We start from the raw sequence: 72,089 nt of genomic DNA, 5'->3' as shown, positions 1-72,089 counted from the left end.
TATTAGAAATAAAATAACCCCAAATTTGAATAAGATTCTTTATATATTAATATACTTTTTCTTATCTGTTGAATAAATTAATATTATTTTATAGGTTAAATAGTCTGCCGGACCATTGATTTAACCAGAATAGACTCGGCTCTTTTTAGGTATGTTAATCTTATTATATATATTATTAAAAGTGAGTATTCTAGGTTCCAACTAGATTGGGAAGGTTCGATCAATGGGAATTAGGTAGTTTTATTAAAATATAGTAAAAATAATTTTTTTCTGTGATTTTATTTTATAATTTTATAAAATTCGGCCATGACTTCTCAGCCTCAATCTCTATCTGGTTACTGTGTCAAAATGTGTTTCAATATATATTATATTATGTTTCAATACATATTCTAGTGATGTTCATAATCCTAATTTTAAAAATAAATCGTTTTTTAAGCCACCTTCCGATTCTAAATTAAATTTAGTATGGCGTTCAATTTGTCAATTTGTAATATTAGTCCTTCTATCAAATAATGTGCAAAATTTATTTAAGTTTGTTTTTGTGTCTAGGATAAATTTTGTTTCTATGTTTTATCTGTTTCAATGCGACAAAGTTTGTATAATCCAAAGGCTCTAGTGACCCCGTTGGGTGGTTCAAAAGATGTGTGGGGTCTTATGAACCATATGATGTTTTCATTATAAGGTAAATTTAATATAGTAAACAACGAATTTCTTAGTTTTTTGATCTCAATATGTGGTCTAATAAATAAACGACCGATTTAAAATTAAGTCTTTTTTATTATTCCTTTGAATTCATCTTATACTGATTTGAACATAATGTTCATGAAGTGACCCTGCTCTGCCCAACTGTCACATTAGAGAACCTATCATTAAATAAATTTCGACTGACTGAAAACACATGTAGTCTGTATCAATTGCATGGATCGGCAATATATAGTTTTTCAATTAAAATATCGTTGTAATAAACAAAAATTTGATATAGGTAACCTTCGCAGTATCTTTAAAAAAGGAAATTTAAAAAATCTTTGTGATCACTTAAATAATATCATCAAAACATTCATATCTTTAGTAGAAGCTCTATAAAAGGTACATTACAAAGTAAAATCAATATTGTTCCAAAACCACAATCAAAAGTCCTATGGCAGAAAATGTTACAGTGACAGAAAATGAAATCTATTATTATTATCATATTAAAATACGACGTTTTTTTTTCACAACATAGATTATGATTGCTTATTGTCACAGAAATATTTTGTGAGATTCTTTGAAGAAGACAGAATGAAATTATTATAAACACCAGTTACTTTTTTACAATCATAACTTTAGTGTGAAAGAATGAAAAATTAACGAAAATACTCATGGACAGATACTAATCAGATTTATAATCCATCGAGGATAAAAATTAGATAAAATTACTCAACACAACTAAATGAAATGACTGTTCAGTGTCGTATGTTAAAAACACATTAAAATGATCTCCTAAACCCTTGATAAGGTAAAAAGAAAATGTCTTAAATCCAACAGACTCATAAGAGATAAATAAGTCTCATGAACTACATAAAAACTGTAACGGGTAATGTTAATCATTAAGCTTTTAGATACTTGTTAGAATTGTCAATTCATCAACTCCAATGTTTAAGGAGCAGCAGGTTATAAACCTTAGTTGGAACAATTAAACATGTACACAAGTGAGTATATACTATTCAAGGAATAAATTACAATGTTACAAATTACTTACTAAATACATAAAATTACTTATAAAAGCAACTCGAGCTTATGTCAATCTGGAAGTTTTGGTGTGCTAGCAGATTGATTCAATCAATTGGTTCGAGTGACTGAACAAAATAGGACTCGACAAGTGGTTTCTGAAGAAGTGATCCTAATACCTAACACATAAAAAGACAACAAACGTTAATAAATATTATAACTATATATTTATTGCAATATTTCAGTCATGCACCTCCACTATGTATTATGCTCCAAGGTTCTATAATAAATTACCTGTAACTGTCAAAAACCTGCACTTTGAACAATTCAAAAAACGCACCAAAGATTTACTTTTGAAACATGCATTTTATGATTTTAATGAATTTCTGTTATGTCCACAATTTTAATTTTAGTCTGTGCCTATTGACGTCCTTAGTATTGTATATGTATTTACCATCTATAATCCATTTCTTATTGTATCCAATCAGTTATCTTTTTCTTTTGACTTGTATAAAAATTATACCTGATTTTAAACACCAATAAATCTATCTATCATAATGGTGGTAGTATTTGTTATGGGGATAGTGCAGTGTTTTTCTGCGAAACAGACGCTGATTTGGTATTTTAATTAAAATCTGAATTTGCTGATGTGTCAAGTTAACATTGTGCTAGACAAAAGTTGAAAATTTCCCGAAATCAGGCTAAAATTTAAGATGCGCCCAAAGGCGAGGAAGACATCCAAATACATTGGGACTTAAGGGCAGTTCAATATAAATCCAGCAACGATCCGGGTGAGTGAAAAAAGTCTTATTTATTTCCATTAAATAAGGACAACAGTATAAAACCCAAGCCGATAAAAAACATAAATAAATCGGAGCGGTCAATAACCGACAACACAGACAGGTGTTCTCCAAAAACATATTTTTGCCCCACGCACGGGCCCAATATCAACCCTTGCGGCACGGGGCCGACTAGGACTATGCCGACTGGCTGCACGGGTAGAACACTTTCACCGGAAATGAATAGTCCTCTCCGGGGAAGGTCAAGGGAAGAACTAATAAAATTCGTAAAGAGCACCCCCAATGATACCGCAGACACCCACACTCCGAGCCTCGATTAAAATTTACCACAGCTTCATGGATTACGATGGAGCTGTGTCTCAACGTCAGGAATAATATCGTGATAGGTGACCGACGGACCGGCCGCAGCCGTCTTCTTCGTCCAAGTCAGCAGATTGTTTTATCAACATTACCATCCTTGTAGTAAGTATTATTTATTTATTATATGTGGGAAATTTTATTTTATTTTGTATGTATTTTATTTATTATATTATTTTATGGCATTTTAATATTCTTGATTTTATTTATACACCGTATTTTATTATTTACATATTTTATATTTTATTTTATTTTTACACCGATCTTTTGTACCCCGGAATGTAAAAACATTTACATGTTTTTTAGTTATAGTTGTTTGATCAAAATTTTCTAACTTAAGTGGGGTAGAATGAATGAATTTTCAATAATTTGTTGGACACTGGAACGTGCGTCGATTGAACCGGGCACTGTTGAGGGAGTGCCTGGAAATTGTGAAGACCATGGCTGAGGAGCAGGCTGACGGTCTGGCACGGACGTGCACCGACCTGTGGAGGAAGACGCAGTTTCCTCCCGAATGGAAAGTGGCACGTCTGGAACTGTCTGCTAGATGCAGCGGGGAAGCTGTACGAGCACGTCATTGCTGCACGGCTAAACGAGGAACTAGAAAGAGGAGAAGGGCTGTCGGATGCGCAGTTCGGTTTCCGGGCGAGGAGGGCAACGATGATGGCCATAAACAAGCTGAAGGAGCTGACCATGGAGGAGATGGGGAAGACCCTGAAGACTCGAGGGATCTGCGCATTGGTCACGTTGAACATCAGGAATGCCACTCTGCGTCGTGGAGGGCGATATAGTGAGTGAACTAAATAGAAGAGGTGTCTCAAAGGAGCTGAAAAGAGTTGTGGAGAACTACCTGTCTGACAGGAGAACAGTGGACGAGGGTGATGTGGTCAGACAGGTCACGATGGGGGTACCGCAGGGTTAGGTCCTGGGGCCACTCTTGTGGAACGTTTTATATGGGATGCTGAAGCTGGACGTCCCGGAGGGAATCCGCATAGTGGCGTATGCGGATGTTATAGCGGTGATAGGAATAAATCGCGACAGAGACAGACTTATGGAAGCAGTAAATATTAAAATATTATATTTATATTTATACATTAAAAAGAAAAGTTTAATATACTTTTCAAGACATTACTTAGATGAAATTTGAGAAATTATATACACAGTAGTAGACTATATATCATTCTTAATTTCTTATCAATTAAGGTTTTCAATAATCTAATATATGTGTTGTTAGACAAATATTTTCCAGAAGGTTATTTTATTTATTCAACCCACATAAATGTAACAACCATAGATTTTTATCTGTCAAGATCATTTATAATCATTTTGTGTAAGTATTATTATAATTTTAAATATTTTCAGTTAAATAAACTGTATCAAAAAGAAGTAAGAATTCAACTAATATATGTGATAATTTCATTATGCACGTGTTTTTATTTTTAATTTTTATAATTAAGCTGCTTCGTAATTTATTGAACCATTGTTAGAAGATTAAGATGTGAAGTTTTCATACATTGTTTTAATTGAAGAAATACTAAGAACAGCCATTGTCAGGAAGAATATATTAGTATCTGTGTACCAGATATTGAAAACTTTACACCACAACTTATATTTAAAATAATAAGTAATTATGTATGTTACTTAAAATAGGTAATATTTTAAACAACAACCATAAATTATGATTTCTGACATGTAAATTATATTAAAATTTAGATATTATTGGGTTTATTATACATATATTGCACGTATATAATTTGTTGTTGTCAAAATAAAGTTTATAATTACTAAGAGTGAACCCTGCCAAAACACAGGCAGTCCTTTTCACTAGAAAAAGAGACGGTCTGGGCCCACTGGACTACGATGGAGCCCAGATTCCGAGGACAGAGACAGCGAGGTACCCGGGTGTCACGATGGACGCGAGGCTGACCTGGGGACCCCACATTGAAGAACTACGGCCCAAAATGTCGTAGAGGAAACTGAAACCCTTATGGAATCAGGGTAGGGGATTGTCAACAAAAAATAAGTCAACCCTCTACACACAGGTGGTAAGTCCTGTGGCGTCCTACGCCTGCCAAGCATGGGCAACCGCATCCGTGTCCAGGAGGAACCAACTACAGACACTGGAAAACAAAATGATGAGACGCATCCTGGGAGTTTCATGGTTTGTCCGCAATACGCAAATCAGAAGGGAACTGGCAATAATCTCTTTAGAACAAGATAGAATTAATAAAGAAAAGGATAAAGAAATTGAAGAGCTAAAACTTGGATTAAATGCTGTAGAACAAGAACAAAGAAATAGAGAAATTATATTAAGGCAGGTTCCAGAAAATATAGATGAAAATTTATCACAAATCATATGTAAAATCTCAAACAAAATTAATCTTGAAATGAATTTAGAAGACATAGAAAGCGCTTACCGCATAAAGAGCAGGATCAGCACTGGTAAAGCCAACAATGAAGTCGGCTTTATACAGCCTATAGCTCTTAAATTTAGAAGCAGAACTAAAAGAGATTTATTCTCTTCACTGCTTAAAAAAGCCAACGTTAAAAGCGTTGACATCATGGAGAATGGGTCAAACCAATATATTCGTGGATATGATATGCTGACACCATATTATAGGAATCTTCTATTTGCCACCAAACAACGTGTCATTGAGAAGAAATGGAAATTCTGCTGGTTTGGCCAAAATCAAGTCAAATGCAGGAAAACAGAAGGATCAAGAGTCATTTCTATTCTAAAAGAAAGCGATTTGGAAAAAATCTTATAAAAGTGTTATTTTTTACTGTATAGTGTTAACACCTGAGGTTTATTTAATAAAAATGGACCAATTTGTAATAGACAATATTAATGAAATAGAGTGTTTGTGCTTTGACACTTATGATGATTGGAGCAATAATGATTTGACAAAAAGTGACACAAACATTAACATTATTCACATGAATATCCGCTCATTAAGAAAACATTTTGATCAGTTTGTGTGTGCGTTAAGTAAGTGTTTAAATACTGTAGACGTTATTTTACTAAGTGAAATAAACGTATGTGAAAGTGAATTTGTGCAAGTGAATAGTATCTACAAAATTGAGGGATTTAATTTATTTTACAACTAGGGAAGAGTCTAGAAATAACATCTGGGTAAAAAGCTGTATTGACCATATTTTCGTTCGTATTCAGAAATGCTCAAGTGTGGGAAGTGTGATTAAAACCAAGATTTCTGATCACTATTCAATAGGTTTATCAATTAACCAAGCAAAAACGACTGACATAACTAAAGAAGATCAAGTATACATTATAAAAGTTAATCAGAACAAACTGAGGAAAATCTTGAGTGAAAAACTAAATCCAGCAAATCTTGCTATTCATAAAAATGTTGAAGATCTTTATAACTATGTTGTTGACTGCTACAAAGATGCTGAAATTAACTCCAGTACCAATATATATTTTCAAAGAAGACGTAAAGTACAAAAACCCTGGTTTAAGGATGAGATTTTAAAGAACATAAAAGAACGGGATAGACTTTTTCGTCAATGGTCTAAAGCCAATACTGATAATATTAAAACTATCCTGAGAAACAAATATAATAAACTTCGTAACAAGATCAACGTAGATATAGAAAATGCGAAAAAAGAATATTACAACAAGAAACTAGATAAAGTAAAAATGGATAGTAGAAAGACCTGGCAACTAATAAATGAAATAACTGGCAATACAAAAAGAACCAATACAACAACTAAAATTCTTAAATCTTTCAAAAGTGATGAGAAAGCTGTAGCAAACTTGTTTGTTAAAGCCTTTGCGAATCTTGACCATGTGAAACATAATTGTGGTTCTCATTTGTTCCAAGACTACTTGAAACGTAATAATATTATAATACCATCAAATGAAAGATCAATATACTTACCTTCTATGGACTCCACATCGGCTCTACGGTGCATTAATAAAACTAAAGTTAAATCTCCTGGCATTGACAACATCCCCAGTAGAGTAATAAAGGAAAACATCCACATCTTCGCACATGTTATTGAAAAGATATTTAACAAATCATATAATGAGAAATACATACCACAAAACTTAAAAACAGGTGTAGTAATACCCATTTACAAGAAAGGTAGTCATTCAGTCTGTAATAATTATCGACCTATCACCATTTTACCGAGTATTAATAAAATTTTAGAAAAATACGTGGCTGACTATATACTGGGTTTCCTCGAAAAGTATAACATTCTGGACAAATTTCAATGAACTGGTGAATGAAAGCCTTGAAAATAACCTTCATGTTCTATGCATTTTTGTGGATTTTACCAAGGCTTTTGATCTCATTAATCACCAGACATTACTCCAGATGCTCTGTAGCGCCGGCATAAGAGGACCAGTGTTAGACTGGCTAAAAGAATATTTAAACAACAGGCATGTTTGTACCAAAATTAATTCACAACTTAGTGATTTTGTGAGGTCTGAAGTCGGTGTTCCACAAGGCAGTGTACTGGGACCTTTATTATATTTAATATATGTAAACGACATAGGATACTGTTTTGATATTGAACAAGCCAGGAAAGCTCTAATGGATGAATTCGTTTTATTTCAATTGTGGGCGCACGATAAGGGACTAGTTATTAATACCTCCAAAACGAAACTTATGCACATCAGGTCACCACGCAACAAATTTGAGGGTACCACCAATATAATCTTCCACCAGAATGACTGCCTACACGGAGTATCATGTTCGTGCACAGAAATGTTAGAATCGGTACAAACTCAACAATATTTAGGGTTAATAGTTGATGAGCATTTTCTGTGGACATCTCATAACAAAAAGGTGATTGAGAAATTGGGTATTGTGAATAGTAGGTTATTTTACTTAAAAGGAATAGGTTCTAAAAAATTATTGAGATCTGTCTATCAAGCAATGTTCGAATCTGTTCTTTCATATGGAATAACAGTGTGGGGTTTGGCTTCAGAATACTTGATAGACAGTATCCAAAGAGTTCAAAACAAAGCTATGAAGACCATTTGCAACAATTCAGATAACGGTTTCAAAGATCTAAACCTACTTAATGTGAAACAACTCCTGTTCTATAAACTCATAATAAATAATTACCATCTGATTAAACGAGAAACAGATGAAGATAGACCAAACACTAGAGCAAAAACCAGAGGTGATGTTACATCTGATAGATTCACAAACAAATATGGATATCGTAGAAGAAATGTCATAGTGAATAAAAATTATAACAAGCTGCCAGAAAATATTAGAAACTGTACTAAAACAAATGATATTAAATCAGAACTGCACAAACTTTTGATCGAAGAAAATATAATAATTTAATTTTGATTTTATTAGTATTACATCCTAATTAAATAATATATCTATTTAGCCACTGATAAGTCTTGAGACTTAGTGGCAATTATATTATAGTATGAATACATTGATAGTTATCTTTTTTAATGTAGTTTTTTTTTATGTAGAAGACCTAGTAAGAGACAAAACAAGAGAAACAGCGGATAAGATCTAATTGGGGACAAACCTGGTGCTTCAAAACATCCTCAACTTATTATTTGCTGGTATCAAAAAGGTCGGACCGCAGTTGGAACGCTAAGTGTCAAAATTTGTCTAGTAGTGTATATGGTGACGTGTCGATGTGATGTTATAAGTGAAAATTGAGGCATTAGTAGTGTTCAAAAAATTGTGTACGGGCCTGCGGCCCGAAGGGGATGCCCTAGGGTATCCCACACAAAAAATTCGAAGTTAAATTACAACGGAGAAGCCAGCAATCTAAGGACAAAGTTAGACGTAAGTAGGCCAACTGTCCCGTGGGTAAACACGGTACACGTGGACTATTTGCGTCAAGCGGACCTACTCTGGTTGGGGGTCGCGTGGAGCCGTTGCGGCCGGACCAAAAGGGCTGGTTTTTGGGGGGTGAACTGAGTAGCCTCCCAGGCTGGTTCTGGAGGGACGGGAACCTTACTGGCGGGGCCCTTCCAACCTTAGAGGAAAAAAAAAACAAAAAAAAAGAAAAAAAAAAACAAAATGAGCCTGACAACGAAACGGGAGTTTCCAAAAATAGTAACGAATGGCAACAGCCGGGATAGAGTGGACGTGTTCAAGACTATGGACAGAATTGCGAGGTCACCCGATGCAAAGGAGAACGCAAATGTTTCGCAGGTGAAGAGGCCCAAAAGGCGTAGGGCACAAATCTCGCACACCGAGACGGAGGATGGCGTGATCCAGGAGGTCGGTGGAGGTAGAATCTCACCGACCATCCTGAAAAAGGTCGAGGAGCTGAGTGGCCATGCCGCCGGGGGTGGCAACGTGGAGGAAAGGAGGATGGCGGAGCTTAGGGCTGAGAATGCAAACCTGCAGGCCCTTGTAAAAACCCTGACAGCTCAGCTGACTGAGCAAACAAGGGTGGTAAAGGGATTGCAGGAGAACATTATTAGGCTGACAAAGGCGATGGAGGAATCCAGGGAAGTGGACAGTGAAAGACCGAACAAAAAAAGGAAGGGAACAATGACGGAAAATAGGGAAGAGGAAGGAGAACTGGAATGCATGGATACAACGGAGGGCACCGCGCAACCGCGACAGCAGTCACAGGTCAGGCAACGGGATAAGAGGACAGCTGAGAAACCACGGACGCCACAGGCATGCCAACCGAATGCCCGAGAAGACGGTAAAGGAAGAGGAACAGACACCAAAAAAGCCACAAACGGGAACATTGAAGAAGGGACGCAAATAAAAAAAATGCCGCCAATTGTTATACACAGGAAAAACCGGTGGACATCCATTTCGAAAGAGGTAACAAGGCGAGGATGGAGGTACGAAAGAGCCACCAACGTCCAAGAAGGCATTAAAATGTTCCCGGTAACAGAAGACGACTACAGGGGAATAAGTGGATTCCTAAGGGGAAACGGGGAGGAGTTCCACTCATACCAGCTACCAGAGGACAGGCAGATATATGCTGTCATAAGAGGCCTCCCGGTGGAAATCGAGCTGGAGGAGGTGAAAGGGTAGCTGGCACGGTCATGCCGCTGATCCTGGTGAAGGTGTCTCCAGACCAGAAAAAAATATATGAAATAACCGACCAGTGCAGTATGAGAGTAAAAATGGAGCCAATACGTCGAAGCGGAGGTGTGGATCAATGCTTCAGATGTCAGAGGTTTGGCCACACCCAATTGAACTGCACAGGCACCCCGAGATGCCTGAAGTGTGCGGAGGAGCACATGACCGTGGAATGCAAGAGAGCAACGGAGGAACCGCCGAAGTGTGCAAACTGTGGGGATGACCACCCTGCAAACGCGCCGATCTGCCTCAAGAAGCCCAACAAAAACAGGAAGAAAGAAGACAAAGTGCCACAGCTGGAGGAGGCAGAGAGGAAACTGAGGGGCAGGGTGGACGACTCGGCCTCAGCCCAGGCGCCCCCGGCTCTCAGCTATAGCGAGGCCCTAAAAAGAAACAACAAGGAAACCAGCCAAGGAGAAATACTAAAAGATATGGCAGAAGCCATGAAAACAATCCAGAAGGCACTGGAAGCCCTGCTGGAGAGGACGGCGGAGCCGAGGAGAACGACAGGGCCGCGGAATGACTAGAGGCGTAACAAAGATCATCGCATGGAACGCCAATGGCCTAGGCGGCCGAGTGCACGAGCTGAGGCTGTTGGCGGACATGGAACAGCCGGACGTGATCCTTGTGGGCGAGACCAAGGCTGGGGATGGACTCGAGGTGGAGCTCAGCGGATACACGGAGTACCACAGGCCGAGACCCGACGGAAATAGGGGAGGAGGAGGAGTAATGGTAATAATAAAGGATACCATCCCACACACAGCTGCAGCGCACCCGAATGTCAGATACCTGGAGGCAGTGGGTGTTGTCTTTGGGACCAGACAGGGGGAGATTATGATGGTTTCTACCTACATCCCCCCAGGCGGACGCTTCCCAACCGAAGAAGTCAAGAAGGTGATGAGAAGTCACACAAATACCGTACTAATGGGTGACTTCAACGCCAAACATAAGATGTGAAACAGCAAGTCCGAGAATACGTACGGTAGACAACTACACTCATTGGCAAACACCGAACACTGGGACGTCATCGGACCGAGCCAACCAACCATCTGCCAGACAGGTCGTAGGTCGGATGTCATAGATATAATGGTTACGAACAACCTGAACCTTGACACCAGGGTAACATGGGGGATCTACAGTAAAGCCAAGAAGGACTGAGACGAGGATAAACTGGGCACTGTTCTACAGGAGCATGGACCGAGGACAAGACTATGCACAGCCGTGCAACAGCCCATCGGAACTGGACAGAATGGCCCAGTCACTGTCCTCAGACATACAGGAGGCCCTCCATGTGGCAACGTTGGTGAGGCCGGTACGCCAAAGACCTAGAGAAATCTCGGTCGAGCTGAAAAACATCTTAAAAGAAAGAAGAAAGGCAAAGAAGAAATAGCAAAGACAACAAGACCCAGAATCAAGAAGAGTCCTGAACAACTGGACAACAACCCTAAAAAATAAGATGGAGGAGGAATGGAACAGACAGTGGTCGCGGAAACTAACGACACTGGATAAAGGAGGGAAAGGAATCTGGCAACTGACGGGTGAAATAACAAAGAAAAAAGGAAAAACGGTCTACCCGCCGCAAGGAACGGGTGGGATGGTGCATACTCCGGAAGCCAGGGCGGAAGTTTTTGCCAATCACCTGGAGAAAATATTTACACCAGTACCACAGGAGCCGGGACCCAGAGGGGAGGACGAAGAGATGGCCGAGGAAGTTCGGGAGTACGTGGGAACCAGGGGAGGCGCCGAAATGGCGCGGACAACGGGGTCACGAGCGAGATCAGACGAACGAGGAGCAGGGCGGCCCCGGGGGAGGACGCCGTCACAAACGCGGCCCTTAAGAAGCTACCAAAATCAGCTATAAGAAGACTGGTGGCGGTGATCAACAGTGCGCTGGCGTTCAGCTACTTCCCGAAGCCGTGGAAAAGAGCCGTAATCACGATGATCCACAAACCAGGAAAGGACGCGACGGAACCGGCCGGCTACAGGCCGATTGCTTTGCTCCCCACTCTGGCCAAAATTGCGGAGAGAATAATCAAAACTAGACTGGAGGATGAACTGGACCGGCTGGGGCTGATACAGCCGGAACAGTTCGGTTTTAGGAAAGGCCTGTCCACGGACCTACATTATGGACCCAGGGAAGCGGATTGTCGTTGAAAAACAAAATAACAATATACACCCAGGTAGTCAGACCGGTGACAACCTACGCGTGCCAAGCATGGGCAACGGCGTCAGCCACTAGAAGAGGACAGCTCCAATCCGTGGAAAATAAAATATTAAGAAGAATCATTGGAGCACCGTGGTTCGTCTCTAATGCACAGATACGAAAAGAACTAGGCGTAACAGCACTACAGGATCTGGTTAAAACCAAGATAAACAATACAATAGAGAAAGTGCAAATGGGGACGAACCCCGTGCTCCAACACATATTCGACTACAACCCTGCGGACCGGAGAGTCACCTTGTGGGGCATAAGAAGGTACCTGGAGCTGGACTAAAACACTGGAAAGACTGGTATGCAAGTAGAACATTTAACTTAAACGAACTAGTTTAACTTAATTCAATGTGTGAATGTGGCCTATAAACTAATAAGACTCGGAGAACTATTTTAAGTTGTGTGTGGTGTTAGCTTCAGTCCTCTTTAACTCATACACATACCCGGACAGTTACCGAAGGGACTATATTTTAATATTTTATTTTAATTTTGTTCTGTTTACTTTAATTTTAATTTATATTTATGTCTGTGTTGCTTTTATATTTATGTACCTTATTTTATTCTATTTGTACCTTATTTTATTTATACTTTACCTTATTTTATTTATACATTTTAAACTATGACTACAGCTGCTTAGCCAGATTTTATTTATACACTTTTATTTATACATTTATATTTATACACTTGTGCAGGTATCTTGCCTTTTTGTGAATGTATACTTGTGGATGTGTGTATGCTGCTTGGCAGAATTTGCACGTGTTTAATTTATTTTGTTGTATGCAAAATTTTATTTTAGTTTATTTTACTTTATTTTATTTTTCTATATCCAACATTATCTTACGCTATTATATTTTATTTTATTTTGTTTGACAAATGTGACCATGCAGAACTGTATACTATTTAATCTAGACCGTGGATAGGGTTCAACTGTCTATACAAACATGTTATTTAACAGAATATGAATAGGGTAGGCAAATGCAATGTTTTCATTAGAGATTATATGTGAAACGATGTATATATGTAAACATAATACTAATGCCTGAATAAAGCTCATAGCAACATGCGGACCGTAGCTCTCACCGAATTATTATAGACGGTGTGAGGTGCGCCCCCGCTATAACATAGCTGACCGCTGGCGGTCTAAAAACCACCAAACTAAAAGACACAAATAACCTAAATCCCCTCAGACAAATCCTCTAGAAGAGTTGGGGCAAAAAGGTCTATGTACCTGACCCCAAGCTCGGACCACTTAGTCCAGCAATCTTAAAGGTCACAAGTGCAACATCCTCAACTACAACCCAGCAAGAAGGAAAGCTACCGACTGATGGCTTAATGTTTTAAGAGGTTTTTATAGACATTTTACATTTATTTTTTGTATTTTACATTCTATTTTATTTATTTTAACTATATAATCAATTAAGCTAAGTTTTATTTATACAATTATTCTATGTAGGTGACTTCAACTTGTTACTATGTTTTTGTTTTACTGTTGGACTCTTTATGTTCTTAAATCATACTAAATCCAATCCCAAACCAGACTAAGACTGAAGAGTTGGGGCAAAAAGGTCCAAGTACCTGACCCCAAGCTTGTACCAAAGTTAGTCCAGCCATTTTAAAGACCACAGAAGGAAGGTATATAACCTGCTGCTTCACAAACATTAGCGTTGTTAATTTGACAATTATTACATGTATCAATCAAAAACGAGATGACTTGTTCACTGTGTCTTATAGGGTATTACTGGTTATTCATCTTTTCCTAAAATTTTAAAATTAGCTATTTCTTACAATTTTGTTTCTGATCGATTAGAATATTTTTATAGTTATTCGGGTTAATTGGTCGACGTTTGTTGGAATTATTTCCTGACGTTTCGCTAACACGAGTGGTTATCATCTTCAGAGGTATATATTGTTTAATAAAATATATATTTTTTAAATGTGTGTTGATTTTGTGACCAATTACATAGCGAATTTATTTTGTTTAACATTTAATTCAAGTAAACATTATTTTGATTTGGGAATATAATGAAAAAATGTAGAAACAATATAGTGTAATATTAGATAAAAATTAGTTTATAGCTAAAATATAGATAGTTTCTTGTATACTTTTGTGGAATTTAGATGCACTAAAATTAAAAAGTTGTACAAGCAAATTATCAATTAAGAATGTGATCAAGAAAATTCCTGTAGGTTTCGAGACAACACGTTATCGATGTCACGTTCACTAGTCATCTAATGCTAGTCAGAGATACAATTATAAAAGGTCAGTTCCACATTTACTATTAACTTATTTTGTTTATTAAAGTCAGTATTTCAAATTTTAACTGTCCCAAATTATTATACATGTATAATGAGCAATAATTTTAGTCATTTAAATAATATCAGTTATCATCAAGTTATTTACAAGACACTTTTTTGTATTAAATAATTGGCAAATATACAATATTTTCCACTCACAATAAGTTACTATATAATTATCTCAATTTAACTGTTATACAAATTCCAAAATTTAAATAAACTTTTAAAGAATAGTTAAAATTATATTGTTAGCAATATTATAATCCATCCAGTTTGCAACACACAATTCTTCGATGTAATATGTCATATGGAAATATAATGTATTTGTAGGAAAAATAAAACGAGTTGCAGTGTCTACAGACAATGTTTCTGACAAAAAATAAGAAAAGATGACATTACAAATTATAAAACTAAATTAGAAATTCTAAAATTACAACAAAATAATTGTGAAACTGGAAATGATATTTTTTTATAGACTGAGCATGTTCTACCGAATTATTCTATGCAACATGACATAATAATTGGTCGAGAAATGTTGAGTCAAGGATTAGCTGCTCATATGATAACTGAAGATCTCATTATAGAGGAATCAATCTCAATATTTGAAGTATGAATTGTTGCCGATCATGGTAGTTATTTCGTAAGCAAAAAATTTCGAGAGTTTTATCCAAATAATAATATTAAGTGGACTGGAAAGTTATTCAGTTATCTTTAAATTAATTTTACATATTATGTAATGGCATGAACTGCTAAACGTGGTCCAACGAGAGCAACTCGTCCATATTTATACCAGAAGTGGATTCCAAAAAATATCAAATGTAGACAAGCACTACATGGAGAAGGATTCCGCTATAGAAGTCCTGTATAGAAAATAACCCCGATTGATATTAATAAACATGTAAGGTTGGAATGAATCTGTCATGCATGATGTCTCTCTCTAAATTCAGACAGGTGAAACACTTTTCTTACTGTATATATATACGCATTCAGAATGGGGTTACTACATTTTGAAATTATATTTTATCACACACAACACGCAACAGTTCCTAATTAAAGTTTCTGTCGTAATTTTTGTAAATTCAAATGATAATATTTATTATAACATTATAATTTTTTGACGAAATCATCACGTGTTTGTACACTTGATCACGCTTCAAAAAGAGGATTTGGAGGCAAGCGGGCAGGCCCATTCACTATTATGTTGAACTAGATAGTGATGTTGCTGAGATCTCAGATGATGCTTCAGAAGAAGGTTGTGGTGAATGTGCGTTCGTTCACTATAGAAAGATGTAATGGATTATTGAAAGCTATTGTCAGAAGGATCGAGTACTGCAATATGTTACTGAAGTGGTATGTAAAATTATAAATGCATGCATTGTTTTACATTTACATTAAAAATAAATTAACTTTACCAAAAGATGAAAATAAGGAAGATTTAGATAATGGTATATATATAATAATATAACTATTGAAGAGTTTTAAACAGTTCGCAAGTAAAAATTATGTTTGGTAGTGAAAGTGAAGTAAAGTGGGTGTTGTTATTGGTAAACAAAACGAAAACTTCATGGCTATAGTACAAGTTCTGAAGCCACAGATCAAGTTAGTGTGGAATTGCCAAAATATGATTCACACGTGGAAAATGTTGATGCTGATATGTACATTATGAACAAATCTTTTAGCGGTTTTCTCCTGATAATGTAATGTAAGCTTTAAAGAGTCAAGATTCTTCTTGGTTGTAGAAGGCTAAACCAAAGAACGACTAACGCCTTACAACATATGCAGCCCGCCAAATGATGTCGATGTGGTCAAAATTAACTAATAAGGTGATTGCGGCGAATACAGTTCTTGCTCACATTTCCTCGTTTTGTCTTTTCCTACATGAAAAGGAAATCGGCGATGAACGATTTCGATAAGTTTAATGGTAAATGATTTTCAACAGATGAGTATAAACAATACCAAAAAATTTCAGTTATTGTCGAAATTGATATCTCTCTCGAAGTATTATTTCATGTTCTACCGAATTATTGTATGCATCATTCGTAGTGGTCCATGTGCCACTCCAAACAATATTTCTGATTTAAGTGGTTGTTTAAAACTTTTTATTTGTGAAGCCATAATTGAAAAAATAGTACAGGTACCTACGAAAAAGCTATAAGCATGTTCAAGAAAAGGAACTAAAAATATATTAGGATATTTTCCAAAAAAAGGATGTCTTCTTTTGATCACTACTGATGCGCTAAAAGTTAAGAAGGAACCAACTAAAGTTTTGTGGACCTTATATATTGTAAACCGCTCACAGGGAACACGACACATTGTAAAGAAAATAATACACCTAGTTTTCAAAAAATATTATTTTGAATAGTAATTCCTGGAGTACCCTTTGGTAATACTCGTTCGATCAAAATCTTGGCAACACAAGGGTCAAATGTTGTGTTTCCATTAACTTTCAGATTATTACAACTAATGGGAGCACATAAATAATCATGGGAACTTATACAGTAATAGAATTCTCTCGTAAAATTTATATAAATTTATAAATTTAAAACTTAGATGTCCAATTTATAGTGATACAAGTAAACTACGGCAACACGTCTGTTTAACCACATCAAAAGATAGAACATTAAATATTTAAGGTGACGATGGAGGGAATAAAGGAAATCCCACATTATGAAAGATACCTTCAACTTCAGCTAATGCTAGTTAAGATTAGTATTGTTCGGGACAAACACAAAATGAAACAGAAAAAGAAGTTGAAGAAGAAAATTTGTGTAATTGGTGGTAAAAATGTTTGAATTATGAAAGAATTACTTCCAGTTTAGGAAGAACTGGTAATAATGGACTCATATCAGCGAACAAAAACACCTTGTTTCTGGTGGATACATGAAATAATTGTCAAATTAACAACCCTAATGTTTGTGGAGTAGCAGGTTATAAACCTTTTTTTGACAACAAATTATATACCTATAATATACCCAATAAAATATAAATTTTAATAGAAATTTAACAGAAATTATTATTTTATGCTTGTTACTTAAAATATTGTCGGTTTTAAATAACATACATAATTTCAATTATTTTAAATGTCAGTTATGGTGCGAAATTTTCATTTTCTGGTACACAGATACTCATATATTCTTCTGGATACTGGTTGTTCTTAGTATTTCTTCATTTAATACAATGTTTAAAAAGGGTTCACACCTCAATCTTCTTGCGACGATGACCCTAAAATATAAAAATAATAATATAAACACGTGCATATTGAAATTGTCACAAATATATATTTATTATATATATATATAATCTTTCTTTTAGATGTAGTTCTTTAACTGAAAATATTTTAAATTACACTTGTACAAGTCTATTTTTGTTAGAATTATAAATAAAATAACTTACGAGAAAATATTTGTCTAATAATACATAGCTGAGATTATTGCAAACCTTAATCGATATAATAATTTCTCAAATTTCATCTAAGAAATCTCTTTCATTTGTTACTTCAAACATGCTTGAAAAGTATTTTAATTTTTTCTTTTTAATGAATAAATATAAATATTTTTATATACAAATTATTGACAATTCAATCTTTCTACCTCAATTTAAGCCAGAAAAGTTTGATCAAACAACTATAATTAAAAGAGATTTATTTTTACAAATGTTTTTACATTTCAGGGTAAATTTTATTACGTTATGTGTCTGTAAATATGTTTTCAAAATGTTCAGAATGTAATTGAATGTTTACTTGTTTCCAATAATTTTTTAAACATGTGTATCTTTGTTTCTATAATTAAAATGTACATTGGATTAAATACACTCAAAGTACTGACCTTAAGTTTAACTTCTTTCGTATCAGATTCACTTTGTATGTATGTCAATTTAATTATTCATTTATCATGAGAAGACTATAACATTCTGAGAGACACTGATATATTCTTCTGGACACTGGTTGTTCTTAGTATTTCTTCAATTAATACAATGTATAACAAGACGTCACACCACAATATTCTTATCACCATTGGCTTATTAAATTTCGAAGGAGCTTGTTATCATACCTAAAATATAAAAATTAAACATGCATAATTGTCATATATACAGAGATTGTGTAATATGGGTTGCCTACCCCGACCGGAAACGTCTAACTGTTATATATATAGTTGAATCATCTTTCTTTTGGATGTAGTTCTTTCTCTTCTCCTTTGCTCTATCGTCCACGACTGAAATAAAAAAATAATGTTGAATATATTGGAATAGTTAGCTTTTTTATTTCAAAAATATGCATTTTCTTTATTTTATTAATAAAATTGTGGTAATATTAATATTTACTAAAAATAAAAATATTTTTTACAAGAAATTCGTTGTGATATTCATGTATAATGAAAACATGTTTTCAATATTTTCAAAACGTTGGAGATAATTTATCATAGGTCCAATCACCTGATCTAAATCCTATCAAAAACTTATGGCACGGTGGTTCCTGGTGGAGAAAGCATGAAATTCAATTCCCCAAGAAACGTGCCAAAGATGATACACTCAATGCCTCGTCGATGTTTGGCAGTTATTAAAAATAGAGACTAAGTAAAGCAACTAAGTACTAATTACATTAAAGAAATCTATTCAAACAAATACATTTCTGGCAATTCTGAAATTGTCTCTATTTTTTTCACATGAAAATTTAAAGAACTTTGTAAATCAATTATTTTTCTGTTTTTTTTGTTCTTAAAGGAATTGAAAATATTATTTTCACATCACTGTACATATGTAATATTGTATTTATTGTATTTTATAGTCACAATACTTACTTTCAAGTAATCTTTGAAATAAATGGATAAATAAAATTACAGCAGGCCTTATTAATTTTCTATTTATGGAACCATGTCTTTGATAAATAAAATATTTATGATTATATATTTTTTAAATTACCACAATTAAATTCAAATATGTGTTTCGCATCATTAAAATTCGAAAATTTTGATCAAATTAGTTTTATTTTATTTCTATAAATAAGTAAAGTTGTCCTGAGAAAGCCAAACTAACATTCTTGCAGCTTCCAATGCTTCATTGTTCACTATTAAAATCAATTAAATAACCATTGCAATTTATTGAGAACCTACACTACTTTTAGTAAAAAACATTATACTATTAATTTTCCGTATTTTTAAAAAAATACTGTAAGACCTAGTTAGAATCACTTTGTTTTCAATGGAATTTAAAAAATTGTTAAAATCTGATTTAATTTTGTTGGCGATACGCATTTAAAATTAAATACTTTTGGGATACTTAATGAATTTATAAATGAATTATTTAACTAAAATAAATGTAAATAAATACAAACTTTATCTGTCTACTATCCAGTTCTTTTCATTGTAGAAAAGACAATTTTTAATAATATAACATAAAAGTAATATAATTTAATTACTATATTATAAATTGAAACAATGAAAACCATTTTGTAACTTAATTAGTTTAATAAAAGTATTGAACAGACCAATTTTTAAATTAGTGTGGTATTAATAATTAATGTTAAGAAATTTAATACTTAAAATGTTGAAATGACAAAACTTTCACAGGAACTTGATGACAATGAAATTAACATTTGTACTGATTACATACCATTGGCAAATTAAATATAATATTTGCAAAGTTTTCTTTATCGCCAAAGATGTGTTGTGAAACTAAATAAATGTATGTGTTTATAATTATGTTTGCTATAGTTTTAAATAAAATTATTACTAGTTGTTAAATTAAGTACTATTAATTAAACAAAAAATTGTTAGTTATTTTCTAATTTTGTTTCTTTGTTTAAAATGAAATATTTAAAATGTATTTTATTATTTTTCTTATCATAATCAAATAAAAAACAGATCACAGACAGTTTAAATATAATTTATAAATTGAAATAATGCATTTGTTGAAAAATATTTTGTAACTTCTGTAATCATAATAATAAAAAAATGGGTTCTAACCTTCAATAATTCACTTTGTAGAAATTCTTTTTCAAAACCTCCAGCTTGATAGATATATCTTTGCCAATCTCTCCGTATTCCTAATTTAGGACGCCTGGGCATTTTCAGATGGGCTGGGTTCGATGAAAACACGACTCTTAGTCACTATTTTCATGCACTAACAGGTGACCCTTGGTTTTCCTTAGTTGCAAACTACAATGCATAAATTAAAATAGAAACAAAAAATACACAAACAGGAACACTCACCATGACCAGTACAAATGTAGCATACAGTAGACAAAAACACCGACAATCCACGTGGTTGCTCCGACGACAGTTGAGACAAGTTATATATACCGTGCGGTATATCAACAGATAATTACAGTTTAATATACAGGAAGGTACAAACGACTAATAAATCTGGTTTCACTACATCTGACTCTCCTCAACTTGGAAGTTACACTACAACGATAGGTAACTTACCAAAATGTAGCTACACAGGATGATCCCTAACAATTAATAACAATAATATGCCTTTAATATGACTTTCATAATTGGGGTTTCCGGTATTGTTTGCATAAGCAAAATTCATTGTATTTATAAATATTTTCCATAATGTAAAAATCAATTCATTAACTAAATTTATTAATATTGAAAAAACATAAATGAAAAGAACAGGCTTACAATTCTCTAAGATTACAGGTAGGGGTTTATTAAATCTTTTAATTAACTAATTTAATTTAAGAATATTTTATTAAATAGTTCTACATAAAGACATGTAGAAATCCAACCATTTAAACTTTGAACCAACTGTGCAACCACACCCTGGCCCTTGATAAGGGTTCGAAAGGAAATCCTTTATGTTAAACACCAAACAACGTAAAGATTAAGTTAAGAATATTTTTGAATAAATTTTGTATGATTTTATAATTAGTATATGTAAGATTAGTTTTAAGAACACCCATTTAAATTTTAAAAAATTCGTGACAACCTAAACAAAGGGGTGGTTTAAAAATTCTCCGAACTAAACCATTAATAAGGGTTTTCTAGCTCCGATACATGATGCCAATGTAAGATCAACATATACTCACCAGTCTAGAATGGGCTTAAAAGCACGTAAATTGGCTTTTACCGCAGTGGGGGAATGTCATTTTTTCAGACCAGTCCAAGTTTAGTTTCATGAGTGACAGTCGGCGCCCGAGGGTTTGGAAGGATCCAGGTAGTGGTGTACGGCTGGTTTTTCCTAGAAAAGTAGAACAATTTCAGTTAAGGACTAAAGTGTATTGGGACGGTATAATGAATGGAATTTCAAAATGTTATCAGACCAATTATAGAGATTATTGAATTGACGATAAGGTTCGGTCCCACCGTACGAGAAAAGTCCAAAATTTGTTAGAAGAAGCAAATATGTAAAGATTGAATTGACCAACGAAGCACACACCTGCTTCGGATATGGTAGGTCAAGCAATTTTAAGGAGACTAAATCCAACCACAACTCCTCAGGAACTAATTGCAGCAATTCATAACGAATGGCCAATATTTCGCATGAAGGCATCAACAACTTATTTCTTTCAAAATCACAAATTAATTCACTGCTTTAGAACAAAGGAACACATATAACATACCTGTTTTAGGCCAAACCAAACAAACAAATATGCTAGAAACTTTTATAATAAATGAATAATGTACAATAAATTATAATATATTATTCTCTTTTGTTCCCAAAAATATTAGTTGATACAAAAGTTTGTGTTTCTTTCACATTCGGGAGATAATTATAATACAAACTTTAGCGAAATTAATAGAGCTGGTTCAAATATTTTTGGCCAATTAAAATTCAATCAATGAAAACTTCCTGTCCACATTATAAATAACTCTTTTCACATCAGTTGTGACTGCCTACAAATTGACTTGGAATATATAGTTTTAAAAAATTTTAATTAATCATATGTAAACTTGCTACTTTAAAACTTTTTGTGAATTTGTTGACACCAATTATCAGTAACATTTTTACCGTTCATAAACTAAATGATTGTCGTTTTTCCCAACAATAGAAAGAATTCTTATAATAACTGAACCTCTAAAAGTTTATTTTATATTGGACTTATCCTCCCTTTACATTAAAATCATTTTTTGAAAATTCTTTTTTTTATACTTTGTACTTTTATTAATGCCATTTATCAGAAAATTATGCGAATCAAATGCCTTAATAATTCAGTTGTTGAAACAATGTTAATCCTTGAAAGTATCTGTTCAAAAACTTATACAATAGTAAAAAGTGATATTATTAGACACAAAATCTCATATTTGGTGTTTATTTAGAAACAATTATTCAAAGTATTTGGAATCATCAGAGTTTTAAACATAATCAACAAATTTAATATTTATAACTTTCCCGCCTAAGTGGACAGAGTGATAGATAGGAGGCATTTTTCTCCAAAACAATATATTCTTAATTCACTGAATTTCAATGCCCAAATAGAAGCCAATTTGTTTCATGTTTCAGATTTAACATAAATTTGAATTTTTAAAAAACTATGAAGCTATGAGTTGAGTCTTCACTGTAAAAATTAGTCATAAACAGTTTTTTTTTTCAATTCAATTTATTAATCAAAATCAAGATATATTCACAATCCACATTGTCAAAAAAGAAATGCAAGATATATAGAAAAATTTCAAAAGTGTAGTTACTATTGTATGAAATCCTTAAACAAATTATTTAACACCCAGAAGAACTAATGAAACAATTAAAAATTAATGGTTGTAGTACTTTTATTTATATCTTTGTTGTGATTTAAATGAATTTAAACTCTATATTTGACAATATTGAACTTGCTAATTATTAATTTTAATGTTCCTTTAGTTGTAAATGTTAGTCAATTAAATTAAAAACTGGAAATTTTTTTCTTTACAAAAACAAGTGAGGGCAAGTATTGAAATTACCATGTTCATTTGTTTTAGTATTTTCCATAATTGATTTTGGATGTCCTCTCAAATCTACTACTACTCTCTACTACTACTATCTACAACCAACCAAGTTAGGAGGGAAGCAAAATAACACCTTTAACCTTTAATAGCCTGGTTACTGGTGGGCAGCATGAAATATCTAATCATTGTTTTGTCAATGCTTCTTCAGTCATTGTCCCCAAAAAATATAAAATAATAAATTTGGCTTCAATTGGAGGTTCACAGTAAATCTGAAAACAAATATACATTAGTCTAAAACTGATCTAAAGTTAGTGTGAGTAGAATATTTACAATTTCTTAATTTGGTTTATTCTCTGTTCAGTTTCTATAACTGTAAGCTTGGAGTAGGATTATTTGAATCTTTAGCTGATGTGAATATACTTATTATTTGTTTGGAAGGCAATTTACTATGGAGCATTGGACTGTGTCTGCCTTCTCACCAAAACATTATTTAAACTGTTAGTCTCTTTTACTTCTCTGACTCACATTTTTTACCATATATTTCCACTAACAACCTAGAAACAGAGTTGTTTGGTTTAATCTTGCCTTATTTTAATCATATTTTCATTATTGACACATGCATTACCTTTGAGGTTATGTTTATATTCTTCTTGTGTTTCTTCGTCCCCCGCACTGTTGGGGAAATATGGATGTTTATATTACATACATAACAGTTATTTTAATTATTCAATTTATTTAATACTGTTGGGCATTTGAGTAAAACGCAATAACAACAAAAGATCGGTTATGTTGTACACGGTTCGGAATACAATATGGCGTCTTGTCTTGTTCCCGTTTAGAGACGTTCAATGTGTGGAAAATAAATTGACAAATAAGTAACCATAGATAGATCGGCTTTGATGGTTGCCTAATTTTAACAAATATTTATATTTTTCACATATATTATTGCATTATATATTAATTTTATATAATTTGGATGCGAGTACTGTAGTATTTTGAATATTTTGTGGTGGCAACGTTACAGGCCGTTTCGTTTTGCGTTACCTAGTAAACATGAGTATATTTCGTATTTTATAAATTCAAATCAAATTTTATGATGCAACCAATCCACCCACAACAACCAGTGTTCTCAATAATAAGGAATTCTTAGTAAAATCACCGGAAGCACAAGAGAAATTATATCAATCTATGGTTCAGACGACTGGAACACTATAAAATCAGCCGTGACCACTTACACTGCAGTGTGCATCCTCTTGCGTACCACAGGTGTCTAACTTGGGACCCCTATTATTCCTTTTACTCATCAATGACTTGTTAAGTTTGTTTTTATACTGTAATCTAGCCTATGCTGATGATTTGAAGCTATATTATCTATATTTGTTTTTGGCGACTATTGCAAATTTAAACGGTACTTTTACAATTAATAAAAAATCCAAATTTAATATATTTAATGACACATATGATATTTATATTTATGATCTAAACTTAGAATATGACAGAATCTTTTATATAGATATTTTAAAACACTTTGGAGCAACAACTGAACTGAATAAAAATGAAATTATATTTTGGAATGTTAACGCATTAATATCTATGTATATTAATGAATTGTATAAAGAATTTCAACAATCAGTTAAAGTAAGAATTCCTCCAAGAACTGAACAAATAATAAATGTAAAAACAAATTTGATATTCAAAGAAGGCCTTTATTTAAAACATGTTTTTGATAAAAATTTATTATTGGCAGAAGCAATCGTTAAAGTAGAAAAACGATATTTCTTAACATCAGTCTGTAATGTAGGCGAAGAAGAAATCGAAACACGAATTAATCCAATTGAAATCTTAAAATTATCAAACATTAATTATATTAATAATCTTATTGAAAATATAAATGAAAATGATAATTTAAAATCGGAATCTCGAAATGATAGAATTCATTATTAATTAAGACTAGAACATTTAAATAATGAAAGATTTTTAATTGAAGAATTATGTTTAAAATACAATTAATTCTTTTACTTAAACAGGGATAATTTGTCGTTTATTATCGAGATCAAACATTGTATTGATATTGGAAATTCGAAGCCAATTTATACAAAATTATATCGACATCCGCATATTCATAAAGCGGAAGTTAAAAATCAAATTGACAAAATGTTGGATCAAAATATTATTCAACATTCTATATCCCCATGGTCCTCGCCAGTATGGGTAGTTTCAAAGAAACCTGATGCTAGTGGTAAAATTAAATGGCACGAAGTCATCAACTGCAGAAAATTAAATGAAGTTACAGTTTCAGATCGTTATCCTTTGCCAAACATTTCCGATATCTTAGATCAACTAGGCAAATGTTCATATTTTACAACTTTGGATCTTACAAGAGTGGTCGGTCATCTTTCAGTGCTTTTTGAGTTTAGTCTGATTTAGAAGCAAGTTATATGTATTAATATTTATGTTAGATGTAGTTTATATATTAGTCAGTAATCTTATTTCTAAGTGGTTCAGGATTGGGAATATTTTTGTTTACTAATTAAAAGTATCTCCTAATGGGGTTTATGTAAACATTTCCCATTTTAAATAGGCCCATCCAAAAGGGCGGACAGCAGTCTGACACAAACTTTTGTAAAAATAACATCTAAGCTTGACAGTGTAAATTGTGAAAAATAAAGTTTTATTTAACTGTTAAATAGACTTATTTAGCTAGCACGAACAGTCAGTTAAAATATCTACGTAATATTCAATTCACAACAAAGATCTGTTTCTCCAGATTTTGGCAAGACATCCCATTATTGAGGCAAAAATTGAGCAAGAGGTTAATGCAGCGGCCGATGAGCAATATATATTATTATTATAACTCACTGGTAACTGACTAAATTAAAATATTTACAGAAAAAAACAATTCAGTTGAAAAGGTTGTGGGATAAGGTTAAGAGGAAAAGAAAGTGTGAATTTCGCGGAGGAAAGGTGGGAATTAATGGCTACAGGCGGTGGAGGAGCATTATTGTCTCCGAAACATCAGCCAGAAATTGATAATCTCTCTCATACGGATTACGAAACTTCAAATCCATATGATTCTGACGGCTTAATTTTAAGTCAAATTTCGAATTAAATTTAATTATTAAATTATATTAAATTAACTTAATTTTTCAACAATGTTTTGTTATTTTTAATTGCCCTAAGTTGAACAAAGGAAAACAGATTTATACTCATCACAGTACAATGCGATGGTGGTAGAAAATCGGGACTAAAAAACATATAAACAAATACATATCCACCATAGACATTTTAACAAAGTATTTAAATATATTAATTACCTTACGGTTGGAGGACTTTCGACGTTGTTGCAGTGCTAGAATTGTATGCTGGGGGACAACAGGGGCTGGAACATATAGATAGATTAGATTTTTCAATAAACTTCGTAAATATATTAATTACCTTACGGTAGGAGGACTTTCGATGTTGTCGCAATGCCAGAATTGTATGCAGGAGGTCAACGAGGACTAAAATATATATTCAGATTAGACTGTTCAACAAACTTTTTAAATATATTAATTACCTTACGGTTGGATGACTTTTGATATTGTCGCAGTGCCAAAATTGTATCCTGGAGGACAACGGAGACTAAGATATATATGTTAGCTTACGTCATCACCTTCACCGATGGACCGATGCGACGTGCTCACATCTATTTAGACTATTTTTGTTTTATAAGCAAATCTGAAGTATTTGTTTACATTTAATAATCGGGGCAGTTCTTCAGAAAGAACCGAGCAGTCAAGCTTTAGATGTCGAGGGTTAAACTACGTTTGTTGTAATAAAGCGTATTATTGTGAATTTAGTGTTTTAATCAAACTAAAAAGACAGATTAACAGTCGCTAATCTATCATATATTTAGATTAGACTTTTCAACAAACTTCTTAAATATATTAATTACCTTAGGGTTGGAGAACTTTCGATGTTGGCGCAGTGCCAGAATTGTATACTGGCGGATAACAGGGGCTGAAACATATAGACAGATTAGACTTTTCAACAAACTTCTTAAATATATTATTTACCTTACGGTTGGAGGACTTTTGATGATGTTTCAATTCCAGCATTGTTTTTTGGAGCACAACAAGGCCTAAAAAATATATATTGTTACGAAAACTTGACGGATCGGCGGTCCGTTACTAATTTGCGCCATCTCGACGTCGGAGGGGTTGATCAGGGAGACCGCACAGAATTCGTGAGGGAGCCGGAGGGTAGAACGGACAGTACCGTACGCGTAATCCGAGAGAGGGCGGAGGTACCACCCACACAAGAGGGCGCGTTGGCGTGGGACGCGGACCGGGAGGGACGCGCCACTTTTACCCTGACCGTTGTTTGGTTCGATCGACACCCTGTTCACAAATAAACCCTTGTTGACTTGTATCGTTTTATCATTTCAACAAACCCTCGTTTTAACAATATTCACATTAAATTCAAGTTGGGGTAAGGGTTAAAATACATTTTAGTTTAGGGACTTTCATATTCCTTATGTATGTAAGGGCCACCTCAGGAGCACGTGCAATAGCTACCACGAGTGGAAAACTTTCCAAGGGTGGTGGTTTGACAGGCGCAAAATAGTGAAAAGGTGATGGTTCCACTTTCAAAACCATCGGGGCCACCTCAGGAACATGTGCAATAGCCACTGTGGCTGCCTCTCCATTCACCTCTTCTTCTGGTCTTACGGCTGCCATTTTCGGTATTACAGGAGGAACAGCCGCCTGAATATTGGGTACGATGTCTCCATTATTAAATACCGCAATATCTGGGTTTATTACTAATTCTAGGCCATCCACGAGATGGCTTAGACGGCGAAGGAATGAACCTATGTCCTGTTCTTCCTGTAGTAGTCTTTGTGTGTTTTCTGCAAAAAAATATCATATTAATATTTTATGATAAAAGAGATGAGAGTTTACATACCTATACTCTTATTCAGACGTGTGTAACGTGCCCTGGGAGTATTTGGCTCTTGGAGGAAGTGTTGAGGGTGAACGGGTAGACCATTGCCATACGCGCCCATTGTTCGGTACTAAATAACATCTATAGTAATAAATTGGTTAAATTTTTTTTATACAATAAAACAATTATTGTTAAAATCAAATTATAAATAAAAATGTTATCAGATATTTTCATGTTCATTAAAATTCTATCATGAAAGATAATGTTTGATTTCGTTTCCTTTAATAATAACTTTAATTATTTTGAATTAGAATTCTCCTAAAGTAAGTTATGAAATATATAAATAACAAAATAGGTGACAAAAAGTTATTATATTAATATAAGGGATGCATATTTTATTAATAGATATAATTATAATAATATATGAATATATTGAATATGAAAAGAAAACATTCCATAAAAAAAATATTTTATATAGATAACTTACCGTTTCATTCGCAAAAACTCAAGTTGTTCTAAAGAGCTAAATTGTTTTAACTGTGGCAGTCCATGCCCGATTCATCCTCCTAGAGGCTTCGCAACTTCGACATTCCTTGCCTCCTCCTCCACATATATGGTACGAAGTGGCAAAAGCTCTCTGGTGGCACGGTTCCTTAAAATTTGCTAAAATAGCAAATTTTCAATCGCCTCCAAATTAACGACGTGATTATGGCCATTATTGAAAATCAAATCATTTTTAATAACACCCCTGGCACTGCACGACTCCCACCAACAGTAAAAATACACATGATTAACCCGGAGAACCTGGAGGTAATATGAGTGTCCCGTTTCTCTATGAAAGTAGAGGGAACAATTGCTTCTATTCTCAATGGGTCCATATCGTTCGCTAAACTCTCGACTTCAAACGAATAAATGCGAAGGCATCCGAAAGCCGACCGCGCCATGCCTCCGGGCGTTCAGCAGCTCGAGGGATTTGGACCGGGGCTGTCGACTAAAAACTGCGTCTCCAGTATAGCAAACTGTAGAATATACAAATTTATCTTGGTAACTCTGGTGGAAATGAGTAGGTATTTTGTAATATGCGAAGTAGATATAAATCTATTTTGAAGTAGGTACAGGGTTATTAATTTAGGTAACCTAAAATTTCTAAAATAGATATGATAGATTTATAATTTAATTACATTCATTAATTTATTTGTATGTATATGATTTTACATTTGTTACAGGACTTATAGTCATTTTCGAGTACATAATAAAAATTAAGTATTGTTTATGTCAACAAAGGAAGAATCTTCGTTAAATTGATGACACGGTTTATGAAGTTTTTTAAATAATAATAATAATTTTAATAAAGAAATATTGAACTTGAATACTTTTAAAACATTATCTACAAACTGTGAAATATCTACAAACTTGTGTAAATTTGTTTTTAAGGTAGGTAATATCTCATGAATTTTTCTGTTATTTTGTTAATATCTTATTTATATCCATATATTATCAATTTTCAAATCTATCAAATTAATCAAAATTTATATTCATTTTAAAAAACTATGCAATTATTTATCTCTACATTTTAAATTCGAACATTAAAATATAATATTAAAAATTACACACGGGCTTGTAAATATATGTGAAACAACAAACGTATATAAAATTAAAATATATGACTATTATTATCGTATATTCAGGATATATTAAATTAAAAAATGAATTGATATTTGTTACTTGTTTTAAAATTATCCAAAAATGTGGAACATTTTGGATTATGTTCTTTGTTTTTAACAGAAAATAGGAGCAGTTTAACCTTTTTAATTATGGATAGAAACATATTCTTTATTTTATGGATTGTACCATTAAACCTTACAAAATTATTTTGAGTATTCTTATTAGCATTATAATGAATGTTTTACTATATATACATGACAAATCTTTGTCAATTAATAACTATTAACACACATGTTTCTTCATAGAATGTCACGTGATTATAATAAATAAAATTTTAAACTTTAAGAGCGGCGTCTCCTTGTGTTAAATTCTCTATACAAACACCGTTGACGACTTGGAACAAATCTCAAAAACTTTGCAATCAATCTATTTCACATTTTGGGCGTGCATTAATAAATGGTTGATCTAATACATGACATAGTTTTGAAGTCATAATATTCTTTAATAACAACAATAATGGTCAAACTTAGGTCATTTTCTACCATGTTTGTACAACAAATTCTAACCTAATCTAACCTAGCTTAACCTAACCTAACCTAACCTAATCTAACCTAACCTAACCTAACCTAACCTAACACATACATCTGTGACATCGAGATTAATTTCTATTTATATTTGATTGTGTACTAATGATTAATCAAAACTACTATTGTTTATCGTATTTATTATATTTGTTTATATGATAAAATATGATTGGTTAACAATTAACCATACGACAAAAAATAAATAAATAAAAAGTTTAAACTGTATGTATTATTGTATTTTTAATATATTACTGTATTATGAATTTTTGGGTGGTATTTAAACTTTTAAATAAATAGTATATTTGAATTATTTATTACATTAATTAATTTACAATATATTTCATGTATCTTGATGAACAAAAATAAGCAATATAAAAAAATATTACTAAACCAATAATGAAAAATCAACATTACTTATTCCAAACTATTTTCAAAACATCTATGGCTTAGGAGACTGTAGTTTTTTAATTCAAAATATCTTAATGGGACATTTTATTTAGTAAATCCAACATACAACCTCACTAAAATGTAAGATTCTTCCTTTTTAATACAATAGCAATTATATTTTGTATTATGTTACATGTTAAATGTACATTTAAGTTGTTATTTATATATATTTTACAATATATTTTGTTCAAATAGACATTTAATATTAATATTTTGTTTTGTTTAGTATATTCTTATTTTTGAATTTATCTGTTTATTTTAATTATACATTTAACTTTTAATACGAATACGATATGGTAAAAACTATCGTATGATAGTGTATAATTCTTAATTACCAACATATAATATGATAATTCAGTAAAATACCTTTAGAATAAATATATTAGAATTAGGACAACAATTATTATACGAATTAAACAATAAGAACTGTAACTATAAAAAAGTTTTAGACATTAATATTCTATTCAAAATACATAACGTGAACAAGCAATATTCTTAATTTGTCAAATTTAATGATGCGAATCTGTTGCAATAACACACTCGCCGCAAGCGTATATAGATAGCCTTTGAAGGATAACTGCAGATCTAACGCCGACCGTATATACATGAGATCTCAAATGCGGTCCTGTTCCATACAAAAAAATTTGCGCACGAACTGAATGTTTATTTGATTTTGTGGCGGAAGCGCACAAACTGCGATTCCTTTTCTAGCAACTGCCGCTCTTAAAAACATTTTAAGTTGCGCATATTATTCATTGACAACTAATGTCAAACAGTTTGTTCAAAGTAATACTTACAATCCCTTAAATATATACCATCGAAATTAATCTCTATTTATATTTGTTTATTAAATTTAGGTTAAGTTGCATTACGAATAATTTCAGAACTACTATTGACTAGAATCCACATGTTTAATAGTTGGTTACTAGCAACCGGGCTCCCGAAATATAAACCTTAAATAACGAGGCGTTCTACCTTTCGCGCGATAATTTTGAATGGGAACACGAGAACTTCGGGCGCGTACGGGTAAACTTCGCCTTTACTCGGATGATACTTTCTTTGAATGATATGACACCTTCTCAATCACCACCATAATACGTTAAATTTTGAGAAAAATAGCGAACACAACCGCACACAACGAGTTTTTGTGAAGAAGTAACCAAATATACTACGCATCAGTGTGGCCATTCAGCAAACCATACCCCTCTGAACTTGATATTTTCGTGAGACACGTTCGGCACCTTTGGACTCGGCACGGTTCGGTTTCTGAATCGGAACGGAACTGCTTGGACCCACATGTTTATAATACATTAGCAGCGAAGTAAACAAGAGTTTTGTCTGTTTCTTATAGCGTTACATAAACTTGAATATATGGAACTCGATGCGAATTTTCAACATTGTTGTTGATATACAATTTGAATTAATATATAATTCTTGATATTCACAGTTGTTTATACTTTTGTTGTTAACAGCAGTTTCGTAATGTAATCCCTTTATTAATCAGGCCTATCAGACTGTGACGAATTGTTTGAATTGTTCTTAATAAAAACTATGTTTTAAGAAAGTAAAAACCATAAAACATTCGTTAATTTATACATAAATTATCTATTTTACGTTACTAAAGGTTAATTTACTTCGATGATAAAATGGTATATAAAGATTGTAACTATATTTTTTTATCTTGATTAAAATTTAAATACATTATAATTCATTGATGCAAAGAACGGATTGTCAGTAATTTCAATAACGTTCGTTAAATTATATATACATATTTATTTTATGGATTCAGTGTTATTTAATAAAACGCAGAAATTATACAAAGTTGTTTATTACTAACAATATTAATTAAAGGTAAAGTAAAACACAATAATATTACTATGTACCTTAATATTAGGATTAAAACTAAGTCTTACACTATATTTAATTTAATATTAAAACTATCTTAAGCCTAACTAGCATAACAAATGTAAAATTAAATATTTATTATAAGTTTGTACACAAATGTAGTATTCGTATTTATATTACAAATACATCAATTAATATAAACAAAGTACAAATACTATTAAAGTATTGGACAAATATGATAGATAAGACTGTCAGAAGATACATATGGATGTTCGATCAGTTTCGAGATACACGTATATGAACAAATTTTAATTGTTTCTTGTTTTTCAAAATATTCTCCATGAAGATTGACACAATTTTTTATGTGAACCAATTTTCAAAGCACTTTGCCATCTTACCCCAACATGGTACTTTCAAAACAAGCGTTTAAAAGCTTGCTAAATCAAGGGCTATACGGGGAATATTCCATCAGTGCGATGTTTTGAGTATTCAAAAAGTCATCTGTGAGATTAGATGTGTCACAGCCCACATTATCATGATGTAGAATGATTCTTGTTCGGTTGTACGTATTCCTCATTTCTTCGAATACTTCTGACAAACAAATGGTTATGTACCGATCAGGATTGGTGCGAATCCGGGATCACAAAACAATTAATAATAGTTAATTATATTTAACAAAAAGTCCCTATCTAAAAACTACCTACTAGCCCCTATCATCATTGAAAATTTAGAATATTTGTAAAAGAATCTTTTAAAGAAGTTAATTAATCAGAATATTATACCTAACAATATTAATGGAAAGCTCGTTGGCCAGTTTAATATTGCACTGAGAAAGATTCAAATTAATATTTTTTTCAAAGTTTGTAAGTCATATAAAGTGGTTTCCAACAACACACGAAGAAATTGCATGTAAAATTCTTGATAAAAAATCAAACTATAAACGTTAAAAGGTCAAATCAAAGTGGACAATATTCATATTTTTAAATGTAAAATATGGGAATTTTTTTCATGTATTATGTATGTAAGATAAATTGTGAACGATATTGACTAAATAATGAACAGCAACGAAGATCTTACGGCGACAATGTTTTTGATAAAACGTATTTTTTAAATTGACTATTTTACGGCGCAGACATTTTTATTTTGTGGAGTAATTTTGTTATACTTGAGAATTCTCCCGAAATGTGTATGGCAAAATTAGCGATAAATCCAATCAACGTCAACCAAACTCGAATAAATGTAGATATTCAAACAATGATCACGAAAGCGTTAATTTTTACATTAGCAACAAATTGTTTACAGAATGAGGTGTAACATAGAGAACCTGAATAAGAATAGTTGTTAAGAATCTCGCAACATGACAAGATATGCGCCCATGTGGAACAAAATTTATTTTCATGTAATATCAAACTTCTTAAGAACTTATGAAAAGGTGTAATATACAGATTGATGAGTTAAACAACCCAGTAAGACGACAGTTGGGATTGACATTTCAAAAGATGAAAAAAAAATTAAAATAAAATTCTAAGAGAAAACTGACTGACTAATTTAGTTTAATTATTTCTCTTGACAAAAAAGTCTATCTGAGTTATTTCAAATTTATATTGTATATATATCTTTTTTCAGCGAAAGGAAAAAACGATTAATTTACTCAAGTTTCATAGAAATGTTACTTGTTTCGATTCTGCGACATCTGGTCATCAGATCCCCATCAGATTTCACGTAAGAAAAACTTGCATCCCTAATTCAGTCAAAGTGCCAGTCTCCCTTTTACCTCAAGGTATCTCAGATATCCTGCCTTAAAGAAATTTCCATTAGCTACCATGTATCAAAAATAAAAATTCCCTTTATAATAAATGTAATTTAATATAACAAAATGTGTTTACTCTATATTCCTAGAAGGTTACCTTTTTCCAAATTATGTAGCCACTTTCAGTTGTCTTTTATAGTTAAATAACTCAAAAATATCATCACAAAAATAAAAGATTAGCCATGACCAATGTAAAACTTTTGGATATCTATTACAAATTAGACAAGACTGATCGTACTTTGATACCTGAAGAAACGTCTGTACTTGCAAAAGGTGGAAATTTTGCCATTATTTCTCGTCAAATACCGGTAGAGGATATAATTGCCAACACAGTAAGTGTCATTAGAACTTTATCTGAAAATATAGTCCAGAAAATCTGCATGAAAATATTTAAGATTCTAAAGAAAACCAAGCCACCGACAAAGCATCCAACAAGTGAGGAGTGTCGAGCGATCAGAACTCTGATCTTGGATAATTGTATCATAGTTCTCCTAATAGATAATGGAAATGCTATTGTTATAATGAGGGGTGGTGTTTCTTAACTTCCTCTGAGTTGGATCTTTAGTCAGTTCTCGATAGTTTGTCGGATCAAGGAGTTCTTCAACCTTGTTTTTATAAGGATTATAAGGATTATTAAAACAAGGTTGAAGAACTCCTTGATCCGACAAACTATCGAGAACTGACTAAAGATCCAACTCAGAGGAAGTTAAGAAACACCACCCTCCTAATAAAGAAAACGTCTATACCAACAGACATTCAAAAGTAATTAATCAAGACAGAAGCCCTTCCACCTCATTTAGATGGACTAGCCAAAATACACAAGGATATTATACCACTTCGATCCATCGTTAGTACTCCTGGGTCACCAACATATAACTTAGCTAAGTATTAAGTAGGCCGGAAGTAATATCGATAGCGACATTATTCTCTGGTCCATCTAATATCTTGCCAAATGACCACAATCTCATGTCAGAAATGACCCAATCTTGATCAAAGATATCAGTCATTTTATTGACATATTGAAGATATTACGTCTTTATATAGATAATAGAATGGTTAGTTTCTACGTAGTGTCACTCTTCACTAAACTTTTTGTCAACGATCCTTAAACAGGATTGCAAAAATATTCAGGTCAAGTAATTGGATTTATGGAAAAGTTTGAACAAAACATGAGTAAGACCTTGAAACTCAAACCTTCTGTTTGGTATCGTTACAGTACGTTAAAACTTGTTCTGTTTCTAAAACTCTCAACATAACAACATCGAATTTGAGAAGGAGAAACAAACCTTCACCCAATGATCGGTATCTACGTAACAAGGGCTAAATTTTTTCTGCCATATATATATTGTAGTGGTCCGAATTTTGTATTTAAATTCCCTCTACCTGTGATGTATTTTTTTTTAATTCGACCAATGCCCAATTGCTCAAATCTGTACAAGATATCAAGATGACCAACAGAGATATTTAAATAAGTTTTGTAAAAAAACTATGAATATTGTTATTATATATATATATATATATATATATATATATATATATGTATATATATATATATATATATATATATATATATATATATATATATATATATATATTCAAATATTATTTTAAAATGTAATTGTTTTTTATTGTATATTGTTTAGGGATTAGATTTAATTAATGTAAGAGTAATATTGCACTAATTAACTCTACTTTTTTGTTGTTATTGTTTCACTCTTTTGTTTAAGTTGGTAATAGGAATGGATACAGGGGGGGCCAAGCGAATAGGGACGGAGGGGCAACAGCCGATCATAGACTTTCGGAATCGCCGGAAAGGCACGACCATTTTGTCTCGGGATGAGTTAGGGATTTATAATATTTGATTTTATAAATTGGTAGTAAAAATTCCCCAAAATTGTCGGAATGACCAGGGAATATCTAGTGTCTGTAGTTAAAGAAAATAATTTACTTGATTTCAGAATATTGAGACATGGACGCTATAACTTGATAGATTTTAGGTTATAGAAGACGGTCAGATGATGTTTTTGCTTTAAGAAAATATATTTCTGGTAAGAAACTTTTTATATAACCAACTTACGTAATTTAATTGTTTGTGTTTGTTATTTTATAAACCGTAAAGTCAATATGTTCGTTTATTTTCATTAATTGAATTTGAAGTACAGATTCATTGGTATTAATTCATTTCATGCTTCCTGCTTAGTTATTGCAAAATACAGAAAGTTACTTTTACAGCAGTTACATTAGTTATATTTATTATATTACAGTTTTAGTTTGGATGAGTGTCGAAGTGATATGATGATTATATTATATTATATTTATATATAATATATATATTTTTTTAATTTGTTTGTTTTTATCATGAATATATAATAAAATTATCTCTCTATATATAAAATTCTCGTGTCACAGTTTTCGTTTCCATACTCCTCCGAAACGGCTTGACCGATTCTCATGAAATTTTGTGAGCATATTGAGTAGGTCTGAGAATCGGTCAACATCTATTTTTCATCCCCCCAAATGTTAGGGGTAGTCCACCCCTAAATTTTTTTTTATTTTTTAGACAGTTGTCAAGATTGTCAGTGAGTTACGAGTTTCGAACCGAAACTGATCAATGTCAATCAATAACTGTCATACTAACTATTAATCATTCCTACACGAGCTGAACGCAATGAAGTCAGAAGATTGGAACAACGACAATCACGCCGTTTCACAGTCAATAGACGCAGAACAAATGACCAACAACGACAACAGGTACATCGAGCATTTATATCTGATTCATTCCTGCGTCTAGCATTCCGGTATGAGCCAGATATTGAATATTATTCTCATTCAAAAGTGGTAATTGGTGCTATGGACACATTGTCATGCTCTGAAATTCAAAAATGAGCCAGCTGGGATGTGTTGCGCGTCAGGAAAAGTGCAACTACCTGAAATTGAAACACCACCTGAACCATTGAACGGTTTACTTCTCGGCACGGATCCAGATTCTAACGTGTTCCTGAAGTCAATTCGAACATTCAATTCATGCTTTCAAATGACATCGTTCGGAGCAACAGAAATAGTTCGAAATACTAATGCAAATGGTCAACAATACAATTCTACATTCAAAATCAGAGGCCAAGTTTATCATAAAATGGGCTCACTGCTGCCAATGCCAAACGAACCACATAAATTCTTACAAATCTACTTTATGGGCGGCGAGGATTCCGGAAGCGGACTTGCCAATCGCATGAATGCACGTTGTGATTATAATAACCTTGATTCATTTTATGCCAGACGCATCGTCAGCGAGCTAGATGCTCTATTGAACGAGCACAACAAATTGTTGAAAATATTCAAATCACATATGCACCAATTACAAAGCGATAATCACGCTATCGTCATTAATCCTGATAAAACACCAGCTGGAGAGCATATTCGTAGATTCAATGCACCAGTTGTTGATGATGTTGCTGGAATCATGGTTGGCGATTGTACAGCTGCACGAGAAATTGTGATTCGTAGAAGAAATAATAATCTTCACTTCATTACTGACACACATCGCTCATATGACGCTCTCCAATATCCGCTAATGTTCTGGAAGGGACAAGACGGATATTGTATAAACATAAAACAACAAGATCCCGTATCAGGTAATCATTTAACAAAACAATTAAATTATTGAACGTAATAAATTTAAATTAATTTTTATGAACAAATATTACAGGAGCTGAAACAAACAAGAACGTTAGCTCAAAGGATTATTATGCGTACCGATTAATGATTAGACGTGGCCTGGACAACGTCATTCTACGATGTCGTGAGCTTTGTCAACAATTCATGGTGGACATGTACGCGAAGATTGAGAGCGAACGACCACGATACTTACGATATAATCAACTAAAGCTGCGCGCGGAAGAGTACATTCATTTGCGAGACGCTATCAACAACAACGCCGACGTGGCCGAAATTGGTAACCATGTCATTTTACCATCATCGTACGTAGGAAGTGCACGTCATATGCAAGACTATATACAGGATGCTCTGACATTCGTGCGCGAATATGGACGACCATGTTTATTTATCACGTTCACATGTAATCCAAAATGGCCAGAGATTGCATCTTTGCTACTGCCTGGCCAAAATGCAATACATCGCCATGACATTACAGCACGTGTGTTCAGACAAAAGTTGAAGTCTTTAATAAGTTTCATTACTAAATTATATGTATTCGGCCCCACACGTTGCTGGCTGTATTCGGTTGAGTTCCAAAAGCGAGGATTACCTCATGCACACATTTTGGTTTGGTTAATTGACAAAATCCGTCCTGAAGAAATCGATAGTATCATTTCTGCGGAAATTCCAGATCTATCCACTGACCAACTGCTGTTTGATATTGTTACAACAAACATGATTCATGGTCCATGTGGTACTTTTAATAGTTCATCGCCTTGCATGGCAAATGGAAAATGTACTAAAAATTTCCCTAAAGATTTTACCAATGATACGGTCACAAATGTCGACGGATACCCAATATATCGTCGAAGAAATCCTGATAATGGCGGACAATCATTTATTAAAAATATCATCAACACGGACATTGATATTGACAATCGTTGGGTGGTGCCATATTCGCCTCTGCTGAGCAAGACATATAATGCTCATATTAATGTTGAGTTCTGCAGTTCTGTGAAGAGCATCAAATACATTTGCAAGTATGTCCATAAAGGCAGTGATATGGCTGTGTTTAGAGTGGAAAATACTAATGTGAATGCTCCTCCAGTGAATAAAAACGATGAAATAACGCTCTACCAAATTGGTCGGTACATCAGCTCCAATGAAGCTGCTTGGCGTATCTTTGATTTTCCAATTCATGAACGGGATCCAGCAGTTGTTCAGTTAGCCGCCCATCTTGAAAACGGTCAGCGTGTATTTTTCACTAACGAGACAGCGATTGATCGTGCAATAAATCCACCTAAAACTACACTCACTGCATTTTTTGAATTGTGTAATCGTGCGGATGATTTTGGTGTCTTTGCACGAACATTACTCTATTCATAAGTACCACGCTATTTCTCATGGACTCAAACAAAAACATGGATGCCCCGCAAGCAAGGCTCACCAGTTGCTGCATGTCTCAATTTATTTAAATCAAACGCCTTGGGGCGATTATTTACAGTCAATCCAAGACACACTGAGTGCACTGTGCAAAGGTACGCGATTAGTCATTCAAAAATGAATGAAAAACGTGATCGAAGCCAGCATTTTAAATGGCAAGTTCAGAGGTGAAAATATACTAATACCACGGATTCCTATTATACCTACAGATGTGCCAATTCAATTTAAACGTATTCAGTTTCCGATTAGATTGGCATTTGCAATGACTATCAACAAATCTCAAGGTCAAACGATGTCTATTTGTAGCTTAGATTTGAGAACACCATGTTTTTCACACGGACAATTATACGTGGCATGCTCTCGAGTGGGTAAACCATCCAGTTTGTTTGTGTTAGTAATTGCTTAACTAATGATATATAATTTTAAGGAATAAATTATAATAACTTAAAAATAATGTTTGCCTTTTGTTATTTTTATATTCCCTCATCGTTCACGTCCCTCCATGCTTATTTCACGCGTATACCACATTCTTACATACATATTATTTCACGCGTATACCACATTCTTACATACATATTATTTCACGCGTATACCACATTCATACATACATACAATATACACATTCTAACATACATACATATTTACAAGTTATTTATATGGCAAAACAACGTTTGCCGGGTCACCTAGTCTCTATATAAATAAATAAATAAATGAAATTTGTCAGTAAGTTAAAAAAGAATAAAAATATATTTTTAATTAAATACAATACGATTATCTATATAGTAAAATAAATTAAGATTATACTTACCAAAAAATAATAGTAATAATAAAAATGTAATACTTTAAAAATACAGCACACAAATAATCTATAAAGTAAAATAACTTAAAAAATGACTAATTTTATTTAATGATTTTACCAAAGGATTTAAAATGTAATATTTTAAAAATGAATGTAATCTGTAAAGTAAACTATATTAAATGAGCATACCAATAAATTACGAATGTAATTACCAGAAGAATAAGAATAAAATTGTTTTTAAAAACACCATGGGAATATTTTAATTAATGAGCAATAATAATCAAATTGGAGGAAAGAGTATACTAAAAATAAAAAATTTAATACTCTATTTTAACAATAATTCAGTCACAAAGAACACAAAACTGTTATAAAACACAATTCGAATATTTTCACCGTTACAAAGCGCCTACACTGCACTGTAAAGTTTACAGTGTAAATTGTTCAAGAAGCGCGAAATCAGTACCTCACGACGCATGTGCTAAAAAGTGTTCGTTAAAAACGTAGATTCTGAAAGATTATTGGTATAGTTATGCTTGGTTAATACTAAATCTCAAACTATAAATGTGTATTCAACCAAGAAAATGTTTACTAAATAATGCAACGTGTGCAATATTCTGCTGAATATTCAATAAAGGATAGACGACAGACAGGTTCAGTGTAACAAAAAAAAACAGGAAGTGCTTGGTAAAAATAGTTTAATTTTGATACCAGCAGCCTTTGGAAGACTCGTGAAATGTGTAATATATGTACAGACAAATTTTTTGACCAATGGCCAGCAACTGTAAATGCAAAAACGTGTCATTTTATAATTGATGAACATCTACTCGATTATCCAGGTTGGTAAAATATGCAATTGGTTTATTGTGATTTGCAAATTTGTAACAAGATATTTGTTGTAAAATGATCTTTAGGTTAGTTAACTATTGTTTACTTTTCCATATCGTGTTTTATTTAATGCATGCTGTGTAAAATATTACAAATATAACTAAAAAATTGAATTGTTAGATTTATACCTATTATATTCCTATTTTTTATGTTTTAGATGTCAATACCTGAAAAACTTAGGACCAATCAATGCAGTTGTGTTTTTTGATATTCAAGTGAGTCAGGAGTCAAAATATTAGATGAGTAACTTCATTTATCGGGATATGTATGTGACATAACAGTTAATGTGTGGCTTAGAAAACACATATATCACAGGATAATGAAGTAAGTTATATGAAACTATATCAAAGTATAATACTTAATACTTCACACTAATTTACTCTTACTCTACGATATGTTATAACAGTGTTCTACGATAACATGTATATGTCTCAATAATCTATAAGAATGTATTGGTGTAAACTGAGTGGTAAAATTTATTTCCTATTTATTATGATTGAACTAGTTACAATAAAATCTTTAATTAATATATTTTTCACCAATGTAATTGTTTAGATAAATTCCAAATTGATAATAGTTTTTAAATATTTGTTTATTCTTATACAATAAAAATGTAATAAATTGTAAATAAGAAAGTTTTTACAAATATTTTGATTTAGTTCTTACAGTCAGTTAAAACATGACATTACAAATGAATAATTTTATTTGTTTGTACAAAATATAAAGCGTACACTTCCTTTTTCGTTTCTAGTTGATAAATGGCAATGTTTCAAATGATTAGATATTATATCTTGTACAGACTTGCAATAACGTTATTGGTTTAAGATTTAGTATAATGAATATATTATAACATTGTTATTGTGTTCATTCCAAATTTTCAAAAAATATTTATAAAAATTTACACTATTAAAGCAAATAATTGAAATTTTAAGCAAATAAACGTTTGTTACCACGTTTTTCTAATGTAAATGCAAAAAGTGAATGTTTTTGTAAAAAAAACTTGGTTTACTAATTTAAATTAGTTATTTAGTCAATATTCTTGGCTTTTAGGATAAAAAAAATAACTCAGTTTAATAAAAAGCTCTTAAAAAATCTAATTATATTCAAGAAATAAGAAATTGGATATGGCCAAACAATTACTTTAAAATGATTTATAGTTTTATTGTTTAATTTCTCACACTGCGTTTTGTTTAATACAAGTTTTGTGAAATATTAGAAATGTAACAAAAATAGATTTGTTTTACTTAAATCTCTGATTTTTGATTTTTGAAATAGATTTGATGTATTTTATTTTTTTTTATATTTTAGGTGGCAATAATTGATAAGCTGGTGCTTACATTTAGAATTCCTTAGAACCTCTCCAGTTGTGTTTATCCATATTCAAATGAGTCTGAAATCAAAATATTAGGTCAGTATAAATTCATCTTACAACTTGTGTAGTTATTTATTGAGATGTAGCTTCCATCAACCATATCACAGAATATTCAAAATAGGCTATATGAAAGAAAAGTGAAATATGGCATTCAATCAGTAATTCTCATTAAGGTATAATGTTTTAAACTTATGTTTAGTGCCAACATTAAACTAGATCCATAATAATTATTGTGAGTACTACGAGAGGTCTTTTAGTTTTATGCCATGTCTAACCACCATAAATAACAATTTATAAGAATTTATTGCTGTGAATTATTTCATATTTATTTTTGACATAATATATGATGCATTTATTTGTTTGGTATCACATTACACTATGACTTAAACATATTAATGTGATAATTTATAATGTATAGTAACGGTGACTTCAACAAATAAATTCTTTCTTTTTCTCTTCAGTATATTTTGTGTAATTAATAATTAAATTGCCTAATATTATTTGTGATGCACGATTTTTGTTCACTAATTTCTTATGTAAAATTATGAAAATCATATTTAAAAAGTAGTGCCATACTTTTCAAGACAATTTAGTGATTGGATTTTTCTCTTTTCTTTATTATTAGTAATTTTGAATTATTTATTGAAGAGCTATCTGTTGGTCTTTTATGTTACTTTAAGCATTCTTTCATGAATATTTGTTATTTTCATTAAGAAGTAAATTTTTGATTTTGATTTCTTCGCAATTAACTTATATCAATATTGTTAGGTGATGAGTAGGTGTTTTTAATTAAATATTTATCATAAGCAACACCTACAGTTCTCTTCAAGATAAAGGTTAGAGTAGAAAGCATAGTGAACGAAATATTATTTTGTTTTATTTTAGTTTCATTGTTTTTTTTAACCCAAATGCTTTAGAGTAAATCAGAACACGACCAAATTATAATTTAAACATTAATTTATAAAATAACAGGTAGTTTTGATATTTTTTAATAATTTTTGAACATCATGTCTCAAAAAAATTTTAATAGTTCTTTAACCATATTTAAAAAAATATATAAATTTTAAATAAACTAATATATTTTACTTTATTCATGTATCTTTCAAAATTAATAACTTAAATTCTATAACTATCTTCACAATATCAATAATATTTTTTGTTAACGGTTTTTATTCAAGAGTGCCTATTTTTAGCTTAAGGTTTATGCTGTTAAAAAATATTATTGTCGTACATTTATCACACAGGGTGTAAAAAATAGCATTAATGTTTATTAATTCGTCCCTGGCAAATTAAATAAGTCAAATGTAATTTAAGTTGTCCACTTTAAAGAGTAGTTTATTTAAAAAAAAACGAAAAGAAGGTCGTAGGAAATAAATGTGGGAACTTGTCCTATTACTTTTATGTGTTCTATCTGAATCCAGAAGATTGCCCACATATTGTGGGAAACCCAGTAGAACTTGTTTGAAATTTGAATCCTACTGAGTGACCCTGCATTAACAGAAAATAAAATCTAATAGTAATCACGTGTAAATCAAATTAAATAATTCTACTAGAAACTAAAAAAACATTCGAATCAGTTAATGCCACCAAATCCAAAAAGAGACAAAATTACTGAACAAAATATTCAATGAGGACCAAAATATCTCGCACAATAAGCACATGTGAAATATTGACTGAAGATTTTTATTGTTGTTGTAATAACGTGATTTTCAATAAGTTATTTAATTTTGTTTCAGGTGTGGTGTGACATGTGATCTTACATCCAAGGATTGTTCCAATTCACTTCAGTTAACTGAAAAATTTTTCTACAATAATACACCATAAAAAGTTTGCATCCATCTGAATATTTTAAAGCTGAACATACACTGTTATGTGGAAACTACAACATAAAATTCCATGAAACACAAATTCTTGCCTTGACAAGTGGATATCATAACAGAATGATTAGGATAGCAATTGAGATCCACAGAAATAATTTCAACAGAAAAGAAACTAAAATTTTATAAAATTTGGACACCAGTTAAGTTAAGACCAGTTCTTAAATACATAAAAATCTGCTAAGCTGATAAGTTGTCAGTCAGCAACAAACATAAACATTCAGTAAAAATATGGTTTATATTGCCATTTCTAATAATTACTTGTTTAGTATACATGCAAGTTACTATTGTAACTTCTTGAGACTGGCTGTAATTCAACAAACGAACATTGTATATTTTAGAACGTTATTCTGATGTTTAAATTTGTATAATAATTTCCGCTAGGATTGTTATGATTTCAACATGTGTATATGTAAGTTTTATTTTTTAAATCATAAATAATGAAATTTGCAACTGATAATATAAGGTTTATAACCTGCTGCTCCACAAACATTGGAGTGTATTATTGGGTGCAATGGTTTTTGCTTTTAGTTTATTCAAACAGTTGCCAAATGAATTGATCTTTCTGAACTGTTGATGTTTACTGAAGGTGTGTTATTACTTAATAAATGGCGTTCATATCGCAATCGTTACCCTTCGATATTCAATTATATTTTGTATTTCTTCTTCCTCATATAATTTAGGCAGTTTGTTTCATGGAAAAATTTTTTGTTATTGAATAATCAGCAGGTAAAAGGGCTTGAACTCTTTGTATGTGAAATGGATACAATGTACGGTCCAATTGAATACATTCATCAGACGAGCTAGATTTCTTGTAGATCGAGTTGAATCTGCTGCTACCAAGACCAACATTTGTTCTTCAGTTTGTGCTGGTGTTTGTCGATGTCTACTACCATCCAGACATTTATGAATCTAGAAGTCTTCTAATAATTTCAACAAATGTCCATCGTTTTGGTAATTGTCTTATAGGAAAACGTTGTCCATAAATACGTCTTACTCTCTCAAAGTTAAATCGTGCTTCTCTGTAACATTTCACGGATTTTGAAGGAATTTCAACATTACTTGGCATTTTGCATCAAAGGCACATATTTGATCCCTTCAACTACATAGGTTTTCGAATTTATCAGATTTGAGTTTGTCAAAAAGACTTTGTCCTCTGATTATGACGTACCGCTTAGGAATTTTGTATTTAAATAGTACGACTCTCACTTTCTTTTTTGATGGTTCATCATATCCTCCACTTCATCCTCTCCAGAGCACAGGAAAGAGTTTTTCCTCTCTTAATTCTGAAACTGTTAGTTTTCTGGTAAACTAAGAGATATATAAATCTGAATTAGCCAAATTAACTAAATTGTTAATTATTATCAGCACACTTTTAATTTTGCCATTTTTATCTTTTAATCTTGTCCCCAATCACAAGTTCTATATCCTATATTTCTATATCTACATTTATATTGTATAACTTATCTCTTATCCTATTCTTATGTCCTATATTACATACATACATATATTATATCCTTTCCTTCTAAAGTTCCTCCTCGAAACATTCCTCTTCCACAATATCTCTCCAGAATTACACCCAGTTTTCCTCCCATTCTACCTCCCAATCTACTTCTAGGTTATATTTTTTTATGATTTCCTTCAACCTATTTCTTGCTTCAAGTCTTGCAACCTTTTCGCACCTGTACCATAAATGTGCGATATCCTCCTCTTCATCCATTCTACATTCGTACTTTCCGTTTCTGTTCTTTAAACCAAATCTTTTCAGATAGGCTTCAAAGTTGCCATGTCCTGTAATAGCCTGTGTTATCTTTCTATCCGTTTTTATGCCTTTCTTGTTAACTTTCTTCAGTATGTCTTGTGACCATCTCCTCTTGCTATCGCTATCTCAGTAATCCTGCCATTTTCTCCTGATATTTTCTCCCCTGATTTTCTTTATTGTGCCCTTTGTTCTGCTATTATTATTATACTTTGTACTCTTTGATTTGTACCTATACATTCTTAAACAAATTTTATCGTTAAATTTTAATTGTTAATGTTGATAGAACCTGCAAAGTTGACACTTGTATGTATATCCATTTCAATATTTTATTGTAAATTGATAACATTCGTACAGAAGATGACTTTATACACTGTGACCTATGCACTATAACATTTTGGCTGGCGGTCTCCACACACCCCTTAGAGACCAATTAAATTTCACCTAAACCCCAGATCTAACCTCTTGATGAACTGGGGCAAAAAGATTACTGTACCTGGGGACCCTCTTCCGTTTTGACCGCCGTGGAGTGCAGACGTGCCGTCGCGGAGCTCTGAGGCTGCTAAATTTGTAAAATTTTCGTTGAAGTGAGTGAGTGCGACGTATATTTCGGGGGTGATTGGTTGCGGGTGTGAGCTGGATGACGTTTGGAGTATACAGGGTGAGTGTGACAGATTTGTACGTGGGTTGGGACTTAGAAAAATTTTAGGTCGCTTGGAGGCCGCGAAAAAGTGAGCGGTTGTTCCGGGATTCGAACCCGGGTCGTCCGCTCCGACGACTGGTCGCTTGACCGTTAGACCACCGATCTTGCCGAGGGATTTCGACATTTTGTTCGAGTCTTTCGGCGGATTTGCTGGTCCCGCTCACAGGGGAACATGGCTGACCTTGAGGACAGCCACCCTGCTGAGAGCATGGACGATGAAAGTGCGTATAGCATGAGCGAGGCGAGTGAATGTGTTAGAAGGGGAAAAAAGAGAGTTAGGAGGAATGTCAGCGTTGAGCAGAGGGACGGTGGACCACTTGACGTCATCCGTGGAGTGGAGAAAAAGTTAGTGGAGTTTCTGTGCAGGGCGGAAAACAAAGTCTCCAAGGGAGCACTGACGTTTATCCTGGAGCAGTTTGGTGAGGTCAGGGCGCAGGCTGTTGAGGCTGTGGCTCGTTCCGAACGCGCCGCGGGTCAGCTCGAGGAGGCCAGGAGGTCCCTCGAGCTTTGTGTCAGGGGGGTTCGGGATGTTGGACTGGCGCCAGAGGTAGTGCCTCTGCCCAAAAAGAAGGTCCCGAGGACCTACGCGGTTGTGGTAAACTCCAGAGACAGCGGGGTGAGCAGAGATGGCGTCAAGGCGAAGGTGGTGTCCGAGGTGGCGCCGAAGATCGGTGACATCCGCGTGAAGGCTGTCCGCAGGACGAAAACGGGTGTCGAAATAGAAACGGTCACCAAGGGCGAGCGGGAGCGTCTGCAGGCTATCCCTGCATTTAGCGAGGCTGGGTTGAGCGTCGAGCGTGCAAGAACGATGGCGCACAGGGTGGCGGTGCACGATGTGCCGAACCACATTAAGGACGAGGAGTTCTTGTGTGAGTTACGAGCGAAGAACTTGGCTGGCATGAGTGAGGCCAGATTTAGAGAGAAAGTGCGAATGGTGAGAAGGATTGCGAGTAAGAAAGATGCGGGTATGGGAATGGTGGTCGTCGAGGTGGACTCGGCGTCATCAAGAATGCTTGTTGAGTCCGGCAGAGTATACGTGGGTATGTATGCGTTCCGGTGCCGTGACTGGGAGAGTGTGCCCAGGTGCTATAGGTGCCTGGGATTTGGACATATGGCGGCTGGATGCAAGAAAGCAGAAGTGTGTGGCAACTGCGGGAATGAGGGACACCGGAGGGACGCATGCAAGTCTGGGGCAACCAAAGTGTGTCTGAATTGTAGGGCTAGAGGTCAGAAGGGCGATCATTCTGTGCTCAGCAGGGAATGCCCGTTGTATGAAAGGGAGCTCCTGCGGCTGAGGAGTAGGATGTCTGACTCAGAATGAGTATGAAGTGTGTACAAGTCAATTGTCAGCGCGGAAGGAGCAGTATGATTGACCTGGGTGTATGGATGTTGAATGAACGGATACAAGTAGCGCTCTTACAGGAGCCGTATGTTACGACTCATGGTGTGGTAGGGCTCCCCGCGGGTATGCGAGTATTCTCTGTACCAGGTGTGGAATGCAGGAGTGCAATTGTCGTAAATGGCGATGACATAGAGGTCACGGAGATGAATGGTTTAACGTGGAGTCATGGTGTGTGTCTATGGATTAAGTATGGTGGTATGGAATTATACGTAGTGAGTGTATACTGCCAATTTAGTGAAGGTTTGGCTCGATATTTAGAGTATATCGAGAGGGTGACAGCGCGAGTGAGAGGTAAGCCGTTCCTCATAGGTATGGATGCGAATGCGGCGTCACCGATGTGGCATAGTAAGAACGTTGGGCATGGCGAAAGTGCAACGAGAGGCAGGGAGTTGGAAGAGTTTATTCTAGCGAACGGCATGAATGTGATCCTAGATTCCCTTGTGCTAGTAAACGATCGGGTATGTGGTAGAAGAAGAATGAGGAGACGTGGGAACGTGAGTTGGTGGAATAACCGGCTCACGGGTCTGCGTCAGAGAGTCAGGAGGTTGCGCAGAAGATGGCAGAGAGCTAAGAGTGGGGGTATGGATGATGCGGATGGTCGGGAAATTGAGTATCGTGTGGCTGTTAGGGAGTACAAGGATTCCTTGCGTAGCGCTAAGGAGGATGACTGGAGGAGATTTGTGTCTGAGTGTGGCAATGATGATCCATGGGGTGGGGTGTATCGCATATGTCGGCGCGGTCGGGCTCAGCCGGCGGTGCCGGCTGTTGCTGATACATGGGATGAGTCGGTAAATGTAGCAATGGATGAGTTCTTTCCCCGTGATGTCTGTGATTTTCCTTGTCCTGGGCCTGTTAATCAGGCAATCCCTGTGAGTATGAATGAAGTAGAGCGCGCAGTGGTCAGGTTGAGCGATAGGAAGGCCCCTGGGTTGGATGGGATCACGGGACGAATGGTTAAATGTCTTTGGAGTGTTGCCTCGGAGTATTTGTTGGCCCTGGTTAATGCATGTGTCGTTGGGGGCGTCTTCCCGGACTGCTGGAAGTCCAGCAAGGTGGTGCTACTCCACAAGGGTCTGGACAGGGACAGAAGTGACCTGAGGTCATACAGACCTATTTGTTTAGTGAGTTCGATGGCGAAGGTATGTGAGAGGGTGCTAGTAGACAGAATGATAGATATGTATGGTAGTTATAACCAGTGGCAATTTGGATTTGTGTACGGCAGGGGTACAGAGGATGCCTGGTTTGCATTATGTGACCAGGTGAATGCGTCTACAAGTAAGTATGTATTAGGCATGTTTGTTGACTTTAAGGGAGCGTTTGATAATCTGAGATGGGTGAAAGTGTTAGAAAGGTTGAGCCAGATTGGAGTGGTTGAGATGGAGGCGTGGATGAGTTACTTTCGGAATCGGAAGGTATGTTTGATAGGTCCCCAGCGGAATGTGTGGAGAAATGTAACGCGTGGCTGCCCTCAGGGCTCGGTGTGTGGTCCGTTTATATGGAATTTGATGATGGATGTGTTGCTTGAAGAGATGGAGAGACTGGGTGCCAAGTTCGTCGCGTACGCGGACGATTTATTGATACTGGTGGAAGGTGATAGCAGATTGGAGATAGAGAGAAAGGGAACGGAATATATGGAAGCTGTATGTGACTGGGGAGCGTCGGTGGGGGTTGAGGTCTCGCAAACCAAGACCACTGCCACACTCCTCAAGGGTTGTTTGTCGCGAAATCGTCCGCCGTGGGTGAGAATGAGGGGAAATGGGCGTGTGAGATACGTGTGCAAGGTTAAGTACTTGGGTGTGTGGATGGGTGAAAGGATGAACTTCTCTCCGTATCTCGACAGCCTGCGTCCCAGGATGGCGGCAGTGGTGGGGCCCGTTTCCAGGGTCATGCGGCGTGAATGGGGTCTGAGGAAGAGTGCGATAGGTGTGTTGTACAATGGATTGTTCGTGGCGTGTGCGTTGTATGGAGCGAGTGTATGGTTTGGATGCTTGATGAAGAGAACGAATGTTGCTCGGTTGATGCGCAGCCAGCGTGTGGTGTTATATGCATGTATGAACGTGTGTCGCACGGTTTCCACAGATGCCATGGTGGCGCTTATGGGCGTCCTACCGTGGGACTTGGAGGCCGTGCGGCGGGGTGTACGGTTTCGGGTGCGGCGGGGACGCCCGCCCGGAATGTTTGAGGACGTTGTTACTCGGGGGGGTGTCGGAAAGGCTCTGACGGATCATTTGTTCGCGCGTTGGCAGATCCGCTGGGATACCAGCGAGAGAGGCAGACTCACGTACAGGTTTGTTAGGGATGTGCAAGTGGCTGGTACCAGTGAGTGGTTCTGGCTTAGCCGAAGCATGGGTTTTTTGATGACTGGGCATGGGAGTATGAATGCGTTTCTGTTTGACAGGGGATTGAGTGACACGGAGGAATGTGACTGTGGTACTGGCCGTGAGGATGTTGACCATATATTGGTAGAGTGTATGCTTTATAGGGATGAGAGGAGGTTGTTGGAAAACAGCCTGGGTGTAAGGGTAAGCGAGGTGAGAGAGTGGTCAGTCGTCGTCGGGACGAAGGATGGGTTCGAAGCACTCAGTGCCTTCGCAAGTTCTGTGTTCAGGGCCAGAGAGTCGCGCCACCGCATATAATGCGGTGGTGTGGAGTGGTCGTCGTACATTTTAAATGAGCGAGTATAAATGTAGGCGTCGGAAGAGCGTGAGCATGATGTGACTCAGGGACTCTATGGCTGATGATGACTGAGGTATGGAGAGTATGCTTGTGGGTGCTTTCTTGCAGGTGCGTAGGGGGCATGTGCTGACTACCACTGCACTCTGACCTGTGGTGTAACCATGTCGCGATCCTGACCAGACCAATGGTCCGACCGTGGTATTTGGAGGTATCGGACCTCCAGTCTGCGGAAGGTCATGTGGAAAGGAAAATGGACGGGCATCGGGGCAACTGTGGGAAGGTTTGTAGGGGGATCACTCATGTTTCATGGATGGCGACCATGCGTACCCGAGCTGGCCACATAGGGCCTGGTGATGCACTGAACACCTAAACTGCAGCATGCATGAAGGACCATCGTAGTGGCAGTGGTGCTCATATCACGAGCAACGTGGCGTGTGAGTTGCGCAGGAATCAACTCGGGTACCCTACGCGCTATGTAGGGGAGGAATTTAGATAGGTTCCGCTCCCACCGAGAGGCTGGAGAATAGTGCATATTCAAAAGCATTCGGTAGCTACGTTCACCGTAGCGCGATGATTGGGCGTAACCCAATCCCGTGTCTCATGGGAGGCCGTGTTTTGGTGCCGGAAGGCGGGAAAAGCACGTTAAATACCCTGACTTGTATGTACCTGGGGACCCTCTCTTCCGTTTCGACCGTTGTGGAGTACGGACGTGCTGTCGCGGTGCTCTTGAGTCGAAGTTTTTCGAAAATTTTGGGTGACGTGGTGAATTGGAAGTGTGACGCGGGTGTGCGTGTGACGCGAGCGTGACGTGGGTGTGACGCGAGGGATTGTGTGTAGGGTGAGTCTGGGGTGCATGTGCATGGGTGGGACTTAGAAAAATTTCAGGAGACTGAAAAATTTCGAGAAAAATTTGAGCGGATAGTTCGGGGTTCGAACCCGGGTCGTCCGCTCCGACGACTGGTCGCTTGACCACTGTGCCACCGAGCTTGCCGAGGGATTTGTTCATATTGTTCAAGTCTTTCGCCGGCTGTGCCGTATCTGTTGCAGGATCGGTGGAATCCTGCTGTTGAAGGCCTTTTCGACTCGTGTGAGTGACTTTAGAGTGAGTGGGGTGTGTCGCAACTGAGGCGCACACCAGTATCGGTTAAGGTCCTTTTGGCTTTGTGCTGTACCTATCTTTGTTGTTGTTTGGCGGATTCGGCCGCAACTTTGGTTGCGGGCGTCATTTGTGAGCGGCTCGTTGAGGCGCGCGTTGGCTTCAGCTACGGCCCTTTTGGCACTGAGTTGAGGATAGTGTCGTTGTTTGTGGTCCATTTTGACTGAGATTTGGTGTGTGGGTGTACTAGGGGTGTGCTTCGTTGAGGCACGCTTCTGTTCCGGCTACGGCCCTTCTGGCGCTGGGCTACGCGCAACTTTGTTGTCTGTGGCCCGATTCACTTCAAATTTGGTAGGTGGATGCACTGGGGGTGTACCTGACTGGTGCACGCCTTTGTTTTTTGTTACGGCCCTTTTGGCCTTGAGTCGGGGATTTCAAGGGTGCGTTTCAGACTGAGTGGGCCTGCTGTGACTGTGCATCAGGACAGGATGGCTGATGCTGATGGTCATTCATCCGGTGAAGACCGGATGGATGACTGTACTAGTGCGTGCAGCATGAGCGAGGTCGGGGATTTGGCGCGCAGGGGGAAGAAGAGGCTTCGAAGGAACCTAAGTGCGGAGCAGGAGAGTGGTGGACCCTTGGAGGTAATCTCGCTGGTTGAGAGAAACCTAATTGGTTTTCTGTGCAGGGCGGATTCGAAGGTGTCGAAGGGTGTGATGACGCACATCCTGGAACAGTTCGCATTGGTAAGGGCGCAGGCCACTGAGGCAGTGGCCAGGTGTGAGAGGGCAGAGGGAAGATTGGAGGAATGCAGGAGGTCCTTGGACCTGTGTGTGGGTGAGTTGAGGGACGGATCGGCTCGTGTGGCGACGGCTTCAGCGGCTAGTGCGTCGAGCCTGCCGGTCGCACCCAAGGTGGCAAGGTCGTATGCGTTGGTGGTGAAGCCGACGGATGCGGCAGTGTCCAGGGATGTGGTAAAGGAGCGTGTGCTGGGCGCGGTAGCACCCAAACTGGGTGACATTAGGGTCAAGGCGGTACGGCGCACCAAGACCGGAGTGGCAATAGAGACAGTAACCAAGGAGGAGAGGAACAGGCTTCGGGAGGTGCCAGCTTTCAGGGAGGCTGGACTCACTGCGGAAACGCCGAAGGTCATGGGTGCCAAGATTGCCGTGCTGGATGTGCCCAGCACAATGACTGGGGAGGAGTTCATGAGTGAACTGAGGGCGAAGAACTTGGCCAGTATGAGTCTGAGTAAGTTCAAGGAGAGAGTGAGAATTGCCAGGAGGTTCGCGAGCAAGAGGGACACTGCTGTGGGAACCGTGGTAGTGGAGGTCGACTCTGCCTCAGCTAAGCTGTTGGTAGAGTCTGGGCGGGTGTATATAGGGATGTATGCGTTTAGATGCTATGAATGGGACAGTGTGCCGAGATGCTACAAGTGTCTCGGTTTTGGACATATGTCGGGTTCCTGCACGAGGAGTGAGGTGTGTAAGAAATGTGGAAGGGAGGGACACAAGAGAGATGCATGCAAGACACCGGTAAATGAGTGTGATACGTGCACCAATTGCAAGGCTAGGGGTCTGAAAGGTGACCATGCTATACAGAGTCGCAAGTGCCCCTTGTATGAAAGAGAGTTGAGGCGTGTAAGAAGTAGGATGTCTGACACGGAATGATGGCTAATTTAGTCCAACTGAATTGCCAGCGTTCTAGGAATGTTACGAGTGATCTGAGTGCATGGATGATGAATGACGGAATAGATGTGGCACTGTTGCAGGAGCCGTACTCCAATGAACATGGAGTGGTTGGGTTCCCTGCATGTATGCGTGTATACTCCGTGCTGAACGAAAGATGTCGTAGCGCGATTGTGGTGAATAATGAACGTATCGAGATTGTTGAGGTGTGTGAGCTCACGTGGACACATGGGGTATGCTTGTGGATGAAGTATGGAGACGTAGAAATGTATGTTGTGAGTATGTATTGCCAATTTAATGATACTCTAGCCTCGTATCTTGAATATTTGCAGCGTGTGATAGTGCGAACCAGGGGTAAACCACTCCTGGTCGGAATGGATGCGAATGCCACATCTTTAATGTGGCATAGCAAGAATATGGAACGGGATGATAGTGTGTTGAGAGGCCACGAGGTGGAGGAAGTTATTTTGGCGAACGGCATGATTGTCTTGAACGAATGGAGTGAATTTTACTCGTTCTGCGGTGCCAATGGCCAGAGCGACATCGATGTGACTCTGGTGTCGGCCTCATGGCCGTACCAGCATAATTGGTGGGTAGATGGTGGAAAGGGTATAAGTGACCATAATCCAATACGGATTAAGATAACATGTCGCACTGTACTATTGGCTGTGCAAGCGAGCGTGTGTGAAGGATGGCGCACTCGTGATGTTGACTGGACATTGTATGCTAGCTTTCTAGAGAATGAGTTGAACGGTATGAACGTAGAGACGTTCCGTGGTATGAATCTACATGACCAAATTGCGTTTATGAATGATTCACTGAGAACCGTTAACGATCGAGTGTGTGGCAGAAAGAGAGGGACAATCAGGCGTAAGAATGTCAGCTGGTGGAACGACCAGCTGCATTCGATGCGCAAGAGAGTGCGTAAATTGAGGAGAAAATGGCAGAAAGGTAGAAGCGAGCATGCTGATGATGTTGACGAACGGGAGAACGAATACCGTATGTCTGTGAGAGTGTACAAGGATTCCTTGCGCAATGCAAAGGAAACTGATTGGAGACGGTTTGTTAGTGAATGTGGAAACGAGGACCCCTGGGGGCATGTGTACCGTATATGTAGGCGGGGTCGGTCCAGTCCGGCCGTGCCAGCTGTTGCGGACACATGGAATGATTCGGTTGATGCTGTGCTGCGGGAATTCTTCCCAACGGACGTGAATGAATTTGTGCTGCAGGACCCTGGTAATCAGGCTCCTCCTGTGAGCAGGAATGAAGTAGAGTGTGCCGTCCACAGGTTGAGTGACCGGAAGGCCCCCGGGCTGGACGGAATAACCGGGAGAATGGTCAAATGCCTGTGGTCCATTGGAGAGGAATATGTGATGACAATAATGAATGAGTGTATGAGTGAGGGTGTGTTTCCGGATGCTTGGAAGTGTAGTAGGGTAATCCTACTGTTGAAAGGTATTGACAAGCCAAGGAATGAGACCAGGTCATATAGACCAATATGTCTGGTCCCGTCCTTGGCTAAAGTCTGTGAACGAATCATGATTGAGAGACTGTTTGCTGTGTATGGCGGATTCAACCAATCCCAGTATGGTTTTGTGAGTGGTAGAGGCACGGAAGATGCTTGGGATGCCCTAAAGGGTCGGGTGAGTGAATCGGTGCACAAGTATGTGTGTGGAATAAGAAGTCATGGAGTAAGAAATGTCAATCCGACGTGCACCTCCTTTATCTCCTCAACCAAAGCTTTAATAGTAAACAATTTTATGTCATCACACTCCCCAAGTTTTAACTGTGAAGAGAATTTATCGACTGGGGCATTGGATAGTTTAAAAGACCTCATTGCACAAGAAGACACTAGTGAGTCAAACAGCGAAATTGATTTTGTTTCAGAATACCATCACACTCTGTATAAAACATCAGATTTGTCTACACCATATGTAGCTGGTGCAGTTATTAAAAAAATGTTTAAAAAACTATCATGTGTTAATTGTAGAAAGTTAATGGTAACTGAAAAAAATCTTCCCCAAAATAGGTTCATTAGGCGAAAACGTTATCTTCGTGGATTGCTTTCTGAACCAACAAGCGAGTTTACGAATATTTTTCACAATATTTCTTCTATAGTTTTTAACAAACATCCTTCCAAACATAATTCATAAAAATCGTTTAAAGAAAATTATATTAAAATGTGTTCAAACAAGAAATTCAGAAGTAGAAACTAGTAGGCATAAAAATTTAAAATAATTTTTTTATAAAATTGTTATAAATATTTGTTTATTTTATTATATAAAAATTATAAATAATTTATTAAAAGGAAAAGATAGTAGGCATAAGAATTTAGACAATTTAGCAAATAAAGCTTTTACTAAATGTTTAAAAATGAAAAAATAAAAAATGTATATTAATAGTCTGAGTTTTTTATTAAAAATATTATTTTAATAAATAAAAATAAAAAATTAATATAAACCTAGACCTATGGGATTCCCCTAATACTTGGCGGGTTATTTTAGAACTGTTTAGTCCCAATAGATGGCGCTGCCCACGTTTATTTGGTTACCAAAATTTACTACAGAGTTAGCAATCTATAAGTGTATATAGTCTTTGCGTCCGCCCAGACGACTGATCGCTTGACCACTAATTTTGAAGATAGGGTGTACTTCACTGGGGTACGCATTTGTTTTGATTGCGGTCCTTTTGGCGTCGCGTTAGGGGCGACTTTGTTGTTTCTTGAAAGATTCGATTGAGATTTTGTGTGCAGGTGTGATTGAGTGTCCTCGGTTCCGGGAACACTGTTGAGTGATTGGATGGTCCCTAAGGACAAAGTGGGTGATGTTTTTCACCCCCACTTTTCTCTGGTAGTTGCCAAGCCATCCTTAAGTGTTTTTGGGAGTGTGCGGTGTCCACTGTATAGTTTGTTAGTGTGTTGTTGCTGTGTCGAGCCAGTCGTGGCATTCGTGCTTTTTTGGCCAGATGGCGGATGTCGATTGCCATTCATCAGGTGAAGACCGGATGGATGATTGCACCAGCGCCTGCAGTATTAGTGAGGCTGGAGATGTGGCGCGTCAGGGGAAAAAGAGGCTGATGAGGAACTTCAGCGCCGAGCACGATGGCAGTGGGCTGTCGGAGGTGATTTCTTCAGTCGAGAGAAATTTAATTGGATTTCTATGTAGGGCGGACTCAAAGGTTTCAAAGGGTGTGATAACGCACATTCTGAAGCAATTCGCATTGGTCAGGGCGCAGGCCACTGAAGCCGTGGCCAGGTGTGAGAGGGCAGAGGGGAGACTGGAGGAACGTAGGAGGTCCTTTCCCAAAAATGTACCTAGCCTCCATTGGTCCATCATCCTGTCCGGGTGGGCTCCGTGTCTACCAGACCCACACACATACGACGAGGAGTGAAGCAGGGCCACCCACTGAGTCCCCTTCTGTTCAACTTCGTTTTGGATGAACTCATGGAGAAGCTCAATCACGACGACGCTGGGGGAACGATAGCCGACGGCCGTACCATTGCCGCCATGGCATTCGCGGACGACCTGGTGCTAATGGAGGACAGCCAGGAGGTGCCTTTGATGCTGCACGATGTTGCGGCCCTTTTCCGTGAACGTTGGACCTTATTGAAGTGGACACGGAAACGGAAAACATCGATAATGACAACGACCACAATAAAACAAAACAACTTACAAGCAACGACAAAATTAAGGGGACCAACACGATAAAGAAGACTACGAGAATACCCCCCATCATTCTCCAAGGAGTGTTTAGTAACCACGATCAGGGAATGACGGAACTGAAGAGGCACTTCTCAAAAGGTTTTACAATAAAGTACACGGACGGCTGGTCGCTTGATCACTAAGCTACCAAGCTTGTCGAAGGATTTGAACATGTTGTTCACGGCCACGTGCCTCTGGTGTGCAGGAATTGTAAAACTGGTTACACGGAGGCCTTTCTGATATTGGCTGCAGTCATTAGCGTGTGCTTCAACCGAAGCATACTGTTGTTTGTGTATTGTTTTCGCCCATAACTGGTTGTTTTTTGACGAAACTAGTGGTGTGGGTTCTCTAGAGTGCATGTCCCAACTCTTGGTTAGTGCCCATTTGGCACGTTTCGTGAAGATTTGCGAATTTTATTATTTATCTTAGATTGTTTGGAGTGTGCTTGTTTTGTGGTGTCAGTGAGTTGAAGAATGGCTGATAGAGAAGAATTGCCGTGCGAAAGCATGGACGAGACATCAGTGTATATAGTCTCAGCGAGGCGGGTAATGGTCCAAGTAGACATGGAAAGAAGAGCCTTGGGAGAAATATTAGTTCAACTAAATCAAATCATTTTCCGTTGAGGAAAATACGAAAGACTTGTAATACCCTATATTAATAGTATACTAATATAAATGGTCAATTTGAAATGATGATTTAAGAAACAACACAGTCAACAAATCACCTCATTTTTAATGAATGCTTGAAATAATTGCCAAATTAACAAACCCAATGTTTATGGGGAAGCAGGTTATAAACCTTATTATTGACAATAATAAATACCTATAATATACTTAATAATATCTAAATTTTAATATAATTTACATAACATAAATGGCAATTTATACATGTTGCTTAAAATATTACCTATTTTAAGTAACATACATGACTACTTATTATTTTAATTTTTAAATTTAAATGATTAATTTTCAGTATCTAGTACACAGTTACTAGTAGCTCATTCACATAAACGTTGGTGCAGTTGAAGTGTATTTGTGTGTGTAGTGCAGAAACATTAATAACGTGATTTGTTAATACTATAATGATACCATACTGCCTATTGCGAAAACTTCATTTAGAAATTACCGCTACCACCGCAGTATAAATACACTACCACTGCACCAATTTTATGTAAATAAAGCTTAATATATTCTTCTTTATATTGGCTGTACTTGATATTTCTTTGAAGCAATGTATAGAATGGACTTCATCCTTAATCTTCTTGTGACAGTAGTTGTAGAATATCCGTATTGAACCCTTTATATTTTAGAGCATCTTGTCATAATACCTAAAACATAAATATTATAAAAACGTGGGTAATGAAATTGTTATACTGAATCATCTTTCTTTAACTGAAATATTTAAAATTGGAATAACAACAAACAACATACAAAGTAATTACAAGTAACTTTGATAAATAAAAATATATTTTAGTTAATTGTACATCGAGTACATAGCTGAAATTATTGCAAACCTCAATCGACAAGAAATTAAGAATGATATAAAAAGAAATTGTTCAATATGCTCTACTAATGTGTTTATAATTAGATCTAAAAAATATTTTTATTACATCAAATATATTTTAATTTTTTTCTTTTCAACGTATAAATATAAATATACAGAAAATGAAGACTAAATAAGCTTCAACATTAATAATCATTTTAAATTATTTAAATAGTTAAAAATGTTTATTAATAAAGTCAATTTTAAACTGAAACATTTATTTATTAAAAATTAAAAGATATATGTTTTACAAAAATTCGTTACAATATGCACATGTGAAAAAAAAAATGTTTCCAATATTTTCAAAAAGTTATTGAAGTTAATTTATCAAAGGTTGTTCAAAACATTAGTGAATGAGTTAATTAATTTAAAACAACTTATAAATATTTGGCAAAAGGTATTGTAAAATATTGTTTTACAAATATTCATCAAAAAGTAATTAGAATTTAAGTAACATTTCCATCTTCATTAAATTGTTTCCAGTAAATTATATTGGTGGTATCATTTTATGGTAACATACACATATGCAATTATCTAACTTTTAGCCGCAAAGTTATTTACTTTCAACTAATCTTTGAAACTTTTGTACGTTTTTTATCAATTTTAAAATATTTTAGCCAATAGTAATTTAGGTCCAAATCGGTTTGTCTTTATGTAAATGCCAATTTGAGCATTTTAATTCATCTCCCACAGCGAAAACAAAATACAAATAATATTCAAAAATTTGTATAACATTGAAAATCTAGATAAAGGAATTTCAATAGATATTTATTAATTCAACATTTATGAAATTTTGTTTTTGATTAATAAAATATTCTTGATTATTTATTTATTTTTCAAATAATTAATTAAAATCCGCATTTCCATTATTAAAATTATTGTTCAAATTATTATTATTTATTAATTAAAATATGATAAGTTTATTTTAAAAAGAACCTATAATGTAAAATGAAAAATATATATTAAATTAATCTTGCAACTGTTCAATTGGGCTTTGGTTCGACTGCAAAATATTTGTCTGATAGTACATAGCTGAGATTATTGCAAACCTCAATTGACAATAAATTATGAATGATATAAAAAGAAATTGTTCCACATACTCTAGTACTGTGTTTATAATTTCTCAAATTTGATCCAAGAAATATTTTTATTACATCAAACATTGAAACTTGAAAAGTAATTTAATTTTGTTCTTTATAACGTATAAATATAAATATTTTTATATAGAATTATCCAACAAATATCTGTATTCTACTTCATTCAAGTTAGAAAATTTTGATCAAACAACTATAATCAAAAGACGTTTATTATTGCAATTGTTTTTTATTTCATGGTAAATTTTATTACGTTTATGGGTCTGAAAAATTCAAAATTTCCAAAATATGTTTTGTCTATAAAAATTTAATTTCAAAGCTGTATCTAGAAAATTATATTACTTTATGATTTGTATGTAAATATATATAATAATAATAAAATTTTTAGTTAATCCATCAATTAACTTGTTTTCAGATTTTTTTAAACTTGCATATTTTTGTCACTTAATTTTTAAGACAAATTGTGTTTACATTAATAATACTTCAGACTAATCAAACTCAAAGAATTAAATCTACAGACCTTTGGGTTCACACCAGATTCTCTTTGATCACTCAAATGTCATGAGAAAACTAAAACATTCTGGGGACCTCCTTTGTTCCATCGTTCATGACTAAAATAAAAAATAAGGTTGAATATATACCAAATATTAAAGGACAACAAAGTAAGTCGATTTAATTTTAAATATATATATATATATATATATATATATATATATATATATATATATATGTATATATATATATATATATATATTTCAAATAACAATAACTATGGACATCAATACAAACTTTTGCCTAGTTTTTTTTTTGAACATTATTTTTTTTTGTATTTTCATAAATATTTAAATTGATTGTACTGATTGTAAAATATTGTTTTTCAACTAATCTTCTAAAAATAATTAGTATTAAGAACGTATATAACATTTCTATCTTAATTGAATTCTTTCCAGTAAATTATATTGGTGGTATCGTTTTATGCTAATTACATACATAATTTTTACTCACAAAATTATTTACTTTCAATTTTGAACATTTTGTACTTTTTTAAATATTTTAGTCAATACCAATTTAACTTAGAAATGTTCTAAAATTTGTGTAATATTCCAAATCTAGATAAATGGATAATTAAATAAATTTTTAGTAGTAATTTAATGTTTATGAAATTTTGTTTTCGATTAAAAAAATATTTTTGATTATGTATTTAATTATTTATTATTTTCAAATTACTATAATGTAATTAAAATCTGCGTTTCACATAATTAAAATTAGAAAATATTGATCAAATTAGTTGACGTTTAATTTTAATTTTATGATTACGTTGAATTGTTTATTAATTAAAATATGTTCATTTTAAAGAGAAACTATAATATAATTTAAAGATATATGTCAAATTAATCCTATAATATTCACGTATATGAATAAAATAAATTAGCTATTAATTCAAATCTTAATCGACAAGAAAGGAAGAATGATAAAAAATAAATTGTTTCATGTACTCTACTACTGTTTATAATTTCCTTTATTACACCAAATATCCTTGAAAAGTATTTTAATTTTTTTCTTTTTAACGTATAAATAAAAATATTTTTATATAGAATTGTCCAACAAATATATGTATTCTACTTCATTCAAGTTTGAAAATTTTGATCAAACAACTATAATCATCATATTTTTTATTTCAGGGTAAATTTTATTACGTTTATGGGACTGATATTCAAAATTTTCAAAATATATTTGCCTATTAAAATTATATTTCAAAGCTGTATCAAGAAAATTATATTAATGTAAATATACGTAATAATAAAATTTTTAGTTAATCCATCAATTAACTCGTTTTCTATGACTTTTTAAAATTTGTGTATTTTTGTTTCTACACGGACTGTCTCGAAACTTAGCTGACTGCTGCTATAAATTTCCTCAACTTCATTCATGAAATTTACATTTTTCTCACTTCATCATCGAAAAACACGAACTCTAAAATAGAAATTAAATTCTCCTGAATCGATTGTTGAAGAGAATTATCTGTGTTGAACCTTAAATGTCGATAGTGTCTATTGCAAGACAACGCGTCCGCTCAAGTGCAGAGTGAAGGAGTTTCTGTTCAAAAAGGGCCTTATTGTTTTACAACATCCGCCATATTCGCTAGATTTACCAGCAGACTTCTGGCTATAGAAGAGATTCAAAGTACGGTGACCTGAGTCCTTGAAAAGACCTCAAGGAATGACTTCAACTTTTTTTAATTGTTTCACAATCTTATATAAATGATGAAAGAGTGTACTTGGAATAATATTAAATAAAAATTACGATTTGTTTACCCGTTTCGTTTATCTGACATCAGTCATCTAATTTTTGAGACAGAATGTGTTTGCATTAAATGTACTTTTGACTAATCAAACTTAAAGTATCTATTCTACTGACCTTCGCATCCGATTCTGTTTGATCACTCATATGTCATGAGAAAACTATAACATTCTGGGCACCTCCTTTGTTCCATCGTCAATGACTAAAATAAAAAATAAGGTTGTATATATACAAAATATTAAAGAACAATACAGTAAGTTTCTTTAAATTTAAAAATATTTTTTTTAATAATTATTTCTTTTGTACATTAATTTTTTTATTACATTTTCATATATATTTAAATCGAAATTCTCACTTTGGAATCTACATTTTAGTTCATTATAAATAGAAAACGTTGACCAAATAATCTTCAATATATTTAATAACCATTTTAAGTTCTTTAAATAGTTAAAATTAAAAAAATATATTCACGTATGTGAAAGTTCTGGAAGACAATTTATTAAAGGTTGGCAAAAGGTACTGATTATAAAATATTGTTTTTCAACTATTCTTCTAAAAGTAATTAGTATTGTGAGCATATGTAACATATGTTAATTAAATTGTTTCCAGTAAATTATATTGGTGTTATCGTTTAATTGCATATGTGTAATTATATAGTTTTTATTCACAAAATTATTTACTTGCAAGTAATCTTTGAAACTTTTGTTTTTTATCAACTTTAAAATATTTTTGACAGTACCAATTTAATTTAAAGAAATTGTTTGATCCAAATCGGGTTCTCTTTATGTAAATGCCAATTTGAGCAACAAAATACAAATAATGTCCAAAAATTTGTATAGCATTGGAAATCTAAATAAATGGATAATTAAATAAATTTTCAGTAGGTCTTTAGTAATTCTATATTTATGAAATTTTGTCTTTGATTAATTATTTATTTATTTTTCAAATTACTACAATGTAACTAAAATACACGTTTCATATTATTAAAATTAGAAAATATTGATCAAATTAGTTACCGTTTAATTATAATTCTATGAATAAGTTGAATTGTTTATTAATTAAAATATGACAAGATCGAAAGAAACTAAATCTAAATGTTAAATTGCTTCCATTGTGTCATTGTCCAATATTAAAATTCAATAAATTGAATGTTTACACAAACTTAAAACTCCATTTTAATGCATTGAGAACCTTATTTCAATATTAATAAATCTATAGATGCTGTGTCTGACTACTGCCCGGGTACTTTCGAAGTAGAAAAGTCATTACACATACTAATATGTCACAATTAGTCAAATGTTTATTATTTACAGTAATATTATGTAATTTTTAAAAATTGTTTTTAATAAGTATAATAACTAAATCAATTCATATTATATTAAAATATACAGTTAGATTATTGGTTTATCTGATAATAAAATTAAAATTTGTACAGGCTGAACATTCATCGGTGGACAAGATCTAATTGATTGTAGCTTACAGGACTTAAAATGAGATAGAAAAATTAGTGTAATTTAATTCCTACAGATAAGTAAGTTAACATTTGTACCAATTACATATCATAGACAAGTTAAATATATTCAATTGGATGAATACTAGTTTACATGAATGAATATAAAATTATTTAATAGAAATTACCTTATCCACGAAGAGAAATGTGTTTCGTTAAGTTAAATAACATAATTATTATGTTTATTCTACTAGTTTTTAAATTAAAAAAAGGTATAACTAAATAAAAAGAAAATTATTTTTTAACTTTATTTCTTTGTTTAAAATGAAATATTTAAAATGTATATGAAAGAACCTATGATGCGTTTTCTTATCATAATCAAATAAAGAAAAGGTTACTAACCTTCAATTCGTAGCTTGCATAAATTTCAAGAACACAGCATTATGGCATCGCTTCTAGAAATTCTTTTTTAAAACCTCCAGTTTAGCAGATATATATTTGTCATCGTCGCCTAAAATTATTACTAACTTTACATATTCAAATTGATAAATTAAGATGAACTAAAACAATTTATATTACGTGGAATCCTCCCGTATTTATAATTTAGGGTGCCTGGAGATTTCACATGGGGTGGCTTCGAAGAAAACACAACTTTTAGACACTAAACTTTTATGCATCAACACGTGGTCCTTGGTTTTCTTCAGTTTTAAACTACAATACATACATTAAAATGCAAACAAAAAAATACATAAACAGGAATATTCACTGTCGCCAGGACAAATATAGCACACGTTATACAATAAGTATCCCAGGGGATGACGAAGAAAAACGTGTAAAATTAGCCAAGGTCCCCGATTAACCTCGTGGTTGTTCCGATAGCGACTGACACAAGCTATGTGTACAGTGCGGTATACCAACAGATAATTACATTGTATATACAGGAGAATATGCGATAAATAAATCCCGTTACACTACATCGCCCCCCTTCGTCCCAGATCGTTAAACAGAAGCTACACCACTAACAACTCTTATAGTAACAGAAATACTTTTTAAAAATAAAACATAACCAAGGTTTTTATTAATTCATTATTTTATTGGGATATTTTAATCCGTACAGTGAGGCGACAACGGCGACACATATTTGAACGTCCCATACTCTGTTGTGATTAAGAATACAACAGGTAAATCGGTATATCCTCAAAGTTCGTGTATAAAAACTATATAAGCTCTGCTTTCAACGTGCAATTTAAAATTATACTAACAAGATCAAGCATTAGAATCGTCAAAACCAATGTGTATAGTAACAAAAGAAATGGTCAAAAATTGTTACCCGTATTTCCACACCCTGTTCTCTGTATGTGGTGCTATTTTAAAAGAATTTTGTGAATTTATTGACACCAACAAATCGAGATATGATTTCCACAAGGGAATTGTAGTCATCAAATCGAGACCAGCCAGTTGTTTTCGAGTGAAAACCATACAAATCCAATTTTTCGTAACCCGAAGATGGGAAACGAATTAAGCTGTAACTGCCTACCGGTGGTAATTTGATTACTATGGATGTTAAATCGGTAAGTCATTTTGAAAGACTCGTTACAACAGGTAAAAGGGGACGATTTATTTTATACAAGATATCGATGATATTCGACTGTACAACTCATTAAATGATTATTTTTAATGTCATTAATTAGCCCAAAATATTTTGAAAATAATAATCTGTTCATAAAAAACCAATATGGATTTAAGACTGGCAAAAGTACCACCAAAGCCTATACAAATTGATTATATAATCAATGGCTTTGAGGAGAAAGTGTATGTTGGATCGACCTTTTGTGACCTTAGTAAAGCTTTCGACTGCGTGAACCATCGGGCATTGATTTCCAAACTAGAGTACTATGGAGTTGTAACACCGAGTATTAATCTTATAACTAATTATTTAACAAATAGATATTAACAAACATACGTTGTGGGAAGTTTTTTCAGTAAAAAAACAGTTACAAATGGAGTACCCCAAGGATCAATCCTGGGCCCACTACTCTTCCTGATTTATATCAATGATATACCAATTCCAGATGAAAATGAGTTGATTCTATTTGCTGATGATACATCTATATCATGCCAAAGTGATTCACTAGTCAGCTTGCTCTTGAAGATGTCCAGAAATGTTGAAATCCTAAAAGATTGGTTTCTTGCCAATTCTTTGAGTTTAAATGCAAACAAAACTGAAAATATGATATTCTCAATACGACAAAATTCAAATGATATTAAACCAACAAAATTTCTGGGCATATTTATTGACTGTAAGTTGCAGATCATATCGAATATGTAGCAAATAAATTAATAAAAAACATATTTCTACTCAATCAACTTAAATCCAATGTAGAACTGAAGGTATAATTGGTTGCATATTTCTTGTTTATACACTCCAATATTGTGTTTGGTACACTTGTCTGGGGTCACTCAAGTCATGCAGGCCGAGAAGGGCATTAAGAATACTAGCAGGATTACATTCTTGGGCAGATGCTAAACAATCATTTATTGATCTTAAAATTTTAACACTGCCTTCAATTTACATACTCGAATGTTTATTATATACCAAATTAAATGAAACCACATACAAAATCCATAGCAGCATTCACACCTATGATACTCGCAATAAGAATCAAATACGTCTACCAAATATTCGTCTAGATAAGCCATGCACCTCCACTAAGTATTACGCTCCAAAATTTTATAACCTGTAACTGTGAAAAGCCTGCACTTTGAACAATTCAAAAAACGCACCAAAGATTTACTTTTAAAACATGCATTTTATGATTTTAATGAATTTCTTTTATGTTCACAATTTTAATTTTAGTCTGTACCTATGGATGTCCTAATCTATCTCTTATTATATCCAATCAGTTATCTTTTTCTTTTTTTTGACTTGTGTAAAAATTGTACCTGTTTTTAAACATCAATAAATCTATCTCTATAAAATTAATACCAAGGAATACATATTTAAATGTTTATTCATAAAAAGCCTTGCGGTCATGCCTCTGATCCTGGTTAAGGTCCCACAAGAACAGAAGAAAATATTTGACATCAGTGAAATGTGTTGTATGAGAGTCAAGATGGAGCCGCTTAGAAGAAGCGGAGGAGTGGGGCAAAAATTCGGAAACACACAAATGAATTGTACTGGCACCCCAAGATGTCTGAAGTGTGCAGAAGAACATACAACAGCGGATTGCAGGAGATCCAAGGAAGAACCACCAAAGTGTGCAAACTGCGGAGGCGACCATCCTGCTAATGCACCGATCTGTAGCAGAAACCCGAATAAAAATAAAAAAGGAGGAGAGAAAACAGATCAGCAAAGCAGGGGAGACGCGAGAATTCACAACAAAGCAAACAACAGGACATCGACCACCCTCAGCTACAGCGAAGCCCTCAAGGGGACCACCACAAAGGACCCAAACCACTTAGACATACTAAAAGGTATGGCCGACGCAATAATTTCAATGCAAATAACTTTACAGGCACTCCTAGAGAGACCGGCAGCACCGAAGATGACCCCCGGACCCCAGAATGCCTGAGAACATCAAAAAGATAATCGCATGGAATGCCAACGGACTCGGCGACAGAGAACAGGAGCTGAGGGCGTTGGCATCGATGGAGAACCCGGACGTGATGCTAGTCAGCGAAACAAAGGCGGGAGGGGACCTGAAGGTAGAAATTGCGGGATACACAACATACCACAAACGGAGACCCGGCGGAAATAGAGGAGGAGGAGTCCTTCTCATGATAAAAGACACCATACCACACACGGCGGCAGTACTCCCGGACGCCAGATTCCTGGAGGCAATAGGTGTTGTTCTAAAAACGAGACAGGAGGAAATGATGGTGGCATCCACCTACATTCCCCCGGGCAGCCGCTTCCCAGCCAGAGAACTGAAAGACACGATGAGAAGTCACCCAAATACCATACTAATGGGTGACTTCAATGCCAAAAATACAACATGGCACAGCACGTCCGAGAACACGTATGGCAGACAGCTATACACATTGTCAAACAACGAACACTGGGACGTCATCGGACCAAGCCAACCAACCATCTGCCAGACATTGTGGTAACAAACAACCTAAATCTTGACACCAAGCTTACCACAATTGAAGACATGTCATCCGACCACAACCCGATCTGCCTGGAAATAACTGGGGGACACACAATCAAGCTTAACAAAGCTAAAATGAGGACAAACTGGGCACTGTTCTACAGGAGCCTGGACCGAGGACAGGAGAACGATCAGCCGTGCAACAGTCCCGCGGAAGTGGACAGAATGGCCCAGTCACTGTCCTCAGATATACAAGAGGCCCTCTGCATGGCAACGTTGGTGAGGTCGAGACGCCCAAACCCAAAGGAAACACTCTCGGACGAGCTAAAAAGGATAATAAGAGAAAAGAGAAAGGCAAAGAAGCGGTATCATAGACAACAAGACCCAGACTCGAGAAGAACATTCAACAATTGGACAGCAACACTCAAAAGAGCTATGGAGGAGGACAGGAACAGACAGTGGACACAAAGATTAGCAACACTGGATAGAGGAGGAAAAGGAATCTGGCAACTAACGGGAGAACTAACGAAAAAGAAAGATAAGAAGGCCTACCCACTGCAGGGAACAAACGGAGTGATACATGACCCGGAAACCAGGGCAGAGGTATTCGCCGAGCACTTAGAAGGTGTATTCACGACAAGAACACAAAAAGAATGGTGCAGGGAGGAGGACGCTGAAATGGAAGAGGAGGTCTGGGAATACGCGAGGTACCGAGGAGACAGCACGATAGAGAGAACGACAGAGGGGGAGGTCACGGATGAGATCAAACGGGCGAGGAACAGGGCAGCTCCCGGAGAGGACGAAACTACAAATGCCGCTCTAAAGAAGCTTCCGAAAAGCGCAATTAAAAGACTAGTCAGTATAATCAATGGATCGATGAGAATTGGGCACTTTTCCAGGCCATGGAAAAGAGCTACGATGACCATGATTCACAAGACGGGGAAAAACACATCAGACCCGGAAAACTATAGACCTATCGCACTGCTCCCCACTCTGGCTAAAATAACAGAGCCGGATTGAGGGAGTGGCACATGACAGGATCAACAACTACAGAACAACGGAAACAAACTACTGACTCTATTAAAACAAACTAGACTAATTCAATGTGATGAAGTGGATTACTAATCCTAGTTTTAAACTATTTAATTTTATTATGGTTCTTAGTTCTAAGTTTTATTTTTACAAATGACTGGACCCTTGATCAGGACATTAACCTCATTTTATATATACAACTGTGTGTGTTCTTATAAGTGCTCATGTCTGAGCACTTATAAGAACACATTATACACATTATTATATTATACATTTGTACAGACTATTATTTTGCTGTTTGGACTGTTCGGTCTACATATATGGATTGATTATTTTGACATGTGTCGCATCTTTGTTGTGTAATTATTTTATAATGGTTTCATAGTTTTAAGTTTTATTTCTACAAATGACTAGTCGCTTGGTCGTGACGTTTTACCTTATTTTATATATACAAATGTGTGTGCGTTTACAAGTACTTATACATGTGTTATTTAGACATTTGTACAGACTATTAGTTTACTATTTGTTTACATGTGAGTGGACTGATTATTTTAACTTATGTCACAATTTTGTTATGCAGTTGACCATGCGTCGATGGTTGACGTGAATCCTGATTTTATTTGTACATATGGCCGTGTTTATTTATGTTTGTCTTTTTTTTCTTACTACTGCTTACTTTGTATTACTCTAGCTTAATTTAGGAATAAGCATAGACTAATTTTGATTTATACACATGGAATTTATGTTACTTAGAGACCCAATTGATGTCAGTTGCACAGCCCCATTAACTATGTTTATTTATTCGAGTGCATGTACGCTAATTTCAAAACTGTTGTAATTATTAGAAAAAAAAAACCATTACTATGCGGACCGTAGCTTACCACCGACTTGCCATAGACGGTGGGAAGAGCGCCCCCGCTATATCATAGGTGACCGCTGGCGGTCCAAAGCCATTCAATATACAAGATAAAGCAAACCTAACAACCTAGATAACTCCTCGTGAAGAGTTGGGGCAAAAAGGTCTGTGTACCTGACCCCAAGCTCGGACCAACTAAGTCCAGCAAATACTAAAGGTCCTTGCTTTATTCGTTAATCACAAATCTGTTTAACAAGAAGTGTCCTAAACAACAAAAATTTTTACAAACAAATATTAAAACTGTATCAGCAATATAAATCAGAATTCGAACGGCTTGCAGTTGCAGAAGAATATGAAAAAAATGGAATTTCCCACATTATTTGGGAGCTTTAGATGGAAAGCATGAGGTGATCTAAAAACCTATACTCAATGGCAGTGAATTTATGAATTATAAATCAACCTCTAGCATAGTACTTTGTGCTCTACTGCATGCTTATTATAATTAATTTAATTGCTGGTTCCTTTAGAATAAAAAAAAATGCATCCCATATTTTTTTATTGGTGACGATGCATTTACTCTAAGTGAAAATCAATTGAAACCTTTTTCTGGATCTTTTCCCAAAGAAAGTTTCCAAAGAATTTTTAATTATCGAATACGTCGAGCTCGAAGAGTAGTGGAAAATGTATTCGGAATCATGTCATAACAAGCTTTCCACATAGAATGACGATGTAATTATAGCTAGAGGCGGTAATGCCACATTTTAATATGATTCAAGTGTCGTTACAAGCGTTTGCCCATTGAAGCGATTAAATTTTTCAATAAAGCACGGATGACTTTAGACATGCATCTAATAGATGAATTGCCAAATACCTCGAAGAAACCATCCGTCAATTTAAGAGTAAGCAATGAGAAGTTGGAAAATAAATTCAAGAGATCGGAATGCTTTAAACGGAAGAGGGTGCATCGGAGGGTTTCCTCGGAATGAATTGGCTATAGGAAAATGTCTCCTTTGTGAAGGGTGTCCCCAATGAGGAGAGAATATACTAAAAGATCTTCTATGAGATATTGCAACTCTATAATAGAACAATCTCTTTTAATAAAGGGACAGGAAAAAGAAAATGGATTGAAGAGTTCCCTGAAATTGACGAGTTAACGATGTAATTGCGAAACAACCATCGAAACGAAGGAAAATAATTGCGGTTCAAGTATATAGAAGGCACTAATGAAAAGCCAATATATAATTGTATTATAATTAATTTTATATAAATAAAAATGTATTAAGAATTCATTACTATTATAAATTTCATAATGTATGTAAATACTGCTGAATAAAGAAATCAACATGTTTTAATAAACAGTGTATTGTTTAATTAATTAAAATATAAAAGTATAACGGTTGACTAGTTGCCAGGATGGAGGATAGTGGGATAGAAGGTGGAGTGCAATCACGTAGGAGTAAGTGTCATCCCCATCATTAAAGATGGCCCTTAGCATAAGTTAGAATAAGTATTATTATTGTTTGTTTCCTATTGTTAATTATTTGTTAAGTATTTTGTATATATTTGGATTCTCCGTTTATCTGAGCTACTCCCCAACCCCCAATAAGTCACAGTTGTGACAATGTAAAATGGAGTTTAAATTTGCTAGTACTATTCTGTCCCAACAGATATCGCTATGCACGTTGATACTGGTTCCCAATATTTAGTAGAGAGAGAGAGAGAGAAGGTGCCGGGAGGATGGAATGGAGCTAATGAATAAAATGGTTTAAAATTTTTGTATTAGGTAAGTTATTTCTTATATTTCTTAATAAATAAAATGCTATGCTTTGTAATTCAATAATTTAGTACTTAAGATGTTTACTTTATATTACAATCATATTAGAAATAAAATAACCTCAAATTTGAATAAGATGCTTTATATATTAATATACTTTTTCTTACCTGTTGAATAAATTAATATTATTTTATAGGTTAAATAGTCTGCCGGACCATTGCTTTAACCAGAATAGACTCGGCTCCTTTTAGGTATGTTAATCTTATTATATAAAAAAAAATATAGATTTTTTTCTGTGATTTTATTTTATAATTTTATAAAATTCAG

At 34.8% G+C, this 72,089-nt stretch overlaps 1 protein-coding gene, 3 long non-coding RNA genes and 1 pseudogene across 4 annotated transcripts; 3 read left to right on the top strand and 2 right to left on the bottom strand.

Annotated features, from left to right (window-relative positions):
- Positions 1–16,824: 16,824 nt before the first annotated feature.
- On the bottom strand, positions 16,825–27,622 carry LOC126265869 (uncharacterized). The gene is made up of 14 exons (XR_007548344.1): positions 27,349–27,622; positions 27,228–27,292; positions 26,850–26,914; positions 26,729–26,793; positions 26,608–26,672; positions 23,919–23,965; positions 23,624–23,847; positions 23,427–23,562; positions 21,457–21,608; positions 20,633–20,827; positions 20,387–20,578; positions 18,544–18,637; positions 18,251–18,475; positions 16,825–17,648 (listed from the first exon to the last, which is right to left on the bottom strand). It is a non-coding gene; the product is annotated as an uncharacterized LOC126265869 (long non-coding RNA).
- A 9,743-nt stretch (positions 27,623–37,365) lies between these two features.
- LOC126265860 (uncharacterized) lies at positions 37,366–40,027 on the top strand. Its single transcript, XM_049968742.1, has 2 exons — positions 37,366–38,199; positions 38,274–40,027. Exons 1-2 carry the CDS (start codon positions 37,464–37,466, stop codon positions 39,605–39,607), a joined length of 2,070 nt encoding a protein of 689 aa, XP_049824699.1. The 5' UTR covers positions 37,366–37,463; the 3' UTR covers positions 39,608–40,027.
- A 933-nt stretch (positions 40,028–40,960) lies between these two features.
- Positions 40,961–41,554, top strand: LOC126265876 (uncharacterized). Its single transcript, XR_007548355.1, has 2 exons — positions 40,961–41,299; positions 41,506–41,554. It is a non-coding gene; the product is annotated as an uncharacterized LOC126265876 (long non-coding RNA).
- Positions 41,555–56,316: 14,762 nt separating this feature from the next.
- Positions 56,317–64,895, bottom strand: LOC126265872 (uncharacterized). Its single transcript, XR_007548348.1, has 5 exons — positions 64,776–64,895; positions 64,412–64,720; positions 62,677–62,761; positions 60,779–60,869; positions 56,317–58,949 (listed from the first exon to the last, which is right to left on the bottom strand). It is a non-coding gene; the product is annotated as an uncharacterized LOC126265872 (long non-coding RNA).
- A 5,452-nt stretch (positions 64,896–70,347) lies between these two features.
- On the top strand, positions 70,348–70,692 carry LOC126265981 (uncharacterized; annotated as a pseudogene).
- The last annotated feature ends 1,397 nt before the right edge of the window (positions 70,693–72,089 follow it).

This window comes from Aethina tumida, chromosome 6 (assembly GCF_024364675.1).
Source record: "Aethina tumida isolate Nest 87 chromosome 6, icAetTumi1.1, whole genome shotgun sequence".
In the NCBI taxonomy this organism is placed as follows: Eukaryota; Metazoa; Arthropoda; class Insecta; order Coleoptera; family Nitidulidae; genus Aethina; species Aethina tumida.
The sequence above is the reverse complement of the archived record's forward strand: the minus strand, read 5'-3'. Positions and strand labels throughout refer to the sequence as shown.

Bases quoted from the DNA above. Each gene is read 5' to 3' on its own strand.
- LOC126265860 (XM_049968742.1), top strand. From the start codon at position 37,464: ATGTGTTGCGCGTCAGGAAAAGTGCAACTACCTGAAATTGAAACACCA. The intron at 38,200-38,273 runs GTAATCATTTAA...CAAATATTACAG, and splicing joins ACAACAAGATCCCGTATCAG to GAGCTGAAACAAACAAGAAC.